The 72,089-nt window shown below is 42.0% G+C and overlaps 2 non-coding genes across 2 annotated transcripts; both read right to left on the bottom strand.

Moving 5' to 3' along the window:
- Positions 1-29,074: 29,074 nt before the first annotated feature.
- Positions 29,075-29,147, bottom strand: TRNAA-AGC (transfer RNA alanine (anticodon AGC)). The gene has a single exon. It is a non-coding gene; the product is annotated as a tRNA-Ala (tRNA).
- A 16,196-nt stretch (positions 29,148-45,343) lies between these two features.
- Positions 45,344-45,416, bottom strand: TRNAA-AGC (transfer RNA alanine (anticodon AGC)). Its single transcript has one exon. It is a non-coding gene; the product is annotated as a tRNA-Ala (tRNA).
- Positions 45,417-72,089: the final 26,673 nt, after the last annotated feature.

The raw sequence follows: 72,089 nt of genomic DNA, 5'->3' as shown, positions 1-72,089 counted from the left end.
TCATTGGTTAATATACCAGGTAAAGTATTCACTGGCATCTTGGATGGGAGGATGCAATCAGTAGTTGAGAGGAAGTTGGATGAAAACCGGTGTGGTTTCAGACCACAGAGGGGCTGTCAGGATCAGACTTTCAGTATGCGCCAGGTAATTGAGAAATACTACGAGAGGAATAGGCAGTTGTGTTTATGTTTTGTAGATCTAGAGAAAGCATATGACAGGTTACCGAGGGAAAAGACGTTCGGCATACTGGGGGACTATGGAATTAAAGGCATATTATTAAAAATAATCAAAGGCATTTATGTTGACAATTGGGCTTCAGTGAGAATTGATGGAATGAGTTCTTCGTTCAGGGTACTTACAGGGGATTCACCTTTGCTGTTCGTAGTTTACATGGATCATCTGCTGAAAGGTATTAGGTGGCAGGGAAGGATTCAGTTAGGTGGAAATATAGTAAGCAGTCTGGTCTATGCTGACGACTTGGTCTTAGTGGCAGATTGTGCCGAAAGCCTGCAGTCTAATAACTTGGAACTTGAAAATAGGTGCAATGAGTATGGTATGAAAATTAGCCTCTCGAAGACTAAATGATGTCAGTAGGTAAGAAATTCAACAGAGCTGAATGTCAGAATGGTGATACAAAGCTAGAACAGGTTGATGATCTATATAAATAAACTTGTAGGGGGTCCGCTGTCTGTAATTTCGTTTGTTTTGCCAACTTTTCAGATATTTATCCGTTTTAGGTCAACTCAAGACCGAATAAATTTCCAATAAATTTCCAATTTCTTTGAAATCATTTAGGAAAAGGCTAGGAAAGCAACAGATAGGGAATCTGCCACCTGGGCGACTGCCCTAAATGCAGATCAGTATTGATTGATTGATTGATTGATTGATTGATTGATTGATTGAATCGGTGGTTTTTATTTTTCGTGTCTGTTTGTCTCCTTGTCTGTTTGTCTGTTTGTCTGTTTGTTCCACCATCACGGCGAAACGGCTGAATAGATCTCAACCAAACTTCATATTTAGATGATATTCATCCCGAGGAAGGTTTCGATATGCATATCATATATAAATCTTTGAATAGACGGGGGGTTTATAGGAAAACCAGAACGGTTTTCCTCCATTTTCTCTTATACTGTTGATTTTCTGTAAACTCCGTGGACCGTATGTGAAAGGCATCTTCATTATAAACAACTTTCGTTATGTTCATAAGTTACCTGACTCTTCAAATGACGGAGAAATTTACTATTTTCTGCGGGTATCTTGCTCTGCATTGAGTGACCGACAGACCGACAACGAACCTACAGGTTACCATGGCAAAGTCTCTGACTGCATGCCAGCAGGGAAGTAACGCATTGCTATTTTCCTCATCATGCCTTAAAATTCGTGGTTGTTCCTTGGGTAGAAGGCAAGAAAGGCGTCAATCGGCCATTCTGCGGGATATTGGCGGAATATCGTTGGAGGTTATAACCATCCTCCAATAGCTCAAGTAATAACACCATTACTCATCTTCTCTGTTTACCTAAGAATCCCTGCACCTAAATTTCTCCTCTGTTACCGCTTTCTTATATCCATAAGTCACACGAGCATAATTTATTGAGGGGCATTTGATTTTCCAATACATTCACTTGGCATTTACATATTTGTCGTCATCCGGCTATCCTCAGTTATAATCCATTTTCTATTAATGTCAGCTTTCTTAGATGTATTATTTTGCTTCCTTAATTACTCCGTTTGTATGCGAGTGCTAATCACGAAAGCTGGACACTCTTTTCTTTGAGGAAATATTCCAAGCTATGCAAATGTGTAACTTTTGGCCCCGGAAAATATGGAAATATGGATGCAATTTTAAGGACGGTGCAGACCTTCGTTTCGGGATAATTGGTGGCTAATCGGTAAGTCGGATCACAAATCAGAAAGCACAATCGCCTTTCATTTTGGAGAGATCTACAACTTTGGTCCTATGACTTTTTGTCACATTTCTCTCCCTTATACGTTAAATAGAGATGCATTTCTCGATTTCATTTTAATTTTGTACTTTTACACGTATATGTTATCATTTTGCACACTTATAGGAAAGATAGAATCATGACATTCGGCTTGCACATTAACATGACCAGTGGCCATGTGATAGCCAAATTTTATGATTCCATCTGTCACATGAGTATCAAAAATATAAAGTAGTATGTGAAAACTGTACAAAATTTCACCCCATTCAATGACTCTAACTCCATCAAACCATACATATAAGAGATACGAGAAGACGTCATCCGACCAACCATGTAGAACACTGAACGAGTCGTCTGATGGTGAAGTCCGTTTGTAGGTGCAATTTAATGCAGTCTTACTCACTGCATTTACAGTAATTTATGGAGAAATCCGTATACAATGCAGAGTACCGTAGCGAAGCACGGGTACATTTGCTAGTTTCAAATATTTAGGTTGTGTGTTCTCCCAGGATGGTAATATAGTAAGTGAGATCGAATCAAGGTGTCGTAAAGCTAATGCAGTGAGCTCGCAGTTGCAATCAACAATATTCTATAAGAAGGAAGTCAGCTCCCGGACGAAACTATCTTTACATCGGTCTGTTTTCAGGCCAGCTTTACTTTACGGGAGCGAAAGCTGGGTGGACTCAGGACATCTTATTCATAATTTAGAAGTAACAGACATGAAAGTAGCGAGAATGATTGCTGGTAGAAGCAGGTGGGAACAATGGCAGGAGGGTACTCGGAATCAGGAGATAAAGGCTAATTTAGGAATGAACTCGATGGATGAAGCTGTACGCATAAACCGGCTTCGGTGGTGGGGTCATGTTAGGCGAATGGAGGAGGATGGGTTACCTAGGAGAATAATGGACTCTGCTATGGAGGGCAAGAGAAGTAAACGGAGACCAAGACGACGACGATAGCGGAGTACAGTTCGTTAAAAGTGAGAAAATGTGTGCTTTTTCATTTGATCGAATATTTCATATATAGCATTGCTTTTAATCGCGACATTCCTACTGACTTCATTGTAATGACCAGAGGCGGGAGGTATCGAACTAAATGAGGCCACAACACTAGTTGCAAATCGAGGATTGTGGCGACGTTTAGTAAATTCACAGAGGCTTGCAGACTGAACGCTCAAAGGCATAACAGTCTATAATGATAATGTATGTAGGCCTATGTAATGTATGGATTTTTGTTGCTAAGTCCATTTCAGCGACGATTCACGAGAAAATGGGTAAACAGACTTTAATGAAAATGGGTATGTAAAGTCGGGGAATAAGGAACTGCAGTCTACGCATAAATAATTTGATTCATCCTGGTTGAAATGGTAGTTTAGGGGAAGGTATCTAAAATTAAAATTTTAATATCCTATATTAGCCTATTGGTCATATCGAAAAGTGCTGCATAACGAAAGTTATAGAGAACACAATTTCCGATCATTTATGCATTATTCAGTTTTACAGTACCGATTGTAATGATTGGTGGTGATGGTGATGAAATTGTGAAGATGATTATGAAAATGAGCAAAAAGTTCATGAAGGACCTATCGCTTGCATAATAATACAAGAGGGAGTCTTGAAAGAAAGGAAGGCCGGGCTGAGTGGCTCAGACGGTTAAGGCGCTGGCCTTTTAACCCCAACTTGGCATGTTCAATCCTGGCTCAGTCCGGTGGTATTTGAAGGTGCTCAAATACAACAGCCCCGTGTCGGTAGATTTACTGGCACGTAAAAGAACTCCCGCGGGACTAAATTCCGGCACCTCGGCGTCTACGAAGACCTTAAAAGTAGTTAGTGGGACGTAAAACAAATGACATTAATTATTATTAATTATTAAAGAAAGGAGGGATCACTTTACACTTGATACTCTAATATTGCAGAGTCGATAGAAAACTAAATGCGAAGGGCTGCAATATAGAAAGCTCATAATATCTGTTCAACAATAACATTACTTTGACCATTGTTTCTTGTGACTTGCTTTGTGTCTTCCGTGCCGTTCCTCTCCGATAGATTGGACTACTGCTGCGTACCCAGTGTAACAGCCTGCCTTAATATTGGTGGGAAGTAGCTGGGGAGATAGATCCTTCTCTCCTTCACCATGCTATTCTTCTGGTTCAAAAATGTTCTGATACTACTGGTACGTAACTCACTGGTTCAACATAGTATTCCAACTATTCGATCCCTCCTCTGAGGCACTGATTTGAATGAGCAGTGTGCACACTTAACGGAATAATAGCAGAAGAGTGTTCGCGGCTGTCTGCGGTCTGGTCATTCCAGCTCTGAAACTTTGGAGTGTTAGATCGGTAGCGTAGTACAGCTCGTTAAAAGCGAGAAAATGTGTGATTTTTCATTCGATCGATTATTTCATATATAGCATTGCTTTTAATCGCGGCATTCCTAGTGAGGTCATTGTAATTTTTTTTTGCTAGGGGCTTTACGTCGCACCGACACAGATAGGTCTTATGGCGACGATGGGATAGGAAAGGCCTAGGAGTTGGAAGGAAGCGGCCGTGGCCTTAATTAAGGTACAGCCCCAGCATTTGCCTGGTGTGAAAATGGGAAACCACGGAAAACCATCTTCAGGGCTGCCGATAGTGGGATTCGAACCTACTATCTCCCGGATGCAAGCTCACAGCCGCGCGCCTCTACGATCACGGCCAACTACGTCATTGTAATGACCTATGCTGACTTCAGTTGGAGAAACCACAAAGGAAGCCTCTCTGAGAATTCCATAGCGAAACACGGGTATACCAGCTAGTTATTTATATATAATGGCATAGGTTTATATGATTTATAAATATCTATATAAGCCCTATATAAAATAAGAGTTTTGTTTGTAAATTGCTCAGAATTTAAAAATAATGGTATTTCTGTATCAGACGAGTCTACAGAAACAAGGAAATGCACTTTCTAATTTTCCGTCATTTTTGTGCGTCTATCTGTCTGTCTGTCTGTCTGTCTGTCTGTCTGTCTGTCTGTCTGTCTGTCTGTCTGTCTGTCTGTCTGTATGTATGTATGCACGCGCATCAGGAGAAAACGGCTGAAGAGAATGTAATGAAAATCGGTATGTAAAGTCAGGGAATGAAGCAATACAATCTAGGCTATAAATCATTTTAATCACGCTGAGTGAAAGGGTAGTTTAGGGGAAGGCCTAAAATTTAATTCTCAAATATTTATGTTATTCGTGGTCCTATCGATAAATACTACATTACTAAAGTTATATAGAATTGAATTTCCAATCACTTATGTCTTATACACTTTTACCGTACCGGCTACGACAACAGAGATATTCATGAATTTGTATCTTTTGAACTAAGTCCATATCAACGCCGAGCCACGAGCAAATGGGTGAACAGAATTTAATGAAAATCGGTATGTATAGTCAGCGAGTACGAAACTACAGTCTAGACTATAAATAATTTCATTCGTCCTGGATGAAATGGTAGTTTAAGGGAAGGTGCCTAAAATTTCATTTTTAAATACCTACATCATTGGTTCTATTGAAAAGTACAGTACTACATAACAAACGTTATAGAGAATACAATTTCCGATCAATTGTGTTTTATTTAGTTTTGCCGTACCGACCATGGTAAGAGTGGCATTTCAGAGTCGGAAGAAAACTAAATGTGAAGGCCTACAATGTCGAAAGCTCATAAAATGAATCAACAATAACATTACACTGACCACTGTTGTGATGTTCTTTGTCCCTTAATGCTGCTATTCATCTCCGATAGATAGGATTTTATTTTGCTAGGGGCTTTACGTCGCACCGACACAGATAGGTCTTATGGCGACGATGGGATAGGAAAGGCCTAGGAGTTGGAAGGTAGCGGCCGTGGCCTTAATTAAGGTACAGCCCCAGCATTTGCCTGGTGTGAAAATGGGAAACCACGGAAAACCATTTTCAGGGCTGCCGATAGTGGGATTCGAACCTACTATCTCCCGGATGCAAGCTTACAGCCGCGCGCCTCTACGCGCACGGCCAACTCGCCCGGTATAGATGGGATTACTGCTGCGTATCGAATATAACAGCCTGCCTGAATATTGGCGAGAAATAGCTGGAGAGTTATATAATTTACTCCTTTAGCACGCATTTCTCCTGGTTCATATGTACATTTTCTGATACTACTGGTACGTAACACATTGGTTCATCATAGAATTCCGGCAATTCGATCCCTACTCTGAGGCACTGATTTGAATGAGCAGTATGCAAACTTAATTGAATATGGCAGAGGAGTGTTCACAGCTGTCTGCGGCCTGGTACTTCCAGCTCTGGAAGTTTGGACTATTAGATCGGCAGGGTAGTACTGTTCGTTAAAAGTGAGGAAATGTGTGGTTTTTCATTTGATCGAGCATTTCATATGATAGCATTCCTTTTAAGCGCATCATTCCTACTAGCGTCGTTGTAATGACCTATGTTGACTTCAGTTGGGAAAACCAGTAAGGCAGTCTTTCTTAGAATGTAAAAAGGCAGGTGGAGTGTGAGTGTCTTCCATTATAATGAAAATTCCCCAACTTGATTGTGACTGATAGTAAGCAAGATTGCCTATCATTACAACGAAAATTACCTAACACCGTCTCGACATAAGGAAAGACGTTTGATGACTTCCCCATCGCGTTTCTGGCGTAACCCTAAGAGCTATGCAATTTAATACAACCTTACTCACAACGTGTGCACTATATAACCTATAATTCTGTATACAATGTAGAATTCCGTAGCGAAGCACGGCTACATGAGCTAGTGTAGACATTATTTTTTGACAAATACTGTGTTTCTCATACTAAGTTTCCTTGTATTATTCATTTCCAGTGATGTGGAAGAAAAGTTTAATACACCCAATTTTTCTATGTCCAAAAGTGTAAGTCCCTCCCTGAAGACAGACACAAGCCGAGATGGTCACATTCAATTCAAGGCTTTACACGTAGCTTTGCAAATCTGTTACAATAAAGATAATACATTTCTGGTGAGATAACTTGTTTGCAATGCCCTATGTCTTCTGGAATAGGCTAAAACGAGTGTACGTTATTAATTTCACTGATCTCGCTCAGCCTCATCTTTGGCTTTTAAGATATGAAAGTGACTGAGGTATAACCAATGCTAGTAACGCTGTACCTTTTATGAATGGTATTAAGGATGCAGGCCTAACTTGTAAGGTCAGTTTGCGTGTGCATTTCAGTTGGCTTGACGGTGCAATAGCACTTCCGGCTCGCAAGGAAAATGCATGGAGTTCCCTCTTAAAATCGTGATGAAAGTTTTACGTATGAAAGAAATAGTCAAAATGAGCATGTCTTAGAAAATCTGGAATTCGCCACCTTTCCAGTCGTAAACAGGACAGAACGAAATCCTCACAATGATACCTGGATGATAAACAGAACTTTATGTTTCCGAATAGCAAACTATATTCATGTTGTTTCAGAAGAATTTTTATACCATACCATAAAGTTACAAGTACTTATGCTTATTTATTCTGGGGCCGATGACGTAGACGTTAGACCCCTTAAAACAATCATCACCATCATCTCATCAGCATCATCATCACTTATTTATTTACCGTTGGTATTTAGCTCTGGGAGTGTCCGAGCACATATTCGGCTCGCCTGGTACAGGTCTTTATGGTGATGCAAATGATGAGATTGGGAGAGGGTGAAACCCGGTGTTGGTACTGCACCTTTCCCCTGTCCCTGATGGCCTAGCCCGGCGGAGACGCTGAATGGTTCGACCGAAAAAAAACAAATATGTCTAATAAAATTATCATACAAGATCGGGACTGGATCTAGAATCAGTCAATCAGTCAATACTGATCGAGGTGGCAGATTCCCTATCTGTTGTTTTTCTAGCATTTTCTTAAGTTATTTCAAAGAAATTGGAAATGTATTGATCATCTCCCTTGGTGAGTTATTCCAATCAATAACTCTCTTCCTATAGTCGAATATTTCTCCGAATTTGTCCTCTTGAATTCCAACTTTATCTTCATACTGTGATCTTTCCTACTTTTAAAGACACCGCTCAAACTCATTCGTTACTGAGGTCAGTCCACGCCATCTCTCCGTTGACAGATTGGAACATACCACTTGTGACGTACCCACTTGGCCCACAGATGAATGACAAAATTATAACGTGGCGGGTCACTTTAATATTAAAATAAATAAATGATATGTCATTGTTTCTCCATAAACAGTATCCCAAGGGCGCCAGTCTTCAAGCTTATGACTTGAAAACAAAAGTAGATAATTAATAATAATAATAATAATAATGCGTAATGAGACTCAAAAAACTCCCAGGGGTGAGGTGAACGGAACACAAATCATTAAGTACACTAACTTGGAATTTAAGGATCATTAATAATCATTTCATAAAATACAAATTAGAACAGCTATTTATTAAGATAAAAAACGTGACGTAACGGCGTTTTAACGACATCTGAACTTACGGAAGCAAAAGAAAAATTGAATGAAATTAATTTTTAAAATGAACTGTTGCGCGAAGACTTGCAGTAACTTATGCCATAAGCTCACCATATGTAGACTCTGTTGTCTTGAAGCTGATGATATGTGGATCTCGTACCGGCTGCCTTCTCTGTTGTTGGGTTCCAGTCCTACTTCTACATTTCCTGTCCTTAACACTTCCTACTGTACTCCTTACATAAAGTCGTAATGAGTCCTAATTTTAAGTGCAAAACCACCATGGGTTATGTTCATGGAGAGAATACATTCGTATTCTTCCGCATTACGGAACAGTAGCGTAGCTAAATTCATAATAAGAGCTCTCCTGCCCTATAGTAGTCAAAGCCGGTCTCCCGTTGACTACCTCTCGTCATTGAGATAACAAGTCCTAATGAGAGTAACTTTTGAGTAGAATATACTCAGATGCGAAGTGAACTAAGTTAAAATCTTCTCCGATGTGTAGACGTTGAATCGTAGTAAGAGTATGAATAAGAATATAAATGAGAAAGTCCGAATGTCCTCTCCAGCCCTTGTCGGTGGTATTTATCGGTTCTAAAGTCTCCTTCCATCAGCCATATCACATGGTCCAGTAAGATTCGAGGTCTCATCCCTTCTCCCTTGTATAGCTGTCAATCCATCACGTTGCTTCATTACGTTCATTCACATAGGCTGAACTTTCCCGCTGAAATAAAGCGTCCCGAAGCTGAGTTTGAAAAGTGGGTGTTAATAATGTATCAACTGTCTCTTCATGAGGTGGAGAGGGTAATATCTCTCGTAACCTCGATGACGTACTTTTCCTGGAACTGGGCTGAAATTAGCCTGCTGACTCTGGTCACCTCACAACGGCTATTGGAAAATTTACTGCAAGTTATAAATATGCGTGATGTTGAAATACTTTACCCAATAATTTGTTCGTTCAGAATACGTTATAGCCGCGATACAAAGAAATGAAATGATGATTGAAATGGATGATAAAAACCCTATATATATACACATATTAATTTAAAAATGACCTATCAGTGATTAAATATATACATCTTGTCAATTAAATATATAGTTCAATAATTAAAAATATACAGTGATGTCCCAAACATCACACACTTAGTCGAGCAGCTCGTCTTATCTCTCCCAAGTCTTCCCAGCCCAAACTTCGCAACATTTTTTTAACGCTACTCTTCTGTCGAAAATCACCCAGAACTAATCGAGCTGCTTTTCTTTGCACTTTTTGCGATTCCTCGATCAAGTAGTCCTGGTGAGGGCCCCATACACTGGAACCATAATCTAATTGGGATCTTACCAGAGACTTATATGCCCTCTCCTTTACATCCTTACTACAACCCCTAAATACCCTCATAAGCATGTGCAGAGATCTGTACCCTTTATTAACAATCATATTTATGTGATTGCCCCAATGAAGGTTTTTTCTTATATTAACACCTAGGTACTTACAATGATCCCCAAAAGGAACTTTCACCCTATCAACGCAGTCATTAAAACTGAGAGGACTTTTCCTATTTGTGAAACTCACAACTTGACTTTTAATCCCGTTCATCATCATACCATTTCCTACTGTCCATCTCACAACATTATCGAGGTCATGTTGCAGTTGCTCACAATCCTGTAACTTATTTATTACTCTATACACAATAACATATTCTGCAAAAAGCCTTACCTCTGATTCCTCTTCTTTACTCATATCATTTATATATATAAGAAAGCATAAAGTTCCAATAATACTGTCTTGAGGGATTCCCCTCTTAATTTTACAGGGTCAGATAAAGCTTCGCCTACTCTAAACCTCTGACGAGTGTGATCTATTTTATAGTAATATAGCAAACCATTCAGTCACTCGTTTGTTTAGTCCAATTCGTGAATGAGAACTCAGCGAGATAAAGGAGGTAAGAACATAATTTTTTCGTCAAAAAACATACAGTTCAAATTCAAAAAGAACTGTAACCCGTATGAAACTCCAAATTATATATTACTGAAATTCACAAAATAAAATTCGATACTAAAGGTCGTCCAAAGTATACGGGTCGAGAACCCGGGCATATAAAGTTCAATAACTTCGGAAACATGAAATCTACCTATTTGTAACGGAGATCGAGATAAGTCGACTGCGATTAGCCCGCAGGCTGCGATTACGAACCGTCTCTCTCATGAATATATAATGATCGATTCAAATATTGCCCTCATTATACTAATTCCGAATTTGTCTGATATAAACATTATAAAAAGAACACTTTGTTTGGGACTGGCCCTAAGTGTGATCCCTCCAAAGGCACTAATTCTAATGTACGATATCCGGATCATGTTCATAAGAGCTCTGAAATAGTAACTAACACAAATAATCGACACCACTCTCTCACACATAAGACACATATACACAATTAACACAAATAAACCACTTCTGAAAAAAAAAAAAAGATATGTTATACCCTTTGCTGCATCGGAGTGAGCGGGAAGTGAAGTTCTTGTGACAGTCAGAGTCACAATATACCGGCTATTCTTGGCTACGTGTTCCCAAAGCAGGTGATCAGCTGGCTGGCGAGGGAAGAAACAATCTCCATCTTGGTCTGTGTGTTTTAAGCAACCGTCTCTAGCGCAACTACGACCCTCTCAAGCAACGGGACTATGCGTAAACTTTCACTCAAGAACATCCACGGGACTTTTTTTTTCTGCTAGTTGCTTTACGTCGCACCGACGCAGATAGATATTATGGCGACGATGGGACAGGAAAGGGCTAGGAGTGGGAAGGAAGCGGCCGCGGCCTTAATTAAGGTACAGCCCCAGCATTTGCCTGGTGTGAAAATGGGAAACCACTGGAAACCATTTTCAGAGCTGCCGACAGTGGGATTCGAACCTACTATCTCCCGAATACTGGATACTGGCCGCAATTAAGCGACTGCAGCTATCGAGCTCGGTGAAACCACGGGACTGGGAAGTATTTCCTATTTACTTGGCAAGCAAAATTTTACCAGCGGGAAGACAATCTCGGCTTATAGGTCCTTGAATATATCATTCATCTGGTCTGGGGTACACACTGTCACAAACCAGGTACAAGTTATTACGTCAGCCATAATACTACTATCCAAACTCTATTTAATATTAAAATAAAACTGGAGTATAACATGCATCCAGTCCCCAAACTTTATCTATATATATATAAAAGAACATGTCCTGACTGACTGATTCATCATCGCCGAGCCAAAATTACTGGACATAATGAAATGAAGTTTTGAGGATACATTTGTAGTACAATGTAGGTGCTCGCTAAGGGAGGATTTTTGGATATTCCTTCGCTAAGGGGGTGAAAAAGGGGGTGAAATTTTAAAATGAGTGTATTTTTATCTCAAAACTTTAATAGTTTACAGATGTAAAAAATGGTATAAAGAATCTCCTTTAAAAATAAGGAAACACGTATTTTTTTATTTTCGTAAAATCCCAACAGGAGGGGTGAAAAAGGGTGAAAGAGGGGTTGAATGCCTTTAATGATGATACTTATATCTCAGAAACTGAGAGATATTACAGACCTGAAAATTGGTATTTGGGATCTGCTTTAAATATAAAGAAGCACGTATTTTTTGTTTTTGGAAAATACAATTGATGGGAGGGTAAAAAGGGGGTGAATTTTTAAAATGAGTGTATCTATATTCCAAAACGTTAAAAGTTTACAGATGTAAAAATTGGTATTTAGAATCTCCTTTAAAAATAAAGAAACATGTATATTTTGTTTTTGGAAAATCCCAATAGGAGGAGTGAAATAAGGTGAATAAGGTGTTGAATGCTTTTAATAAGGATACATATATCTCAAAAAATGAAGATATTACAGAGCTGAAAATTGGTATTTGGGATCTCCTTTAAATATAAAGAAACGTGTATTTTTTGTTTTTGGAAAATCCAATTAATGGGGGTTAAACAAGAGTGACAAATTGGGGTGAATTTTTAGAAAGAATATATCTACAGTATCTCTCAGAAACGTAAAATGTTACGAACTTAAAAATTGGTAGTTGGATTCTCCTGTAAAAGGAAAGAACCATAGGTGATTTGTTTTTGGAAAATCCACTTAAGGAGAACTAAAACAGGGGTGAAGTTTTAAAATTAGCATTTCTACAGTATATCTCAAAAACTTAACATGTTACCGAAGTGAACAATGGTACTTTTTATCTCTATTCAAAATAAAGAAACATGTATTTTTGTTTTCGGTAAAACCACTTGGGTGGAGTGGAGGTAAAAGTGACTGAAAATGGGGTTGAATTCTTTTAATTAGGATACTGATAACTCAAAAACTGAAGATCTTACAGACGTTAAATTTGGTATTAGGAATCTCCTTTACAAATAAAGAAATAAGTATTTTTTGTTTCCGGAATTCCACTTATAGCGGGGGGGGGGGTGAATTGAAAAATTAGTTGAATTATTTGTATGAAGATACTATTATCTCAAAAACGAAAGATTTTGCAGACGTGAATATTGGTATTTGGAATCTGCTTTAAAAGTAAAGAAACACGTATTCTCGAAAAATCCAATGAAGGGGGTGGGTGAAAGAATTGAACAATTAATTGAATTAATTCTATGAGGATACTTACATCTAATAAAAACTAAAGTTGTTACAGACGTGAAAATTGGTATTTGGATCTCCTTTAAAACAATGAAAAACGCGTTTTTTGGGGGGAAATCATCTTGGGGGATGGGGGTGAATAGGAGTTGAATTCCTTTTATGAGGACACATGTCTCAAAAACTGAAGATGTTAGAGTCGGCGTAATTGGTATTTAGGAGATCCTTTTTTTTTTTTAATTCGTTAGGGCCATCTATGGACCACGGTGCTTGTGTTTTAGCTGTTTCTTGAAGTCATCGTCGTTGTTTGCCACAATTGGTGTTCTTAGCGGCTGGTTTGGCAGCTGTTTTCTTGTTGGTACCTCGAGCTTTCCTGATGGCCCAGTAGTCCTTCATTTTCCGGCTAAATTCAATCTTACGTTCCTCAGACCATTTCCTGGTCTCGTCTTTTGGTCTGTGGGTAACTTCTGTGAGGGATGTTACAAAGGATTTAGTTTTAAGAGTTGTATGATAGTTACTCCGATCAGCTATGTCGTTTTGATTTATGTGGAGTTCCGAAAGGTCCTTCTCCACTTGCTTCATCCACACGAACCCAGTAGCTTTGCCCTTGTTAGCAGCCTTGAAGATCCTATGAGATAATCTATTTGAGTCCATTCTGGATAGGTGTCCGTAAAAAGCCAGTCGCCTTCTTCTGATGGCATCTATGAGATTTTCTTGGTGTTTATATAGCTCACGATTTGGTTGATACCATCGGCTTCCATCTGGTAAAATTCTTGGTCCCACTATCCGTCTCAGGAACTTTCTTTCTTGTATCTCGAGGGCTCTTAGTGGGGTCTTCTTAGTTAAATATAGACACTCTGCTGCATAGAGGACTGACGGTCTGATTACTGCATTGTAGTGTCTTAGTTTGACATTCATCGACAGATTTTTTGAAGCATACAGCTTTCTACAGGCATGGTAAGCCTTATCTAGTTTGAGTCTCCTGTGTTCAAGAGCCATTGTTTCACTGAGGTCCTCTGAGAACCATTCCCCAAGGTACTTTACACTTTTGACTCTCTTGATGTAGATATTATCACTGACTCTCATCTTTCCAGGGGCATCTTTGATGTTAGTAACAAACTCGGTCTTTCCTATGTTGATCAAAAGACCCGTTTTAGCCGCTATTGAGTGCAGTGTTTGGAGCTGAGTAGTAGCCTCCTGTATGTCATTTGCCAATAAAGTCAGATCGTCTGCAAAGGCTAGGCATGGTATCCTCAGGTTGTCTGCTTTAATCCCCATCCGTAATCCAGTGTTCTCTGGAAGGAATCTCATCCACTCTCTAATTATCTTTTCCAGAACGCAGTTAAATAATATACATGAGATGCCATCTCCTTGTCTCACCCCTGTTTTAATGGCGAAACTCTCCGAGAGTTGTCCTCTAAACTTTACTCTGGCTGTGGTATTGTGCAAGGTTGCTTGCACCAGCCTGTTGATCTTGTCGTTAAGTCCTAGTTCTCTTAATGTATTGTAAAGAGTAATTCTATCTACTGAGTCGTATGCTTTCTGGAAGTCGACAAATATAGCTACCCATTGTCGAGCTCTTGATTTGCTGTATTGAAGGATGGTCTTCAGATTTTGTATCTGCTCGGTACAGGACCTCGATGCTCTGAACCCTGCTTGATATCCTTTACTATTAAAGAAACAATAATTTTTTGCCGAGAAATTCACTTAAGGGGGAGGAGATGTGAAAGTAAGTGGAAAAAAGTGAATTATTTTTATGGGGACACTTACATCTCAAAACTGAAGGTAACAGACTTGAACATTGGTATTTGAAATCTCCTTTAAACCTAAAGAAACACCCCTTCTTTTCTTTGGGGGGGGGGGTGAAAATCAACTTAACGGCGGTGGGGTGAAAAAGGAGTTGAGACCGATAATTTTACTGTTCATAATGTAATTATTCTGATCATAAATCGATCATTTTTAATATTTCCTGGGTTTGTTTTCAAGAGCCATCTTTTACTTTGGTGAACTTAAAATTAGATTACAGTAGATTCTCCTGGCGTATAAATTAAAATGTAAACACATTTGAAATAAACGATAAGAATGATATTGACAGTGCAATTGTTCACCTCTGTAATAAGGTCAAAATGCACGGAAGTATATCATTCGTATCGCCAGAAATCCCGTGCACTTGCCTTCGCGCGACAATGGTACTGATCACATTGTCAGCAATGACAATGGCAAAAGATGTAATTTGCCGCCAAGTAGCGGTCTTGCAACTTGCTGTGGGGTTCAGAACATCAATAATAATAATAATAATAATAATAATAATAATTGTACCGGTTGGTACACCTCTACGCCGCACATTTGAATTTTCCGCCTTAAAGTACTTCTCTACTGGAGAAACCCTGAACTTTAACAACTGAACTAACTCTACTGGTTATCAGAAGATGTCACTGTGTGTTTTTGATTTGCTTTTGTTTTTCATTGATCAAGAAGTGTGGACATTCTCTAACAGATGTCTCTACCAAAAACTATGATAACGCACTCTGGTGTAAAGGAATGAACTTTCTTGGAGAAATTTTGTATTCATAAGTTTTGTTTGTTCTAAATTTTGTTCTGTGGTTTGTGGGTTGGCAATATAAATCCTTTCTTTCCGCCTGTTTTGAATGTAGCCAATCAGTAATTTCTGTAATTTTCCTCCAATCATAGCTTTCTTCTTCGAATTTCCATGTGTAACTCTTAGCTACCCAATAAAGTTGAGTGGGTGTGTCTTTATTATTCATGAAAGGTCTCGAATCTTCCACGAGGGTTTAAAACTGCTGATTTTCTCGGATCATGGCCATTCGTATAACATCTTTCTCAGTGTGTGAATATGTAGCAGGGAGTGGGAAGCGCCTAGTTCTTCAGGCAGCAGCTCGTCAACAAGGTAATGGCCTCTTAACACCTTTATTTCTTGCTAGCTCAGCAGTTTAACTCGCGGGGAAGGTTTGAAACCTTTAATATGTAACCAACCTTTTCGAAATGTAAATCCCATTTCAGTCTATGTAAAAACTACACATTTCTTTAACTGTAGAGCGGGGATATAGAGTGCTCTCCCTCTTGATTTCCCCTTCATTTTGAAGTTGAGGTGACTACGTTTTCATAACCGTTTCTTCTCTTCCTTAATGTATTAAAGTTTTCTCATACGAGTCACCTCCCTAGCTTGGGGTTAGCCCCTGTGTATCGGCCTAGCGCCACTTAGGTTTTAAAATGTGTATTTTTTCACTACATCTCTCCTAAAACTACTTAGCTAAATTATTTACCTCTAAATCTACTCGGCGTCCTCCCACACGCACGCGGATAGCCGGCAAACGTGCAGGAAGCACCGCACTGCAAATTACCCTATTCCCTATTCCCCTATTCCTACCAACCACCTAGAAAAAAATAGTAGACTGGTCTCTGCGTCAGCCCTGGTATGGAATACATGCCCACCAACCCGTTGGTCGCAGGGACCAGCCTCGCCACGTGAGAACTGATCTTATTTCTCACCTACACCTGCTGACAATGTATTCCTTACCTACCATGTGTGACAAGCCAGCTTGGCGGAAACCAGACCCATCACATGGCTTGTCACACACTTCCGCTATATACGTCACACCTTCTCTGTTCATTGTCAGCTCACTACCTTCCCTCTTCTTTTTCTTTTCTTGCCGTGCAGACATGCTCAAGCCTAGCTTCTTTGGGTTGGGTCAAGCCCCAACCCCTCCCTCTTCCCTTGATACGCCACCTTCTCCTCTCTCGCACTATTCCCGCCCACTACATCTCACCTTCTTGAACTTAAGACTTAAACATCAACAATTTTTTTTCACTTACACACTAACAGACAGTTTCCATTCCAAGTCCATCAGTTCACTCAGTCTTCACAATCTACAGCACCACACTTACCTCAAACTGTTAGACTTAATTTTTTTTATACTGCCAACATTTTCTCCCTAATTACAGTTTCCCTTAATCTATCTAAATTACTATTACACACATCATCTTTATCCTCCCTCCTCACACAAATACTTTTTTTTACACCTCATATACACACAAACAAATAGTACTCCATTCCAAGTTCATTAGTTCGCTCAACCATCTCACAACTTTTTTTTTTACCTAAGCTTCATTACAACCATCCACGATAAACTTAAACTATATAGCAGCTTCTTAAATTTACACTACCCTTAAGCCAACTCAACCTCCCCTATTCTAAACTCTTACCTAATTTTCTCAGTCTTTCCCTTGTTACCAACTCTTCTCTTAAACACCTCTACTCTCATATTCCTCAAGACATTAATCTATCACCTCCTCCCATCTTACTACTTCGCTATCTACTTCCCAACACCCTGCCCCAGGCGGATCACCTTTTCCACAGGGCAAGGTGCTCACCCCCTTTCCCCTAACACTACAGCCCCCTTTTCTGATATCATCCCCTTCCCGCATCTGCTCAGGGCGGTTATCCATTCCTCTGAGCAGAATGCCCTCCCCCTTCCTCCCTCGGCAAGAACCACATTATCTGCACATCCCCTGTTACTCCCTCAATTTCTTTATAAATCTAGCTCTCGCCACATTTAGGAATTTCGCTATATTCGTTCCTTTCTCCCACTCTCTACATAACCAAGATGTCATCTTATAACTTTCCCCTATCAAATCCAGCTCCTTCTTACTTAGTAGTTTAATCTTTATCTCGTCCAAAGCTCGGCATTGATTAAAAATATGCAGATCCTCCCACATCCCTCCACCTAACACGCATCTATCATTATTCTCACTGCCTACCCATCCCCTGTTCCTCGGAACCCCCAATATCCACCAATACAAACCTCTCTTATCCCTTCTACCCTCAAACTCCGTTTTAGGGTTTATTACTTCCACCAATTTATTTAATACTGATAAAGAAACTCTCTCTCTACATTCCCCTATTAAGCTCTGTCTTTCAATATCTAGTAGTCTTCCCTTTATCCTTTCTCATACCCATTTATTCCTACTCCCCCCAGGCCTCTCCATATTCCCCCAATCCAACCTGTTGTAACCATTTTTTGCACTTATTCACCCAGTAACCTTCACTCGTCATACCTTTCTGAAAATTAAACGTTTCTTGTACTAATGCCCCGCCCTTCCCTTCCTCCAATCTAATCCCATACTTAAACACCCTCTTAGCTATTTCAACCTCTACCGATTCTTTACAGACTAATCTGGCACCGGCATTGGCTGTACAGTTCAGTAGGTCCATCATAATCTTACTAAATTTCGCCACCACCTGGTTTAGTTCACCCCTGCCCTTCTCCATTCCCCATACTTCGACCCCAAATAGCATTTTGCCCATTACCAGTGATTTAAACACCGTTTTCTGAATTTTGTATTTAACATCTGGGAATTTCTTCTCTAAAACCCCCACTACCGCAAGTGCTCCTCTACCTTTGAATTTTGCGTTCCTACACTGATTTTTCCAAGAACCATTCTTTCTAATTATTACACCTAGATACTCCATTTTTCCTCCTGGTCTATTTTTTTCCTGGTCTAGCCTCCAAACTTCCTTATTCTTTCTCCCACCCCTTTTCATACATACCATTATCTGAGTCTTCCTTGCATTTACTTTGAGAGACCACTTCCTAGTATACTCAACTACCTTGTCCAACCCTTTTTGCAACCCACTTTCCTTCAACGCCAAAATCAATAGGTCATCCGCAAATAACAACCCCGGAACCTCCATTTTTCCTATCCAAGAGCACTGCCATGCCTCTCCACCATGACCCTCTAAAATATTATTTATAAATAATATAAATAATATCGGGGATAGTTTACACCCCTGTCTCACCCCACTCTTCGATTCAAAACACTTACTCAACCTTCCATCCTGCAATTTAATCATCACAAACACTTCCTCATAAATTGTCTGTATTGCCATCCTCATTTTTTTCGACATTCCAACCTCCCTTAGTCTCAAAAATAGCGCCTCCGTACTGACCGTATCGAAGGCTTTTTCTAAATCAATCGCTGCTACATATAATTTACTCCCTGCTATCCTCACATACTTTGTAATCAAAGTGTCCAGAATCCGAACATTATCGACTGTGTGCCTTCCTTTCCTAAATCCATTTTGGAACTCAGATATCCTACCGTACTGTTCCGCCCAACTTGTTATCCTATTCGCCAAAACCCCTGTGTACACCTTCGACAACGAGTCTAGGAGTGTAATTCCTCTATAGTTGTTAGGATCGCTCCTAGCTCCTTTATTTTTATAAATAGGGCATAATACCCCCTTCCTCCATTCTCTAGGAAATTTCCCCTTTTCCAGCAACCTATTAAAGAACTTCACGATCCCCCTCATCATCGATTCATTTGCCCCAACCTCCTTCCATACACTATTGGGAATATCGTTCACACCTCCTGCAGCCTTGGGTCTAGCATTTTTTAATACTCTAATTACCTCCTGGCTCGTTATCTCCCCATCCAAAATTGTAATGCCTACCTCCAATTCACTTCCTATATATGACTTGTCTAATTCTCTACCCAATTTCCCCTCCCCTTCTAAAAGCCTTTTAAAATGCCTAAGCCACTCGTTTTCTCCTATTTTATCCACCTTCCCCACCGGTTTCGTTCTTCTGATCTTGTTTATTACCTCCCATATCCTCTCAAATTTCTTCTCTCTACAATATCTATTTATTTTATTAACTTCCGCCTCCTTCCATCCTCTTTTCTTCTCATTCAATACCTCCTTATATTCCCTTCTCAATTTACAATATTCCTTCCTCTTTTCTTGCTCACCGTCCTTCCTAAACTCCGCTAGGGCTCTCATTACAACCTCGCGTTTTCTCCTGCAGTCTTCATCAAACCATCCATTCATTTTATTCTGTTTTCCATCTACCCTCCTCCTTACTTTCTTTCCCACCCTCCATACAGGGAGTTCTATTAATTTTACCACGCTATCCATGTCGTTCCCTTCTGCCGCCCTTTCAATTCCTACCCTTAATATATCTCCCTCCTCTTTCAAATGCCGTCCCAATTTCTCTTTAGTATTGTCATCCCATAGATACTTCCATCCTCCATTCCTATATCTCTCCCTACTTTCCTCCATCTTTCCCTTCTCATCAGCAACCAAAGTTCTCAATTTTATTTTGATAGGCATATGCTCAGTTAGCCCACATTCTAACACCTCAAAAATTATTCTCCTTAACGCTATCTCTGAGCTTATTCCTATATCCACTACACTTCCTCCATTTGTTGTAATATACGTCAAATCTCCCCCACTATCCCCCTTCATCCACCCATTTAAAATGTGTATTTAGGAGTGCAAGTTCACGCCTCCAGTCCTTTCTGTACCGTGGGCCAGTAACTTAACCTGATTTTTTTTCTTTCCTTCATGCGAAGGCCCTGTAGGTTGGGTACAAAATACCCCTGTTTCTTTGTAAGTGTGCCTTGTGGGCAGTTAGAAGTAAAGTTTGTTATGGCCTTTGATAGGCTTGTAAAATTGAGAGCAGGTCAGCTCTTTCTGGTATTTTGGAAGGTGCCTCTAGGAGGCTTGACATTACTAAGCGGGAGCAAGAGCTCCATGTAATTAAGGGTTTTTTACCCTTTGGTATTTTGTGGTTGTGAGCTGAGAGCTCAAGGATTGATGAATGTGGGCCCGTAGCCCAGAATTTGTAAAGACCCCTTAACTGGTGCTTTCTTTGTAAAGTTGCATTGTACCTGATTTTCTTTGTTTCACCTAGTGGAAATTGTTCATTGTTAAAATTGTTATCAGTTGAAAATATAACCTTTATTTAAATTTTAAAATTCATCTTTTGGACTTGTAGTTAGACCCGTTCCAGCCCGCACCTTCTTTCACCTCTGCTGTTCCACAGATACCTCGGAACAACAACAACAACAACAACAACAACAATAATAATAATAATAATAATAATAATATTCTGACCGGGCGAGTTGGCCGTGCGCGTAGAGGCGCGCGGCTGTGAGCTTGCATCCGGGAGATAGTAGGTTCGAATCCCACTATCGGCAGCCCTGAAAATGGTTTTCCGTGGTTTCCCATTTTCACACCAGGCAAATGCTGGGGCTGTACCTTAATTAAGGCCATGGCCGCTTCCTTCCAACTCCTAGGCCTTTCCTATCCCATCGTCGCCATAAGACCTATCTGTGTCGGTGCGACGTAAAGCCCCTAGCAAATATATATATATATATTCTGAACCGTCGTCAAAATGTGCGGACCGCACTGGAAAAGGGTCCTAGCCGGGTAATGACTACGAATGCAGTCCGTCCGCGGTTTCAGTACCGCCAAGGCACCCAAGACGACACCACGCCGGATCTCCTCAAGGATTTGATCCATATTAAAAATGCTTATAGGAAAAGTTGGCAAAGATTTAGGAATCCAACTGACCGGGTGGAATACCTTGACCTAGCCCGGGAAGAACGAAATCGATTGCTGGAATGAAATATTGAAACATGGGAGGAACTTTGGCGTAATCTCTCAGAAAACGGGTCAGATCACGAATTTTGGCGGATTCTCTCAGAAAACGAGTCAGATCGCGAATTTCGGCGCATTATATATAAAACGTTAAGCATTCAATTATAAATTTCAGTATAATATCGTAGCGAAGCACGGGTATCTTGCTAGTTAAAAAAATGAAAACAACTAAATGAAAACAAACCAATGACCCTCTGACTTACATTACAATTACTATTTACATTTAACGAAAGGACCACATGTGAATCTGATTCACTATATTTCATGCTTATAAACAGTTCATCTTATCGTTATCTCCATGTCTGCCATCAGCGGTGCCCTCGGAACCGCTCCATGGGTTTAATTTAGCTCATGACTGCGTTGCTGTTGACGAATCAATGGAGTCTGCTGGTTCCGTCCCTGTGGTCCCATGATGCACTGCCTTCAGTCACGTACTGCAGATGAGTCCCTGTAATCTGGTAACAGTTGTCAATCTCAATTCTCTTCACCGCTTTGTTCGTGCACGAATACACTCTCGTGACCGTAGTAAGGACACAATTGACAATATCCCCTATCGAGACATTTGTCCGGTCAAACGATAGTTACCAAATTAAGGGATATTTTCACGGTTCCGATCTAGTCCTTCACAGCGGTTAGCCGTCATTAGCCGCACTCAATTTATTACACCGCACGAACTTGTATTAAAACATTTATTACCTGAGCAAATGTTGCTCGGGTGAGTTTAAAAAAATAGTTACTAAGTCTCCTCCATCACTGATCCAATAGGCTTTGTTGGTCACGTCTTCGCGGAAAGTACGCATTCCTCGAATGTCACTTAGCTACTGAGATACTGAAGATTGTTACACTCACGCTTTCTTCTTTTATAGGCTGAGGGTAAAGCCGCGCCCAGTAGTACATCCCCGAGATACAAAAGGCTCCATTTGTGTTCGGCCAGCTACCTCGCAACGGGTATTTCAAACAAATTGGAAATAAACAAAAAAGGCCCAGTTACATCACTTTAATGGCTCATTCTACTTCGAAAGTATCAAAATGAATTGTTCTCATCTTGGATCTGTGCGATATGGCTCTGTGACTTATGTACGGGGTCTAATTCAAATGATTCCAGACCTGGATATTTTGTGTTAGAGGACACCCTGTCGTTGTTCATTAGTTCCCCGCTTTCAAATCTCTCGCTCTGTCTCTTGCATGCTGTTTGCTGACTCTTTCTTCTCCTCGCTTACTCAAGCCATCGACGGGGTTTACACCAGTAGAATTATGGCGTCCTGTCTTGGTTCGTTGAGGGAAAAGCGCCGCACCGTGCTTGCTACGGGTTCGACACGTTTATACGCACGGTCACCCAGCATTCCTATGCTCGTTCCTTAGCGCTAAATTCAAAATGTTCCACAGTGTTAAATCAATCCAATTGGACCGTGATATGATACGGTTCAGTACATAGCCTACTACTGTCGATCAACACAGGAGTCTGCTCAATGCTTAACGTCGCCATCCGACCGACTAATCACCATCACACTGTCATATGCCCTCCCTGCATATGAACAATGCGGAGTGGTTTGGAATTTAACCCAGGTTTCTGGAACGCAATTCATTAATAAAGAAATTGTGCACCATCTTCTCACCCGACCCTGCCGACAACCTTCCGATGTGGATTATTTTTCATCCAACGCGGCTCGAACCAGATAACCACATGTCAGTCCACAGTTTTTTCTATAAGTTGCTTTACGTCGCATTGCCACAAATAGGTCTTATGGCGACGATGGGCTAGGAGTGGAAAGGAAGCGGCCATAGCCTTAATTAAGGTACAGCCCCAGCATTTGCCTGGTGGGAAAATGATAATCCATGGAAAACCATCTTCAGGGCTGCCGACAGTGGGTCTCGAACCATCTCCCTAATGCAAGCTTACAGCTGCGCGCCCTACGCTGAACGGCCAACTCGCTCGATAGTCCATAAAGGCTATTTCGTAGCTGTTTGGGCAAAAGGTCATATCTCACAATGCTCTTCCTATCCATTTTTTCCTTAAGACAGGTCACTACTCACAGCTACATAATGGATATGCAGTCCATCAAAATAATGTTCATTGTGTTCATTTTCGTGTGCTAATATGTAAAAGAAAATGAACTTTAAATACATTATACTGTAGGAGTGTGTAAATAAGTAATGCAAAAATACATTTCTAGAGTGCGGTACGATTTGAACAATCAAAACCACTTTTCGCCATGCGTACGCTGCTGAATTGGTACTTAAACGGCATCCAGAATGCCACAATACAACCTCAGCGACCACGGAAACTATGGATTCGACGCTAATACTGGTCGTTTTCGATTATTCTTGTACGTCATTCCCTCCCCTAGATTTGCTAGAAGGTGTTTTACTCCTCCAGTATCTTTTCGAGATAGTAATTCGTATTTGCACGAAGTTTGGTTGAGAACTATTCTGGGAGGTACTATACACACGTACATCTACAATTTTGGTAATTTCCTCTTTCACATCTTTTACTTTTAGGATTTGTATTACCTGTTTCAAGTGTTTTTTATAGTTTTCTTCATTCTGACGTATATTGATTGTTTATGAACTCTTTTGCAAATTTGTAAATTTAGAAATATTGTGATGTGTATAATTGTATGTTCGGCTTAAGATTATTTTGTTTTGCCTTAAAGTATTTCCTTACGGCAGCCCAGATAGTCTGGGAAGTAGTTGATCCTTTCAAACAAATAATAAAAATAAGTTACAAAGAAACGTATTTACGCGTCGCATTATAGATATGATGTACACGATTCCAACTATCACTTTGACTATCACCAACCAGCCGATCGACACCGAAAACTGTGTAAAAAACTTTAATCTCAATGAATTTGGACATCTTCTTTATCACCCCTTCTGAATCACCATGCCGATGGGTGCTGAACTTGGACTTAAACGACATCCGGAGTGCCACTATTCATCTCAGTGACCCCAGAAACTATGGGTTTGACACTAATATAGGCTGTTTTAGATTATTTTACATGTCATACCCTCCCCCAGGGGTGTCTAACCCCTACGGTATCTTTTCGAGATAGTAACTCATATCCGGACCGAGTTAGGTTGAGAGATGTGATGGGGTTTGACCTTCAACTTAAAGGCATCCGGAGTGTCAGTATTTATATAAGTGACCAAGAAAACTATGGATCCGGCAGTAATATTCGTCGTTTTCTATTATTTTTTAGTATCTTCCCCTCCGTCCGCCTCTGTGGTGTAGTGGTTAGCGTGATTAGCTGCCACCCCCGGAGGCCCGGGTTCGATTCCCGGCTCTGCCACGAAATTTGAAAAGTGGTACGAGGGCTGGAACGGGGTCCACTCAGCCTCGGGAGGTCAACTGAGTAGAGGTGGGTTCGATTCCCACCTCAGCCATCCTCGAAGTGGTTTTCCGTGTTTTCCCACTTCTCCTCCAGGCGAATGCCGGGATGGTACCTAACTTAAGGCCACGGCCGCTTCCTTCCCTCTTCCTTTCCTATCCCTTCCAATCTTCCCATCCCTCCACAAGGCCCCTGTTCAGCATAGCAGGTGAGGCCGCCTGGGCGAGGTACTGGTCATACTCCCCAGTTGTATCCCCCGACCAAGAGTCTGAAGCTCCAGGACACTGCCCTTGAGGCGGTAGAGGTGGGATCCCTCGCTAAGTACGAGGGAAAAAACGAACCTGGAGGGTAAACAGATGATGATGATGATGATCTTCCCCTCCGGCAGGGGTGCTAGGGGTGTCTTACCCCACGTTTTTTTTCCAGATAGTGTAGTAAGTCATGTGTGCAACAGTTTTAGTTGAAAGGTATGCTGGAATATAACACATACATCGATAGTCTTGGTCATTTTGGACATTCCTTTTTTTTTTCAGCCCTTCTCAACCTCCATTCCGACTGGGCCTGAACTACGATTTAAACAGTATCCAGAGTGTTACGGTGTTGGAGGAGTCCTGCCCCCCACAGTCATTTTTGTTTGTTTGTTTGTTTGTTTGTTCGTTCGTTCGTTTCATTGTATATTTGAAAGCTATGCTGGATCATACATTCACCAATAATCTTGGTTGTTTTGGACTTTTCTTTTTCATTTTTCACCCCTTCTCACCCCCATTCCGATGGGGACTGAACTTGGACTTAAACGACATCCCCTGTTCAGCTCAGCGGCCCCGAAACGTATGCCTTCGACACTATTTTCGATTTTTTATATATGCTGTCCCTTCCCAACCACAACCCCTAGGGTAGCTTACCCCACATTGCTTTTCCCGAGACAACGATATGTGTAGCACAATCTCTCCTTTGCTTAGCCTACATTTATGCACGTACCTACTTCGAACACCAGGCCTGTATTCTACTGCAAAATCCTTGAACTGACTTTGCATGGTTACTGCTGGTCATTTCTTCATTCATTTCCTAGGGTGGGGAAGTGTGATGCCAATATCTCCAAAACGGTTGGTTTTAGGCTCTTAAAACTTTCGGGGCCCATAAGGCCTTACCGTGTTTTTCTACACGTCGTGAGGCTCAAAATGAGCTTTGTCTCGTCCTTGTACGGCAAATAGAATATTTCGCCTATATTAGTCTATGTTAATGTGCCAAGGGGCCTAAATGCAGGGAATGGCGAGGGATGTTAAAATTTCTTGTAGATGGGTTTACCCGAAGGATTCTAAAAGTTAAGTATACACAGTTTGGTTCAAATTGGTGGAACGGTATGGATTTGTATAAGGAACAGGCAGGCAGACATACATTGTGCTTTATATATATAGATCTGGAAGTAGGTCCAGTAGAAAACTACTCTGTAAGCAAATTAAGATTTTCAAACCAGTGCATTCAAATATGAATATCTTTTTCGTCATCATAAAATGTCTCGTATATGCCTGATTTATGCCAAATCGAGGGAAGTTTGTTCTAACTAACTGTAACCCACAAACTTTAAATGTCTTGCATCTGGAATTTGTCTTGTCCTGTCTTAGAGTATACCCTGTGAGAATTTTGGGGCTACAGCGCCGACTATAACAAAGAATAGTTAAGTGATACGTATATGCTGATTGCTATGATTGCTTTTAAATGGTGTAGACATATGCACCGTCAGATCTGATACCATCAGTCGACTTCACGCACTCGAAATATACCTTTATAGAACAATATTACGAACAATATGCTCGTTTTAAAAATTTCGTGTGGGTATTTCTAGCCGAGCGCAGCCCTTGTAAGGCAGACCCTCCGATGAGGGTGGGCGGAATCTGCCATGTGAATCAACTGCGTGTTGTTGTGGTGAAGGATAGTGCATGTGTGGTGTGTGAGTTGCAGGGATGTTGGGGACAGCACACACACCCAGCCCCAGGGTCGTTGGAATTAACCAATGAAGGTTAAAGTTCCCAACCCGGCCGGAAATCGAACCCGGGACCCTCTGAACCGAAGGTCTGACCATTCAGCCAACGAGTCGATCGTATGCTGGTTAGAAAATGTTACACATACAGCTGTGAGTTCCTGCTAAGTGCTGGTGCATTACGCGAACTTCTAAGGGCCATTAAATGCCGGAAATTCAGTCATTTGGGTTATGTCTCCCTCCACTTCCTCTACTTTTTCCCACAACCTGGTGCGATCGCGGGTGCGGACTGTGTCGCACATGAGAACTCGGCCCTGTTTTACGCTCGGATACCCTCCCTGACGCCAACCCAACGAGGAAGAATCTATTCACTATTGAATGTGTTCGTGGTATTTGGTAGTGTGATGTGTTGTATTTAAAGGGAGATCTGCGCATTGAGACAAGCACAGACACACTGTCCCCGGGTCAGACTTGGTTAATTTCCCAACCGGGATTCGAATCTGGGACCTTCTGAACCGAACGCCGCAACGCTACCAAGGAGATGGACATTTGGGTCATTTACTGTGAGGCCAAGAACATCAGCTGCTGCATATTGCTCTTCAAGGTCGTAGTGGTGAGGACAGAAGAAGAAAATCATGATTGTTCAGCATCGAGGAGTGGGCAGGCACTTTAATAACTAAACAACTTCTTAGTATATCTAAAGATAGATGTAAACTTGCCAGATTGGTAGCGAACATTAGGGAAACAGGATGTGGTACGACAGTTCGGACACATAACAAAAATGTGCGCCTCTGTGGTGTAGTGGTTAGTGTGATTAGCTGCCACCCACGGAGGCCCGGGTTCTATTCTCGGCTCTGCCACGAAATTTGAAAAGAGACACGAGGACTGGAACGGGGTCCACTCACCCTCAGGAGGTCAACTGAGTAGAGGGGAGTTCGATTCCCACCTCAGCCATCCAAAAAGTGGTGTTCCGTGTTTTCCCACTTCTCCTCCAGGCGAATGCCGGGATGGTACCTAAAGGCCACGGCTGCTGCCTTCCCTCTTCCTTGTCCATCCATTCCGATCTTCCCATCCCCCACAAGGCCCGTGTTTAGCATAGCAGGTGAGGCAGCCAGCGCAAGCTTGAGGCGGTAGAGGTGGGATCCCTCGCTGAGACAGAGAGAAAAATAAACCCTGGAGGGTAAACGGATAAAGAAATAATAATAATAATAATAATAATAATAATAATAATAATAATAATAATAATAATGGAGCCTCCGACCTCAGCCTTCTTAGAAGTGATTTTTCGTGGTTTCTCACTTCTCCACCAGATAAATGTCGTGGTGGTACCTAACTCAAGGCCATGGCCGCTCCTTCCCTCTTCCTTGTATGTCCTTTCCTGTCTTCCCATCTCTCCCCACAAGGCTCATGTTCAGCATACCAGGCGCGTCCGGCTGGGCGAGGTACTGGTTCTCCTCCCCAGTTGTATCCCCGAACAAATGTCTCACGCACCAGAACACTGCCATTGAGGCGGTAGAGGTGGGATCCCTCGCTGAGTCCGAGGAAAAATCAACCCTTGAGGGTAAACAAATTAAGAAAGAGAAAGAGAGAGAGAAAGACAGAAAGAAAGAAAGAAAGAAAGAAAAAGGTTAAAATCCCTGACCTGGACGGGAATCGAACCAAGGACCTCCTTGCACCTAGTACAAGTGCACTAACCGTAATTATTTTTTACTACAGCCAGTGGTAAGAAATGAAGTAACATATTAAATATGCATTATGTCCGCCTGTGTGGTGTAGTGGTTAGTGTGATTAACTGACACCCCCGGAGGCCCGGGTTCTATTCCCGGCTCTGCCACGAAATTTGAAAAGTGATATGAGGGCTGGAACGCGGTCCATTCAGCCTCAGGAGGTCAACTGAGTAGAGGTGGGTTCGATTCCGACCTCAGCCATCCTCGAAGTGGTTTTCCGTTGTTTCCCAGTTCGCCTCCAGGCAAATGCCGGGATGGTACCTAAGTTAAGGCCACTGCTGCTTCTTTCCCTCTTCCTTATCTATCCCTTTCAATCTTCCCATCATCCCACAAGGCCCCTATTCAGCATAGCAAGTGAGGCCAGCTGGGCGAAGTACTGGTCCCTCTCCCCAGTTGTATGCCCGACCCAATGTCTCACGCTCCAGGACACTGCCCTTGAGGCGGTAGAGGTGGGATCCCTCGCTGAGTCCGGGGGAAAAACCAACCCTGGAGGGTGAAGAGATTAAGAAAGAAAGAAGATGAAACATGCATTTCACTTAAATGACTTAGCCATGGAGTAGGTGCTAATTATGAAACAATTGAAGTAAATAGAACAAAAAATCTGGAGGCGCCGGGTATCGATCCCGGTACCTCTCACATGCTAAGCGAGCGCTCTACCATCTGAGCTACGCCCCCAGTTGGCTAAAGTAAGTATTTTTAATGTCTTGTGCGAATGATCCAGTTTCTTTGGGTCCTGTGCGTGTGTACAGCTGGCGTACGATCACCTAATCTACTTTCACTTCTCCGTGAACCGGGCGCTGGAAGACATTCTTGAGCTAAGGCCACACTTGCTTCAACTTGACCGCTTCACGACCGCGGCCACGGAATCTCCAGTTTTGGAGTCGGAACGATAGGAATGTGTCATTTCTTTCAGAAATATCTAATGAATTGGCCGGGATTACAACAGCAGTTGTCTGATTGTAAAGCTGGTTACGGCTTCACTCGGTTACTTCACCTGAGGGCGGAAGCTGAAGAATATATCCACGGTATCCCCTGTCTGACTAAAGAGGCAACAGAAAGGGGGACCATCGAGCAAGTGACTGCATGGTTTGGGTCACTTAGCTATCACCTTGCATTCGGGAAATATTGGGTTCGGACTCCAATGTCGGCATTCCTGAAGATGGTTTAACGTGGTTTCCCATTTTCACACCAGGCAAATCCAGGGTACATCCATGGTCGCTTCTTCGTACTTGTAGCCCTTTCTTATCCCATCATCACCATAAGATCTATCTGTGTCGGTGTGACATACAGCAAATTGTAAAAAGAAATAATGAAGTCCGCCTCTGTGGTGTAGTGGTTAATGTGATTAGCTTTCCCCTCTATCGAGGCCCGGGTTGGATTCCCGGCTCGGCCACGAAATTTGAAAAGTGGTACGAGGGCTGGAACGAGGTCCACTGAGCCTCAGGAGGTCAACTGAACAGAGGTGGGGTTCGATTCACTCTTTAGCCTTCCTCGAATTGGTTTTCCGTCTTTTAACACTTCTCCTTCAGGAAAATGGCGGGATGGGAATTAGGGCCACAGCCACTCCCTTCTCTCTACTTTCTTTTATACCCTCCAATCTTCACATCATAGCAGGTGAGGCCGTCTGGGCGAGGTGCTGGTCATCCTCCCCAGTTTCATCCCTCGACGCAAAGACTCACACACCAGGACACTGCTTTGAGGCGGTAGAGGTAGGATCCGTCGCTGAGCCCGAGGAAAGAACCAACCGTGGATGGTAAACGCATTAAGAACGAAAAGATAAACTAAAGGCGGACCGGGGGGCTCTCAACTAGTAAGTGTGGGTGAACAACCACGGTTCCACTAGCTGAGGGTGACATTGCTTCCGCTTACTTCTGTAAGGTTCTTTACTTTATTCTTTTCTTGGCCAACTCTTGTTCTTTTCCGACCTGTACAGTATTAGATTTTTCGAGGCCTAAGGAGTCTTTCATTCTTACAGCCTTCGTAGCTCTTCCCATTTTTTTTTTTTTTTTTTGCCGACATCTTCAATTTTAGAAGGATCGGACCTCTTCCCTTTTATCCTCTGATTAATATTGACGGAGGATGGTTGTTCATTTGTACTTCGTCCTAAAATAATCACCACCACCATCACCTTTCCCGTCTTTCGCCAGTACCTTCAGTCTTCGTGCACCCGAATTCTTTATTTCATCTCTCTGATCAGTGTTAAGAAATAATAATAAATAATGTTATTTGTCTTTAGGTCGAACCTCCGTGACTCGTTAGGCAGCGCGTCGGTCTCTCACCGCTGGGTTCCGTGGTTCAAATCCCGGTCACTCCATGTGAGATTTGTGCTGGACAAAGCGGAGGCGGGACAAGTTTTTTCCCGGGTACTCCGATTTCCCTGTTATCTTTCATTCCAGCAACACTCTCCACTATCATTTCATTTCATCATTAATCATTGCCCCAGAGGAGTGCGACAGACTTCGGCAGCCGACAGATGTCCCATCCTCACCGCAAGATATGGGCTTCATTCATTCCATCCCTGACTCGGTCACTGACTGGAAAACAGGTTGTAGGTCTTTAGGTCCCAATAACTACTTTTACGGTTTTCGGAGACATCGAGGTGCCGGAATTTAATCCCGCAGGAATTCTTTTACGTGTCAGTAAATCTACCGACACGAGGCTGAAGTATTTGAGCACCTTCAAATACCACCGAACTGAGCCGTGATCGAACCCCTCAAGTTGTAGTCAGAAGGCCAGCGCCTCAAGCGTCTGAACACTCAACTCGGTAGAGTGTTAAGAGAGGATGGTTGCCTAGCTGTAAGTTACTTCCTCTTAAAACAATAATTACCACCATCAGCACATGATCTGTGATGTGTTAGCTGTAAAGCAAAATCATAACCATCTCCGCGCGGGCCATGAAAGCGCATGGAGGAGAGGAAGGGAAAGCTTTTCTGTAACCACAACTCTAAGTGGGAGAGAGTGATTAGCTCTATGCTCGGACGTCTTTGTCCCCAGAAAATATTCTGGTACTCCAGACGTGGAAATCTCAGACCAAAATATTCGAATTCCGGTGTGGAAGGGGGGAATTGAACCCACGTGGGAACCAAGCACACTTTTATCACCTGAGCTAGGTGGCACCTAGTATACAGGTTGTAACAGTAAGATAGGCCAAACTTACAGGACACATTCCTCACATGTAGAAGAAGAAAATATGTTATGGGGACACGGGTTCTTTACATTAAATATTCAAAATGCCCCCTTGCTTAGTGTACATCTGATTAAGTTGTAATTCTTAGGTTCACCGCCATGCACGATGGAGCTCCTCCTATTCCCACTGTTAACGTCCGTCGACTTCTGAGTAACAGATTCCGTGGCAGATGGATAGGTAGAGGTGGACAGTTCTCTGGCCTCCTCGCTCTTCGAACCTAAACCCATTAGACTTTTATTTGTAGGGGCATTTGTTTCGAACCTCGGTTCAAGATGCAGTGAGTCTTCGTGCCCGTATTGTGGAAGGCTGAGAAATCGTACGCTCTACTACAGGAATATATCAGCGCATCGGGGAATCAATGCGACGGCGGGTTGATGAATGTATCAAGGCTAATGGAGGGTGTTTTAAACATTTCAGTTATGAGAGAGTTTCGTGTGGTATGCTGTTATGTTCTGTTCATGTGCGTACCGAGAGAGTTGGCCGTGCGGTTAGGATCGCGCATCTGTGAGCTTGCATTTGGGAGATAGTGGGTTCGAACCCCACTTTCGGCAGCCCTGAAGATGGTTTCCCATGGTTTCCCCATTTTCACACCGGGCAAATGCTGGGGCTGACCTTAATTAATGTCACGGTCACTACCCTCCCAGTTCAGTCCTAGCTCTTTCCTAATCCACCGTCAAGGAGAACCTATGTGAGTTATTGCGATGATGAACAAATAGCAAAGAGAAATGTCTTATTGATAACGAGCAAACTGGCTAAAGTACCCGTTCTTCGCACTGATTTATGAGCAAGAATTAAGGTGGTTAATGACGGAAAATGAAATGTGAATTATACACTCACTGGCGAATGGCTAAATAAATAAATAAACTACAACTCACAGCAGTTCTCAAATAGACGACCTTATATGGAAAAGGGTGAAAGTGCCAAAAAAAAAAAGTTCCAATAAAAGCCAATAATAGGCCTACAGTTCCCTTGCAAACGGACACTTTCATCCTTCTCTACCAAAGGAGACCAGGAATAATAACTACCTACGGTCTTCAAAGTGCAAGTACATCAAATAAATTTTATATCATTACATAACAATATTTAACTTTTAAAATTGTCATTTATTTAATTAAGTGGCTCAGAAATTGGACTGTGGCTCTACCTATTGAACTTCCTACCAACTAAATTAATGATCTTGGGCACATGCACCGTACCCCCGCACTTTTAATTCCCAATCGCCGGTACTGCATGGATGTCCTCATAAGTTGACCAACGAATACCCAATCACCAAGACGAGAGGATTATTATCGGAATAAAAGCGGCCACGGCCACACACACACACACACACACGCGCGCGCGCGCTGCGAGAATGCTGCGTGATTGGCCAGGTCGTATTTTCGTAGTGTTATAACGAGACGCTTGTCCCATATGCATATTTGAAGTATGTTTCTGAAGACTTTGTTTGGAACATGGCATTGCACAGAAGTGAACAATGGATAGTAACAGGTGCAGAAAGAGGCTGTGGTGTTATCGAAGGATATTGAAGGTACGATGAGTACAGATCACAGAGGAGGAAGTACTTAACGGAACTGGTGACAGGAATACAATATGACGACATTTGAACAGGCGAAGAAATAAGTTGGTCGGACACATTTCAGACGTCCTGGATCTGTTCATTAGGTTTTTAAGGAGAGGTTATTAGCTATGAGTAATGGAAGGAATGCAAAATATCAGGATGACAGATTAGAATAGCTGTAGAATGCAGCAGTTACGTAGAGATGAAGAGATAAGCGCAGGTCCGGCTACTTGGCTGAGGGGTCAGAGTCACGACTTTCGGTTCAGAGGGATCTAGGTTCGATTCGATTCTCGGCTGGTTGGGGAATATTAGCCGCGTCTGATTAATATCTCTCGCTCTGAGATCCCCTTGTGGGTGGCAGCGGTATCCCCTGCCAATCGTAGAGGCCCCAGGGGCTCTTAACTTGGGAGCGTGGGTTGGCGACCACGGAGCCCTCAGCTGAGTCTCCTGGCATTGCTGCCATTTATTTGTGCCAGGCTCCTCACTTTCATCTATCCTATCCGACCTCCCTTGGTTCACTCTTATATCCCTAAACCGATGGTATTAGAGCATTCGAGGTAGTCTTTCATTCTCACGTCCTTTGTGGCCGTTGCATTTCTTTGGCCGAGAGAACATGTCTTAGCAGACAAAGTAGGGATTCCCATACTGCGAAAAACATAAAATTAAGCAATTTCCTCAAATTTGCCGAAAGTTGAAGGGCTGAAGGGCCCAGAAAGGTTTCAAATTGTGAGTCCTGGATAGCTCTATCAAACTAAGAAACAAATTTCGAAAATCACGTTCGGCCTAAACACAGTTCCAGAAAAATAACCTAAAATTACTTGTTTCTTTACTCCTTTTCTTTCTTTCTTTCTTTCTTTCTTAATCTGCTTACCCTCCAGGGTTGGTTTTTCCCTCGGACACAGCGAGGATCCCACCTCCATCGCTCAAGGGCAGTGTCTTGGAGCGTGAGACATTGGGTCGGAGAATACAACTGGGGAGGATGACCAGTACGTCGCCCAGGCTGCCTCACCTGCTATGCTGAACAGGGGCCTTGCGGGGGGATGGGAAGATTGGAAGTGATAGACAAGGAAGAGGGAAGGAAGCGGCCGTGGCCGTAAGTTATGTACCATCCCGGCATTTGCCTGGAGGAGAAGTGGGAAACCACGGAAAACCATTTCCAGGATGGCTGAGGTGGGAATCGAACCCAGTTGACCTCCCGAGGCTGAGTGGACCCCGTTCCAGCCCTCGTACCACTTTTCAAATGTCGTGGCATAGCCGGGAATGTAGTTATAAGGGCTTAAGTGAAACTCTGCATTGCCTCACATTAGCGCTCGTAGTAGTAGAAAAAGGCAAACTGCTAATCTAATCGAACAGATAACGATGATTGAGAAAAGGATTGCAATTTTTAGGAATAGATAAATAATATATTCTCATACATTATTATATTTTATTTACGTAAAATTCGTAGCTCATATTCCTAGGATGTTTTCAACAGTGAGTTGCTTGCCTGAAGGGCTAGAACTGTGGATTTTTCGAAGTGTCGGATTCCTTCCATTTTTTCTCTCTGATTAGTATTATATAGAGGATGGTTGCCTCTTAAAACAATAATCATCACCACCACCACTCTCGCTCTGAGACTGGATATTTGTGTAGTGTCAATATGCACCTCATCATGTAAGCACAACATTCTGCACTATCAGAAACACATCCCCCTGTGGGTGGGGGCGGTAGAATAACACCCACGGTATCCCCTGCCTGTCGTAAGAGGCGACTAAAAGGGGCCCCAGGGGCTCTGAAATTTGGGGCGTGGATTGGCGACCACGGGGCCCTTAGCTGAGTCCTGGCATTGCTTCCACTTACTTATGCCAGGCTCCTCACCTTCATCTATCCTATCCGACCTCCCTTGGTCAACTCTTGTTCTTTTCCGACCCCGAAGCTATTAGGTTTGCGAGGGCTAGGGAGTCTTTCATTTTCATGCCCTTCGCGGCCCTTGTCTTCCTTTGGCCGATACCTTCATTTTTCGAAGTGTCGGACCCCTTGCATTTTTTCCTTCTGATTAGTGTTATATAGAGGATGGTTGCCTAGTTGTACTTCCTCTTAAAACAATAATCACCACCACCACGTATCAGAAACACACAATACTAGACATATCACTATAGTAACGGTTTTTGTCAGGAAGGGCATTCGGTCGTGAAAGAGGGCCAAGTCCACAACTGCAACAAAATTCGCACCAAGGATCCTAGGCGGGGAGAATGGTGAAATCGAAAGTTATCGCAAATAAACTATTATGGATGACTGAATCAAACCAGTGTAAAGATTGTGGTGGCAGGGATTACTGCTGTAAGAGGAAGTACAACCGGGCAACCATCCTCAATAAAACACTAATCAGAGGGAAGAAATGGACGATGTCCGACACCTCGAAAAATGAAGGTATCGACAAAAGGAAGGGAAGGACCGCGAAGGGCTTGAAAATGAATGATTCCCTAGGCCTAGGAAACCTAGTACCATCGGGGTCGGAAAAGAACAAGATTTGTCCGAGAGAGGTCGGATAGGATAGATGAAAGGGAGAAGCGTGGCACAAGTAAGTGGAAGCAAAGCCATGACTCAGCTAAATGCCCCGTGGTCGCCAAACCACGCTCCCAAGGTAAGAGCTCCCGGGCCTTTTTTAATTGCACCTTACTACAGGCAGGGATATCATCGATGTCACTCCCCGCCTCCTCGGCAGCTAATGAGTCAGTATATGGAATCAGTTACTCTCCTGTGTACCGCTGGTCGATAGTAATTTTGCAAATTTGAAAGTGAAAAGCTCTGTATTTGACGGCACAATCAACCGGGTTTATTTTTTATATTTTGCTCTCTATGTTGGAATTTCATTCCTGCATATCCATTACCGAATAAATGCATTTTAATGAAAGGCTAATTCGATTTTTTAATATGAGGCGATGTATGAATTAAACAGAGAAAGAGAAAGGCAAACTAGGACATACTGTATATCTCTTGCCATTCAGATATTCCTGAATATCCGCAGAATGTTAGAATTAATCTATTCTCATAAGCGACTTAACAACACATAAAAATGGATCTCATCTCTAAGACATTACGGTGATAGTGATTGTATTTTAGAGGCAAGTACCACTAGACACAGCCTACTGTGTTTTCTTGATGGATACAGTACTTTTGCATCCATCTCTTGGCACAGGCCAGAGTAAAGTGTAGCTTCCACCGAAGTCCCAGTCAACATCCATGGTTGTGACAATATGAAAGTTGCTGGGGTATGGGTAGTGCTGAGTAATGACATTTAGAGCATGACTAGTGCATCTGAGTGTTATGAAAGGTGCTGCTCATAGGGTCAGTCGTACTGCAATAGTACTTTCTGACCCAGTGAGGAAAGCAATGGCAAACTACCTTATTCCTCATCTTGCCTAGTACGCCTCATTTTGGTGCTGCCATTGGTTTTAGGAGTTTCCTTATAACCGCATAACCTTTGGTGGTGCTATTTGAGGATCCAACCAGCCTCTGGGCTGATGACTTAACAGACACCACTAGACACCATTCAGTGTCATTACTGTAAAGGATCAGAGACACATAGTGGAATGTTCGTAAAATGACACATAATGAATTCGGACCACCGATGAGCTAATGTGATTATATAAAATGATGTCTGACGCACACGGTTACCCAAAGATACTCTTTCTGTTGTTGTTGTTGTTGTTGTTGTTGTTGTTGTTGTTGTTGTTATCTAAGTGATCAGTCGTTAAAACCCCCTGTGGGTGGTATGTATGTATGTTCACTCCTCAGCCCAAAGGCTTGCTGAATCCTCAACAGGTCCGCCATCAGCTGTCATAGATGGCCTAGGCATCACTGAAGAGGCGTACTAGGGAAAGTAGGAGTGAAGTAGTTTCCCGTTGCTTCCCTCACTGAGCCAGAAGTTCCTATTACATGTCAGTCTGCCAAGCTCACTGAATGCACCAACTGACCCTATAAGCAATATTTTCACACCATTCATAGCAGGGACTGGCTGCATCCCTGTGGGTGGGGGTGGCAGGAAAACAGCTGTATGCGTGACGTAGCCGCAGGGGCTAGTTAGATCACCCGCCTGTCATGCCACGTGCAGCTAGCCTGAACTCGTATGTTCCAGATTCAAGCGTCACACCTTCCGGAACATTCGATGGAGGAAAAATTTAAAACTCCTTAATAATTGGGGTAGCGACTTGATCAACATGTCATCATAAAGGGAATTACATAAACGTCGCAATGCTTGAATTTCAAGAAAATCCGTCGAGGGATTCAGGAGATAACCAGCTTCACGGCATATGTGACGTAGATGTCCCAAACCAAATATAAGGAGGGCTCCATATAGCCTGATATCTCAGTCAGTCAGTGACAGTCGAGTAGTCAACGTGGCCCTGTTCGCTGCCAGTATCGTCGGAAACTATCTTCGTGTGGTTATAGTCTCACTGAGGAACTCTGAATTTTTCTGAGTCTTTATAAATGGGATTTTAACTTTTCGCCACTGATTGTTCAAAGACTTGTAATCTTTACCAGTGATGGACTTTAATTTTTTTCCAGTGATTATATTTAACAGTGATGGACTCTAACTTTTCGCCAGTAATTATCCAAAGACTTGTAATATTTACCAGTGTTGGACTTTAACTTTTCGCCAGTGATTATTCAAAGACTTGTAATATTCACGAGTGATGAACTCTAAATTTATTCGAAGTTTCCATGAGCATAGACTTGTGATCTTTGCCAGTGATTACTTGAAGACTTGTAATTTTTTCATTGATGAACTATAACATCATTGAAAGTCTTCATGACCACGGACTTGTCACTTCCATGAGTGTTAAAAGGTGGATTCTTGAAAGTCTTTATGAACTTTGTCTCGTGATTTTACTAGTGGTGAGAAAACTCATTACTCAAGGTTTTCATGAACTTTGATTCATTCTGCGAGTGACGAAGAGTACATTTACGGAGTTTGCATTGATTCTACCAACCTCATTGTACTTGGGTAATGTGATTACCCTCAACATCGTCAGGAACCAGCGGAGGTCATCACGAGCATCGGGAACTTGAGGCGTATTCCATGCAACCAACCTGAATGGTCCGTCCGCATCTTGATGGAGTACTTGGGCATCTTCTGGAACGTGTTCCAGCCGGTGCGGCCTGGTGAGCTGAAGACCCGGGCCATTTAAAGGGCAATGTGGAAGACAACCCCTATCTACCATGAGGTGATGTGCAATTTAACATGCATTATATGAATAAAATCTCGTCAAATCAGATTCAAATTTTTCTTGTAGATAGGACCCTGCCTCCTGTACCAAGCCCTAGCTATTATTCATCCAGTTTAGCCCTGAGAACTATTCCATGCTTGCGTTGAAAATAAATCTTAAAGTCGGGCTCTTTTACTGGTACAATATATACATAACACATATCACACTATCAACCACTACAGACATACAGCGATAAATTCATTCCTCTACACACAGGCTTGGTGTCAGAATGGGCATCCACCCATAAATCAAAGACTAATCCTCACGTGTGACACAGTTCACACCCGCAAATTCAGCAGGGTATGGGACATGTGGAAGATGGAGAATATTTTTTAAATATCCCTCTAACTCATGTAAATAATAACAATCCATTGCTTTAGAAATCGTGAACAGAAATTTAGATTTGACGCCATTTTGGCTACCTGTACGTCAATTTCGATGTTCCATTTCACTTCAACAGATGGCTGAAAACCAGCTTTCTGTTGCGTGATCTATGACTGAGTTTGAAGTAATTTGTCCGATAAACAAATTTGTCTCCGGAGTTCTTTCACATTCCGGCATGAAGTTTAGAATGGATGTTTTTTGACCTTTCTAAAATCAGATTATCTCTCTGGGTTTGAACCTGCGATCTGATGTAGGTTTTCTGTGACGATGTAACAGGAGAGGGCTATGAATGGGAAAGTAACGTCCATAGTACTTCCTGACAAAAAGTAACCGAGTAAGAGCTCGACCGAAAGGAAGCGGCACATTGTGATTTGTAAAGCCGGGCTGAGTGGCTCAGACGGTTAAGGCGCTGGCCTTCTAACCCCAACTTGGCAGGTTCGATCCTGGCTCAGTCCGGTGGTATTTGAAGGTGCTCAGATACGACAGCCTCGTGTCAGTAGATTTACTGGCACGTAAAAGAACTCCTGCGGGACTAAATTCCGGCACCTCGGCGTCTCCGAAGACCGTAGAAGTAGTTAGTGGGACGTAAAGCAAATAACATTATTATTAGTGATTTGTAAACACGTGGTGTACGGGAATTTTCATATTAATGTGAGTAGCTGCCAACCACTAAGGCCCGGGTTTGCTTTCCGGCTCTGCCACGAAATTTGAAAAGTGGCATGAGGGCTGTACAGGGGTCCCCTCAGCCTCGGAAGGTCAACTGAGTAGAGAGGGATTCGATTCCCTCCTCACCCATCCTCGAAGTGGTTTTCTGTGGTTTCCCACTTCTCCAGGATGGTACCTACGACCGCTTCCTTCCCTCTTCCTTGTCTATCCCTTCCAAACTTCCCATTCCCCATAAGGCCCCTGTTCAGCATAGCACGTGAGGCCGCATGGGTGAGGTACTGGTCCTCTTCCTGAGATGTATCCCGCGACCAAATGTCTCACGTTCCAGGACACTGTCCTTGAGGTGGTAGAGTTGCGATCCCTCGCTGAATCCGAGGGAAAAGCTAAACCTGAAGTAAGAAGAAGAAGAAGAAGAAGAATACGACATAATGAAGGTTTTAAAGGGCATGTCAGTGACGTTCAACAGTTCTGCTGGGTTTGTGTACAAAAATCTGGTACATAAAGCGATGGTATTTCATTTGAAGTCTTAGAAGTTCTAATTCAGGACCAATCATACGGAAATGTAATGAAATGATAAATCTCGCCGATAGACTAAGGTTACATTTACAATCGTTCAATATATACATTTTTTTTTTGCTAGGGGCTTTACGTCGCACCGACACAGATAGGTCTTATGGCGACGATGGGATAGGAAAGGCCTAGGAGTTGGAAGGAAGCGGCCGTGGCCTTAATTAAGGTACAGTCCCAGCATTTGCCTGGTGTGAAAATAGGAAACCACGGAAAACCATTTTCAGGGCTGCCGATAGTGGGATTCGAACCTACTATCTCCCGGATGCAAGCTCACAGCCGCGCGCCTCTACGCGCACGGCCAACTCGCCCGGTATATACAATTTTAACATTAATTGTTATCTTCTTCTCCATCATCTGTTTGCCTTCCAGGGTCGGTTTTTCCCTCGACTCAGCCTCAAGGGCGGTGTCCTGGAGCTTCAGACTTTGAGTCGGGGATAAAACTGGGGAGGATGACCAGTACCTCGCCCAGGCGGCCTCAACTGCTATGATGAACAGGGGCCTTGCTGGGGGATGGGAAGAGTGGAAGGGATAGACAAGGAAGAGGGAAGGAAAAGGGCGTGGCCTTAAGTTAGACACCATCCCAGTATTAGCCTGGAGGAGAAGTGGGAAACCACGGAAAACCACTTCCAGGATGGCTGAGGAGGGAATCGAACCCTCCTCTACTTAGTTGACCTCCCGAGGCTGAGTGTACCCCGTTCCAGCCCTCGTACCACTTTTTAAATTTCGTGGCAGAGCCGGGAATCGGACCCGTGCCTCCAGGGGTGGCAGTTAATCACACTAACTACTACACCACAGAGGCGGATAGTAATTGTTATACTCCATTTAATAATCACTATAATACCCTTGATTCTATTTGTCGGTGATTGGTTCCACCGTTTTCGAAGACGTCGAGGTGCCAGAATTTTGACCCGTCTGAGACAGTCGGCTAGTATGTACGCCATTTCGACATTCCGGAATGTTTTTCTTCTTTTTTACATTTTAGACTAATTATGTAAAAGTTCCTGGAGGCGCCGGGTACCGATCGCGGTATCTCTGACATGCTAAGCGAGCGCTCTACCATCTGAGCTACGCCCCCAGTACAGCAGCAAACTTTGTCAAGTCTATTTTTCTCATCGCCGTCTACTATGTCTGCGCTAATACGCCTTCTCATTCGCCCAGTCACACATGTAAACGAGCGAACACGGCGTAGTTACCAGTTCAGGCGCTTGGAGCGCTGAGAAGCTGGGATTAGTCTGCTTGACGAGACACGCTCAGTGATCATTGCTAAGAGTGCTGGTATAATTTGAGCCTATGTTTACCTTATTTGGATTGTTTCTTTGGTCGTGAACCGTCTTAATGTGTATGTACATAATATCGTTTACTGGTGTGTGCTTTAATGTAAGATGAAAAGCAGATCGGGAAGTGAGATTTCGTTTCATGAATTTCCTCTCGACGAGCAACAACGTCATAAATTGCTAAATGTTTTTTCAAGAAAGGATTTCTCGACGAATTTCAATTCGAGATCATCGAAACGATATGATTGCCACACCGAATAAATCAACACTTTCATGCTACGTAGGACATAATTATGAACTGCGAGACTGGAATAACACTCTTACTAAAAGAGCGCCTCTTAGCAGAAAGTCCGTGCCTAACTGAATTTAATTGTTGGTAGTCCATCGAACAGCAGATGTTATATGACACGAAACTCAACACCTTCTTTCAACAGAAAGACGCTTAACTCCATGTTGAGCGAATAAAAACTACTCTAGATGTCTGTCATGCAAGTGAAAGTAGAAATCGAATTACCCTAGTCAATAACCTTTTCTGTTTTATCATTTCTGCTGTGACTACAAAATAAAGGTTACAGCAACATTTTTCTTCTTCAAGAAGCTTTTAGGCACAGAGCTACATACTTTAACACTGAAAACAATAAAGGAAGTGGAAGCTTGCGGTTTTTTCGTGTTGCGCATTGTGAGTGACAATCTTAAGACTAATGTTAGCAGGATAAGAAGAATGTCTTCTTCAGAACACATTAAACCGAAGATCTGTCATCCTGTTGATAGTGAAATGCCTCTTCTTGCTTTCGACAATGGCACATTCTGTCAAGTAAGAAATTATTCACTAAAAAAAGTTATATTTGATGGTTCCCAGGATATAAACGGTAATTTCATCAATAAACTGTATCAGATGCAATCAGATGAAACTGTGAAACCGGTCCATTTTTCATACATGCACAACCATCGAGTCGTCTAAGTTTAAGAAAATGAATATGTGACGCGCAAAAGATATTTTCGTGGCTGAAGTAATAACAGCCCTAGAATATTTCAAAGGCCATTCGTATACAGATATGTAGGCACCACTGTCAAATACATGTTATTGATAAAAAGTTGATTCGACATACGTGTTAGTAAAACAAATGTAGCAACATTGCAGCCGGACAGGATGCTTGATTCTTTTGACAAGACCAAGGTGTTCAACAGTGCTAATGGACTTGATTTATAAAAGATGTTAAAACAGCAGGCTGCAGTACCCATCTTATTTGCCACTGTGGATTTTGAAAGTTATTCATGATTTAGCATTGAAAGCACAACCATTTGTGCATAAAAATCCTGTTGCGTCTATGAGTGACTATTTAGGCTAGTGCCCTGTGTTGCGTGATTTTTGTCACTTCAGTTATCATGAAATCGGACATTCATAGTTATTGAGTGAAGTTATTTGCGAGTGTGCTATTCCTGTATTCTTAAATAACATAGCCACATAAATAACATAGATCTTTGAATGATTTGAACGCGAGAACGCGAAACATTTAAACAGAAAAGTGTGTGAAATTATTTATTTTCTACAGTATTTACTACCGTTAACATTATTTTGTAAGGTTTTTCCGCTGCAGAGGGGTACGTTATTCACTGAATTTCTTTATTAAACTGTAAGGTGTGATTAAGATATATTTATTGAGTGAGTGACTATACATTAGAACAGAAATATACAAAACACTTAACGTGTGCTGCAATGCACAATAGTGTTTCAATGCCAGCGAAGCAGCGCTCGGTGGTAAAAATAGGAACTAGACCCATATCCTCGTATTGCTGTATTGGGAAGGCGTATTAGCTCAGTCATACTAGAGGGCAATGGTTTTTCTAGACATGTTTACATATGTCTCCCAGATGGAGCGGAGTGTTGTTGCGTCAAACTCGCCGAGTGGGTGTGTCCCGCTGTGGTTGTAACGACTGGAACTCTGAAGCCAAAGACCTCACGTGCTTTGAAGGAATGAAACACAGTACGTTTTTTTTTTCAACTGCTACTCATTGTAAGCTAAAGTTTCAGATATGAGATCTGTGTCGCGTATTCAACTCGCTCCGGAATAATAATAATAATGTCCGCCTCTGGTGCAGTGGTTAGTGTGATTAGCTGCCACCCCCGCAGGTCCGGCTTGGATTCCCGGCTCTACCACGATATTTGAAACGTGGTACGATGACTGGAATGGGGTGCACTCAGCTTCGGGTGGGTCAACTGAGTGGACGGGGTTCAAATCCCGCCTCAGCCATCCTCGAAGTCGTTGTCCGTGGTTTCCTACTTCTTCTCCTGGCAAATGCCGGGATGATATCTAACATAACACTACGGCCGCTTCCTTCCGTCTTTCTTGCCTATCCCTTCCAGTCTTCCCGTCCCCTACAAGGTCCCTGTTCAGCATAGCAGGTGAGGTCACATGGGCGAGGTACTGGTCTTCCTGCCCAATTGTATTCCCCGACCCAAAGTCTCATGCTCCACGACACTGCCCTAGATTCGGTAGAGGTTGAATCCCCCGCTGAGTCCGAGGAAATAAAACAACCCTGGACGATAAGCGCATAAATAAATAAATAAATAAATAAATAAATAATACCGAGCAAGATGATGTGCAGTTTAGCTCATGTAGCTGTCAGCTTTCATTAGGGAGGTGGTGGATTCGAACATCAGCGTCGGCACCCTGAAAATGGTTTTATATTGTTTCCCATTTTTATACCTTCACGGCTGTTTCCTTCCCAATTCTAGCCCTTTCCCGTCATTGCGTCGCCAGTAACTGTTATATGCCGTTTAATGATCACAATGTCATTGATTCTATGTCTCCGTGAGTAGCTCCACAATTTTCGAATACGTCGAGGTGCCACAGGTTTGACCCATCTTAGACACTCGGCTAGGATATACGCCATTTCGACACTCCAGGTCATTGCTCTTGAGGCCGGTAGAAGTGGGATTCCTCGGTGAGTCTTCGGGAAAAGCCGAAGAAGAAAGAAAGTCAAGTGAGGCCTCATTGACTTCCTCCTTCAAACAAGACCCCATAGCCCAGTGTCCTGGAGTGTGAGACATCGGGTCGGAGGGATACAACTGTGAAGGAGGATCGGTGCCTCGCCCAGGCACCCTCACCTGCTATGCTGAACAGGGGCCTTGTTGGGAAATGGGAAGATTGGAAGGGACAGGCAAGGGATAGGTAAGATAGCGGTCGTGGTCGTGAACAGGGTCAGGGGCCTTGCGGGGGGATGGGATGATTGGAAGGGTTAGACAAGGAAGGGGGAAGGAAGCGGCCGTGGCCTTAAGTTAGGTACCATCCCGGCATTTGCCTGGAGGAGAAGTGGGGAAACCACGGAAAACCACTTCCAGGATGGCTGAGGTGGGAATCGAACCCACCTCTACTCAGCTGAACTCGCTAGGCTGAGTGGACCACGTTCCAGCCTTCGTACCACTTTTCAAATTTCGTGGCAGAGCGGGAAATCTAGCCAGGGCTTCCGGGGGAGAGACAGGTAATCTATGTCTCTGTGAGTAGCTTCACAACTTTCGTAGAGGTCGAGGTGCCAGAAGTTTGTCCCGTCTTAAACACTCGGCTAGGATATACGCCATTTCGACATTCGCGGGTGTATTGATTGTGCGTATTTCTCTGGGATTCAGAAATATGTCAACATTAGCTCTTCATCCACTTTTTCACGATTTAGATTAATTATGTAAAGACGGGGCGAGTTAGCCTTGCGGTTAGGGGCGCGCGGTTGCGAGCTTGGGTCCGGGAGATAATGGGTTCGAATCCCACTGTCGGCAGCCCTGAAGATGTTTTTCCGTGATTTCCCATTTTCACACCAGACAAATGCTGGGCCTGTACCTTAATTAAGGCCACGGCCACTTCCATCCAACTCCTAGCCCTTTCCTATCCCATCGCCGCCATAAGACCTACATCTGTGTCGGTGCAACGTAAAGGCACCAGCAAAAAAAAAAAAAAAAAAAAAAACAATTATGGAAAGGTAAAAATGTCTGGAGGCGCCGGGTATCGATCCCGGTACCTCTCACATGCTAAGCGAGCGCTCTACCATCTGAGCTACGCCCCCAGTACAGTAACGAAGTTTGTCAAGTATGTTTTTCTGGACATGTTTACAAATTTCTCCCAGATGGAGCGGAGTAGTGTTGCGTTAAACTCGCCAAGTGGGTGTGTCCCGCTGTGGTTGTAACGACTGGAACTCTGAAGCCAAAGACTTCACGTGTTTTGAAGGAGTGAAATGCAGTATGTCCGCCTCTGTGGTGTAGTGGTTAGTGTGAATAGCTGCCACCCCCGGAGGCCCAGGTTCGATTCCCGGCTCTGCCACGAAATTTGAAAAGTGGTACGAGGGCTGGAACGGGATCCATTCAGCCTCGCGAGTTCAGCTGAGTAGAGGTGGGTTCGATTCCCACCTCAGCCATCCTGGAAGTGGTTTTCCGTGGTTTCCCCACTTCTCCTCCAGGCAAATGCCGGGATGGTACCTAACTTAAGGCCACGGCCTCTTCCTTCCCCCTTCCTTGTCTAACCCTTCCAATCATCCCATCCCCCCGCAAGGCCCCTGACCCTGTTCAGCATAGCAGGTGAGGCCGCCGGGGCGAGGTACTGGTCGCCCTCCTCAGTTGTACAATTCGACCCAGAGTCTGAAGCTCCAAGACACTGCCCTTGAGATGGTAGAGGTGGGATCTTTCGCTGAGTCCGAGGGAAAAGCCAAACCTGGATGGTTAACAGATAAAGAAAGAAAGAAAGAAATGTTCAGTTTTCTTTTTCAATCACTACTCATTGTAAGGTAATCTAAACTTGTAGGTATGAGATCTGTGTCGCGTATTCAACTCGCTCGGTAATAAAGGTAATACCGAGCAAGTGGCTGTGCGGGAACAAGCAAGAAAAGTGTGACCCTAAACCCATCTCCTTACCTCCCATAATTCTCCGATTTTCCCAATTCCTCTCCCCCCGCCCCCTCTGCAACGCAAGCAGTTATAAAACATAAAACCAAATAGGCCCGCCTTTGTGGTGTAGTGGTTAGCGTGATTAGCTGCCACCCCCGAAGACCCGGGTTCGATTCTCGGCTCTGCCATGGAATTTGGAAAGTGGTACGAGGGCTGTTCAGAGGTCAACTGAGTAGAGGTTTGTTCGATTCCCATCTCATCCATCCTCGAAGTGGTTTTCCTTGACTTCCCACTTCTCCTCCAGGCAAATGCCAGGCTGTCCATTCCAATCTTCCCATCCCTGTTCAGCGTAGCAGGTGGAGCCGCCTGGGAGAGGTACTGATCCTCCTCCCCGGTTGTATCCCCGACCCAAAATCTCACGCTCGAGGACATGGCCCTTGAGGTGGTAGGGGGTGGTATTCCTCGGTGAGTCCTTGGGAAAAGCCGAAGAAGGAAGAAAGCCAAGTAAGGCCTCGTCGAGGGACCTTCATGGCCTGTACGAAGATTGCTTTGCTTTGCTATATATAGAACACATTCTCTGTAATCATGTAACCTATGGAAATATCCCTGTTCGTTCGTTCGTTCGTTCGGAATCCTTTTATCCTCCAGGGTCGGTTTTTCCCTCGGACTCAGCAAAGGATCCTACCACTACCGCCTCAAGGGCAGTGTCCTGGAGCTTCAGACTCTTTGTCTGGGGATACAACTGGGGAGGATGGCCAGTAACTCGCCCAGGCGGCCTCACCTGCTATGTTGAACAGGAGCCTTGTGGGGGATGGGAAGTTTAGAAGGGATAGACAAGGAAGAGGGAAGGAAGCGTCCGTGGCCTTAAGTTAGGTACCATTCCCGGCATTTGCCTGGAGGAGAAGTGGGAAACCACGGAAAACCACTTCCAGGATGGCTGAGGCGGGAATCGAACCCTCCTCTACTCAGTTGACCTCCCGAGGCTGAGTGGACCCCGTTCCAGCCCTCGTACCACTTTTCAAATTTCGTGGCAGAGCCGGGAATCGAACCCGGGCCTCCGGGGGTGGCAGCTAATCACACTAACCACTACACCACAGAGGTGGACATCCCTGTACAAATTTTATTCATAATATCCACTGTAAATACTTTCTGTACACTTAAGATTATGTAAAAATTCGATTCACAACCCATTGTAATTACTCCATGTAACCATTAGACTATGTAAAATATTATAGTTTGCTGTAGCTGTAAATAATATCAATAAACCCCGTTCACTGAAAAAACCCACCTGTAATCCGCACCAAACTGTCAACACAACATGAAACAGTGTAAATGGTAATACAAATGGACACACAGTAAATTGTAAACTAGAAAATTGTAACTGAAAAATGCAATGGAAATAGTGTAAAATGGAAATTGGAAAATTGTAACTATAAATTGTAACAAAAATGGAAACGGTGTAAATTGAAAACAAAAATTGCAACAGAAAATTGTAAAGATTCTGGTGAATTTTGTAACTATAAATAGAAAAACTGGAAAAATCAATAAAGCACTTAGCCACCAGGCCGAAACCCCCACCCAGCTCCTTCAGCGAATCAAACCTCTCTACCCATCATCTAACTCCTTCAAATCTCCATCATCATCATCACCATCATCTGTTTACCCTCCAGGTTCGGTTTTTCCCTCGGACTTGGCGAGGGATCCCACCTCTACCGCCTCATAGGCAGTGTCCTGGAGCTTCAGACTCTTGGTCGGGGGATACAACTGGGGAGTATGACCAGTACTTCGCCCAGGCGGCCTCACCTGCTATGCTGAACAGGGGCCTTGTGGAGGGATGGGAAGATTGGAGGGGATAGGCAAGGAAGAGGGAAGGAAGCGGCTGTGGCCTTAAGATAGGTACCATCCCGGCATTCGCCTGGAGGAGAAGTGGGAAACCACGGAAAACCACTTCCAAGATGGCTGAGGTGGGAATCGAACCCACCTCTACTCAGTTGACCTCCCGAGGCTGAGTGGACCCCGTTCCAGCCCTCGTACCACTTTTCAAATTTCGTGGCAGAGCCGGGAATCGAACCCGGGCCTCCGGACGTGGCAGCTAATCACGCTAACCACTACACCACAGAGGCGGCTTCAAATCTCCAAACCCGTCGAATCTTTTGGCCAGAGAGAAGGCGTTACCTTCTAGTTGGCCCGCTCCTCCCATTTAGGGAGGGGAATGAAAACATTTCTTAGGTAGTGATGGGACATTCGATTCATTTTACTGAATCGATTCATTTGATTCCGTTCACGTTACTGAATCGATGTCCGCCTCGTTGGCTGAATGGTCAGCGTAGTGGCCTTCGGTTCAGAGGGTCCCGGGATCGCTTCTCGGCCGGGTCGGGGATTTTAACCTTCATTGGTTAATTCCAATCGCACGGGGGCTGGGTGTTTGTGCTGTCCCCAACATCCCTGCAACTCCCACACCACACATAACACTATCCTCCACCACAATAACACGCAGTTACCAACACATGGCAGATGCCGCCCACCCTCATCGGAGGGTCTGCCTTACAAGGGTTGCACTCGGCTAGAAATAGCCACATGAAATTATTATTATTATTACTGAATCGATACAGTGATCCGATTCACGGCACATTAGTCACCGCTCCTACTGCATCTGTGTAGTATGTACTGGTAAGACAGCAGCAACAGCATTCAGTACTCGCTGCTGCCATCTGGTCTTCATACTATGAACTCCATTCTTAGAAAAAAATTCTAGTCACTCTAATACATCGAAGATTTCCGGCAACGCAAGATGTAGGAAGGTAGCAGCCATGGCCTTGATTAAGGTACAGCTCCAGCATTTCCTGGTGTGAAAATGGGGAATTTACGGAAAACCATCTTAACGGCTGCCGACTGTGGGATTCGAACCCACCATCCCCCGAATGCAAGTGCATAGCTACGCGATACTAACCGCACGTCCAACTCGCTCAGTCATGTTTGAAAATATGTATGTTTTTATCAGCTGAGGTTTTTTTAATCGTCATATTTTGTATAGGCTACCCGAGATGTTCAGTAGCCCGCTGATTTTCTGATTCAACATACTGTTGGTTAAGTTATTGCGTCAGTCGGCTCACTTACTGTCCACATATGATTGAAGTCTTGTGCAACGATGTGACATATGAAATGAGAGAATACTGAGCCGTTCTTCCCAATATAAAACAGGTACTTTGGAGTGGTCATGAGCATGACTCATAGTCATAGGGCAGGTTAGAGTCGAGTTTAATGGTCAAATGTCAACTAAGTTATAATACTAAGATTCATGAAACTAATAAATAGTATAACTTAATAGTCTACCTACTTACTAGCTACTTCAGAATTATGTTTTGACTACCTTTTTAGCACTGCAAATAAATCCACCTATTATTTAAACCTCCCTGTAAGAAGAGGACAGTGAATGCAAGTGGGTATTATTTTCAAATGAGCTGAGCTCGAGAGTCCATTATAGCATACGATTCTTTCAGTGTATCATGGCTCTGTGTGTATTGCGTCAGAGGAATTTCGGCTCCCCGCCAATGTCCAGTGTACCGATAATGAACCGTGAGTGTGTCTCACTGATCCGCGACTGCGTACGATTCTTTCGGTGTGCCATGGCTCACTGTATGTCTCGCTGCAGCAGAAGCTCGGCTCTCCGCCAGTGTCCAGTGTGCCGATAAGGAGCCGTGTGTATCTTGTGTCTCACTGAGCCGTGCTCGTTCACGATTCTTTCGGTGTGCCATGGCTCACTGTATGTCTCGCTGCAGTGGAAGCTCGGCTCTCCACCAGTGTCCAGTGTGCCGATAAGGAGTCGTGTGTATCTTGTGTCTCACTGAGCCGTGCTCGTTCACGATTCTTTCGATGTGCCATGATTCACTGACTCGCTGCAGCGGAAGCTCGGCTCCCCGTCAATGTCCGGTGAATGCGCCACTCAGCACTGTCCTCTAGGAGTAAGCTGAATCGTGTGCCGTGAGCTCGCCGTTCCTGTGAATCGATTCACTCGGACACTTGAATGAATCGATACACTGCTTCGAATCATGCATTCAGTAGCCAACACTATACCTAGGTCCTAGATGAGGTTTGGGTCACGTAGCTGCCCGCTTGCATTCGGGAGATAGCGGATTCGAATCCTACTGTCGGCAGCCCCGGAGATGGTTTTACATGGGTTCCCCTTTTTAACGCCAGGCAAATTCTGGGGCTGTACCTTAATTAAGGCCACGTCCGCTTTCTTCCCGCTTCTAACACTATCCTATCGGCACCATAAGACGTATGTGTGCCGGTGCGACGTAAAGCAAATTTAAAAAATCGTACAACTGTTACAAAATCACATTGTCAACACATTCTTTAGGCACAGAAACATGGACATAGTTTTTAAAATCCTATTTAGCGTATGGCTTTTAGTGGTGGGAGTGTCCGAGACATGTTCGGCTCGCCAATTCTGTAGGTGCTTTTCGCGGTACACCCCAATGGGGATGAGCTATATATACCACTGTATGAGGGTGTTGTCTGTGGGTGTAGGTGTGTTTTAATCACACTACACTCTCCTCCACCACTGACACTTACAGTCTAAATCAGTTCCACAGTTAGTTTTGCTGTCACTATCACAGCCACTCAGTTCACAGCCCGTGTGCAACATTCTCACAATACCGTACGACGAACACCATCCGTTCACTATCAACAGTCTTCATTCACTGTCCCCTGCCGATCCCTCGGCGAACTTTCCCACATTGCACCAGCCACAGCGCTCACTCACAGCAGCCGGACATGAGAGACTCCAATGCTTGGTGACAGACAGACAGAATGGCAAAACGATCACTCAGTTCCACGGACAGAACATTCAGACGGGCTGATAAACAGACTGCCTCCTGAAGTCCGGCTGAAGCTCGACTGTCACTATCCACTGCGGCACTCCACGATAACACTCACTCTCAGACCGAACTGACTGTACTGCCCAACTCGTCTGGCCCGCCTTGCATAGGGAGCCAGTGGTTCCAGAACAGTGCGAAAGATATATACGCCCAGAAACCCCTCAGTCTCCAATTGTCTCGATATTTCAGGAAATCGCCAGAGGCTTCCAGTGAGTCCCCAAACAGAGCCCATCCTTCCAGGAGTAGACGCGCGCAGGCTGCGCCAATAGTCCACCTGTACGTCACTCGCTTATAGACGGGGCCAGATCAGCTCACTCCTCGCGGCTCGGAATCAGCATGGCGGACAATGCCACAATATGTATGGGATCTTGAGAGTTAAGAGGCTTTATATGTATTAGTAGCTCAAAATAAAATCTCGTGCATGGTCCTGTATGATCCTCGGTTTAATATTTTACCAGATTTAATTTTAATTATCAAAATACAGGGGTTGCCGAAATTATATTGAGACTTTTGCTCTTTGTGTAATGGTTATTTTATTTATTTATTTATTTATTTATTTATTTATTTATTTATTTATTTACTTCACAGGTTTCCACCCAATACATGGTTCAGATTTGGTATAGCCTAAACGACACACAATAAAAAACCAGCCAAATAAAATAAACTGAAAATAAAAGGCAATCATTCCCCATATGCACTGCCATATGGCCATGATCAACCCTTATTAGGGATCCATAGACCTTGGCATGCAATGGGCATAAACGGTCAAAAAACAGAGTAAATAAATAAAACGAAACAAAATAATAATAATAATAATAATAATAATAATAATAATAATAATAATAATAATAATAATAATAATAATAATAATAATAATAATAATAATAATAATAATTGTACCGGGCGGTACACCTCCACGCCGCTAAGTCAAACTTTGCGCCAGTTGAAACTCCTCTACTGGAGGAAGCCGGAACTTTATCTACTGTGTTAATTTTCAAGTTTCTCAGAAGATGTCACTACTTCTAAATTTTGAAGTTTCTGAACTGGGTCGTTTTTGATGTATTTTTGTTTTGCCTGTAGTAAGAAGTGTGGACATTCTCTTCTAGAGGACACTACTGAAGAATTACAATTGTGCACCCTAGTGCGAAGTGAAAGAACTATGTTTTTGGAGAAATGTTGAATTCATAAGTTTGTTCTTTGTTAAATTTCTTTCAGTCATGGTTTAAGTTGGCAATATTAACCCTTTCTTTCCCCTTGTTTTGATTTTACCAATCCCGAATTTCTCGAATTAATTTTCCACCAATAATGTGTTTCTTCTTCATCTTGTGTAGGGGTTTTCTTGGTTAGCCAATAAAATTCTTGTGGGAGGGTGTTCTCATTCCTGAAACGCCTCGAACTTTCCGCGAGAGTATATAAACTGCTGATTTTCGGGTCTCCGCGACTTCAGTAACATCTTTCAGTGTGTAAAGTACGTAGCAGGGGGCGGGAAGCGCCTCTTTCTTCGGGCAGCAGTTCAGCCACCAGGTAATGGCCGTTTAATAACTTCTTTTCTTGTCAGTTCAGCAGTTTAACTCTCGGGGCAGGTCCGAAGCCTTTCCGCCATGTAACTTTTCCCTAAAATGTAAAGAAATTTAGTATCTATTCTATCTTTTAAACTACATATTGGGATAGAGAGTGCTTAACCCTCTCGATCTCCCACTCATATTGCATTGAGGTGAACTTATTTTCACAACCGTTTCGTCCCTTCTAATGTAACGTAAATTGTTTCCTTTTAAAGTCACCTCTTTAGTATGGGATTAGCCCGTGCAGTAACGGCCTAGTGCCAAGTAGGTTTTATATAAAGTGTATTAGGAGTGCAAGTAAGCCTCCTTTCAAATTGATATTTTAGAGGCCATGTAATATTTCTGTTTCTTCTCTAAATAGGCCTCAGTAGGTTGGGTATTTTTACCCCTGTGTATGTGTCCTTGGAGGACAGCTTGAAGGTGGAGTTTGGTGTGGCCTTTGATAGGCTTAAATTTTGAGAGCGAGTTGCTCTTTCTTGAAAATTGAGTTGTTGTATGCCTCGAGGAGGCTGTATCGTGTAAAGAGGAGTAAGGGCTCCTAGGCATGATTGGGGTTTTCTGCCCCTCTGTTGAATCTTGTTTTTGGGTGAAGTTGGGCTAATCGCTCAAGAATTGTGAGTCCGGGGCTCGAAGCCCAAATCCTGTAAATACTGTAAATGTACTTTTGTTGTCTTGCTACTCTGTACCTGCCATTCTTGTTATTTCTTGATTTTGCAAAGAAAAATATAACCTTGTTAAATTTTAAACTAACTTTAACTTAGTATTTTGAGACCTATTCCCGCCCGCACCTTCTTTCACCTCTAACTACCACGGATAACTCCGTAACAATAATAATCAAAGAAAAGGAAACGCGATTCACCTTGGACATGCCATGAGATCCATCGGATACTCCGGAAATGGGCCCCCTAGGTGAGGGTCACCACAGTAGTCATCTTCCGTCCCTGCATGACATTTTCAATGTCAACGACCTTCTTGTCCCTCCTGTCTAGTCACGCCACCTTTGCACATTTCATTCCTCATACCATACTACTACTTCACCTACTCCTGCTAGCTGAGTCAAGACTTACATCACCAGCCGCTTATGTGCAATTTAATCCTTATACTACTACACTCTGTTACAACTCATCATATTTCACTATGCTTAATATCATTTAAATACCCAGCCATTCTCCACATTAAATTTTGCCATTACCAACTTATTAAAATAAACACAATCACACTTCCTATAAACAAGCACCACTTGTCTATTCTCCTCCCTCTCAGCACTTAAATTCTGTCATTCCGTATTCCATCACTTCTCCATCTCCACACTTAAACATTTCAACGGATTCCCTCCATACAGATAAAATTATATCACTAACATACCCAATATCTACATACATTTACCGACTCAATAATATATACCTCCAGCTCCACCTCATCATCACCCTCTCTCTCACAATGAAGAAAGCTACTTTCATCGTAAACCACGGATCACTTACATACCAAATACAGCTTACTCAAAATCCAAACACCTACCTCCATAAACCACCAGCTCCATCTCATTCTCATCCTCTAACTATAAACACACCTCCAGAACACATTTCACCAACAATTTCATCACCACCTCATCCTCACCCTCTCTCTCTTAATGAACACACTTCCAAAACACATTTCACCCATACTTTCAACATAAACCAGCGATCACTTACCAAATACAGCTTACTCAAAATACAAATACCTACCTCAATCATCCCCATCCGCTATAATCACTCCTCCAAAACATATTCCCTCCATCAAGCCATTCTCCACATTAAATTTTGCCATTACCAACTCATTAAAAGCATAATCATCACTCCAAACTCTTCTTCATAAAAATAGCATCAACTCACCATTACTTTGAAATCATAATTACCATCCACGTGATAATCTCATACCGCCACCTCAATCTATTCTTCTTACAAATGGCGTAATATTACCATCCAACTTCCCAATCACATACCTCCAACTCTCTCTCTTCTACATCATACTTTCCAGTCTCATACCTATCACACACCTCGTTTTCAACAACAAATCATTCAAACCACCAGCTCCACCTCATTATCATCTCTTTCGAACCATAAACACACCTCCAGAACACATTTCACCAACAATTTCATCATATCCACTATAATCACTCCTCCAAAACATATTTCCTCTATCAAGCCATTCTCCACATTAAATCTTACCATCACCATAAACGACCGATCACTACATACTGCACCCTTGAAAATTGGTTATTGGTTTGTGTGGAAAGAATATTTTATTACTTGGGTGGATCAATGCATAAAATTGTCGTCCAGGAAGGTGATTTCAACTCTGCACTGTCTGCTAGCCAGCAGGGAAACAGGTTTTTCCCGTGCCGTGTATGCGAGTCTGGTTTTTTTTTGTGCCTTGTTGAAGACAGCAGAGGGGTGGCACGTGGACAGGAACCCAACCAGATTAAAAGCGATCAATACTTTAAGATTTTGACGTCATGATATTTAACCAATTGAATCGCAAGGTTAGCCCGATCGCAAAATCTCAGCCAATTAAATTTAATTAACAAACACACCTACGTCTTGAAGAAATAAATACCCATGTACTTGGGGAAATCATTCTCTTTGTCATTCTGCTCATTCGGCTTATTCTGTTCTGCTAATTTGCTCAGTTGCTCAGTTGTCTACGGGAATAATTGTATGAGCACATGTGTTATTGGAAACGACGTATCCGACGTGGAATATTACCAGCATTCATTGAGGAAAGACGATAAATTTTCTGCTTCTGAGGAAATTTTGTGACGCCGAAATATCGGAAACGCAGCAGTTCAGATTTCTTTAAATTTATAAATCTGAAGAAAATTTTCTAAAGTAGGTAAAACTGTGCCATCTTGAAGAATCGAGTGTGTGTTAGGAATTATTTCTAAGACAGATCTTTTAGTTTCAGCTTTCACCAGAAGACGCAAGATCCCCAGCAATCCTGAAATATCTCGGAAGAATGGATTTTCAGCATTACGACGGAGTTTGTATTTGTCCTAAGTCCTCGCCTGCTGCAGCCATGTATCATTAAAATGTGAGGCATAATTCAGCCCGGGAGAGAATAACATCGGAGATGGAGTTTGGTTAAATATTCACTGATCATCAACCGAGTCCAGAAGCCAAGTCTACTACAGCTAAGATTTTAAATTATATTTTTCTCTGTTTTCTGTTGTAATAATTATGTAGACGTAGTCCTTGTTTGAATATTTGAAATCATTTCTAATAGTCTTTGTAGTTAGGAATTTCACTCTTCTTTCACTGGTGTTGGTAGATTTGATGTGTGTGAGAGTGTAATTGGGACCTATAATTTGTTCTATTTGAGTGAGTGCTTCGTGACATGCTCTCACTGTCCCATGATAAGTCTAGGAAAGTGTTAAAAATATTTGACCCACGCGATAATAGTTATTAATTTATAAATCAATGATGGAATGATTTTTGAATTATTTGGGACAGAGTATCGACGTGTTCTGTGAATTTAGGATTTTTCCTTGATGTTTTGTGGTTTACCATAGATTCGAGATAGAATAGAGTCATCTATGATTTCATTAAACCATAGCCTGCGATGACGCGACCGTGCGCGTATAATAATAATAATAATAATAATAATAATAATAATAATAATAATAATAATAATAATAATAATAATAATAATAATAATAATTGACATTATTACGGTCTAATAGAATGTTTAAAGGTCATGAGTGTAATTATTACTGTGCTTATAAGTGATTAATGTGTGCTATATTGAAGTAGATGTTGGCCTGGAATATTGGTCGTGGTTTGAATGTCCACAAATTTTGCATTTACTGTTATTGGTATTTTTGAGACTTGTAAATGGATCTTAAGATAGGATTTTATTTGTGTGTCCATTACATGAGTCAGTTAAGGAAGAGAGTGTGTTTTTGAACGTAATTTCTTCTTATGCAGCACATGTTGATCAATAATTTGAGATAATAAGAGATTAAAAATAACGTAGTCGTGACTCATAGACCGTATGCGCGAATGTTTATTTATCTGTGACTGTAGGCAGTTCTATGGAATTTTTGGTGATGATTTCTACTGTAAAATTATCCTGGAACATCGTTGTGGAATCTATTTCATTGGAAAAGTGATAATCCTGTCACAATCACACGTCAGACGATCGAAATGGTAGCCCTTGTCTGATATGGTCATCGAGAGAAGCTCTCATATTTCAAATAAAATTTAAAATTAAAAATCATGAGATAGGATTCGATAAATCTATTTAATAATATTGCCGTGGACCAAAGCTTGAATGTGAGATGGATGAATGATTGATTTTGGTGATAATTGTGATTTCCATGGTTATATTTCGTCAGGATATGTGTACGCTGAGCGCGTAAAGTTTCGATTATTTTGTTGTTTTGTGGCGAGCATATTTGGCTCAATTATAAATCTTTAAGTGATTTTATGACGGAATAAGATAGATTAGGATCTTTGCTTCGAGGGAAAATACTTAAGCAAGGATCGCGTCAATGAACTAAGCTCACAAAATGTAAAATATTTAACGTTACAATGCGAGGATTTTAAGCCTTTATTGTGAGTTGTGCACAACACTAGGTCAATTGATATAAAATTAAGAATTTAATGAGTTGGATACTGGATCTCAAAATAATTTAATTATATAATTTGAAGCTTAAATAATTAATTAGATTAATATTTAATTAATAGAAATGATTTATTTGATTTTCCGTCTGAGGTGAAAATTTTGACTCACGGTAAAATGAAGCGCAGAATATTGTTAATTTCAATGATAATTTAAAAAAGGAAAATAATTCGGATTTTCATATTTTGAGATAGGATTATCTCCAATAATAGTTTATTTAATTTTCTAAGACAATTCATTAAGACCCACTTTCGTATCTTTACAGAATGAAATTTTATGGAGAACTGTGAGATGAATTCCAGCAGGGAAGAGATAAATATTTTATTTCAAGATTTTGAAAATATTTATAGAATCTGGAAAGTGCTGATATTTTATTTAATAAATGTTAAAACCCATTTCTTTTTAGTGTTTTCATTTGTCGTCAGTCCTTAGATTGTCCCTGACCCCTATAATTTAGCGTTGCCTGTAAGCGAACGTTCCGCCTCTGGGAACTTTTGCTTACCGGCTGAGCTGCCCGGCAAAACGGGGGCAATACCAAATACAGCTTGCTCAAAATACAAACACCTACCTCCATCAACCATCAGCTCCACCTCATTCTCATACTCTCTCTAACCATAAAACACCTCCAGAACCAATTTCACCAACAATTTCATCATATCCACTATAATCTCTCCTCCAAAACATATTAACTACAACTACTTACTAACATTATTGGAGTTTCTGCTTCTTGTTACAATACCTTCATCATTTTTTTTATCCCCCACAGGTCCCTTAAGCTCTTGTTTCTTCCTAATCCCATCTTGCTTCCTCTGCTCAAACACAGTTCAATTCTCTGCCTGGGTACCTCTACCTTGTCCTTTTCACTCTGCTCATCCATTACTTCACTGCATTCACTTCTCTGACCGTCCTCTTCATTTGCTGTGCCCACAACTGTATCCCTAAACTTTGCTATTCTCACCCCCTTGTCCACCGCTCTTCCATTTTCACTATTCACTATCACACTTTCACTAAGCTCCACTCTCTGCCTTTCTTCATTCAGCTTCCTGTTTTCCGTGGTATTTTCCTTATCACCTTGTCCGCTTCTCCAACATTGCTGTGTATAAGTTGCCTTTCTTCAACTCTCTTCCCATACTCATCTCCTTATCTTCCTCCTGTGTCACCTTTTCCTCTAGGTAGAGTAATTTGGTCACGGTCCAAATCCTTTTCCAGCAGCCATTTTTCACTACTTGTTCCTGTCCCGTGTTAGAAGCTCTCAAACCCTGGAGTGTAGCCCGAATCATATGCTTCTTAAGAATTTTGGTATTCTTGATCCCTTGACTTCCCATGTGTCTCCTGATCCATATTTTCCCCTCTGTATATTACCCGCATTTCCCATCACTATATCGGCCATCAACGTGGAAAACAGTCGCACTTTAATCGGCCTATTTCATTTTACTTTCTTTATTCTCGCCACATCGTCCATGTCTACTTCACTAAAATTAATTTTCATTTTCCCCTGAATCAGGTCCACCACTTTATAAATTGTAAGCAGTTTGTCCTCCCTCTTCCCCTCGGGCACACCGAATATAAATAGGCATTTCTTTCTCCGATTTTGTGTACTGATTTCTACTTCTGATTTAAGCTTCAGCGCTTCCTCTTATAATATTCTTATTTTCTCCCTCAATGATGCAACTTCTTCGGCGTTATTTCTCACTTTGGCTGTTGTGTCCTCTGCCTTTTCTCGAAACCATTTCTTCATTTTCTCGAACTCCTTCGTTTGTTCTTGTATCAAATGTTTAAGTTGCTCAAATGGGCACACCTCTTCAACAACCTCTTTTACAACTCTTCTGATTAGCTCCACATCTTCCCAACTCATGCTTCCGCTGGAGTTCCGCCCGGGATTCATTTCAACTCCTCCGATCCATAGCATTACTATAATCACCGCCGCTGTCAGTATCAACTGTCCCTTCATTCCCAATACCATTCTACTCCCTCCTAATTTCACTTCTTCTTTCTTCTTTCTTCCCAGCCATCTTCCTATTACTGCCTTGTATTTTTCAACACCGATCATCTTCTTTAAACCCCTCAGTTCTTTCTTACTTTTTCCTCCGGCACTCCCCTCTCTCACTACCGGGACCTTCTACTCAACACGTCCTCTCTTGTCGAACGCTTAGGCTATACTGGTTAATTATTTGGAACACGTGAACATACAGAAAGTGAAGAGTGATGTATGGGTGATGTAGCCATACATATGCAATGGGTTGGGATACAGTACCATATCTGAAGTAGCTAAACCATATGAATGGAGAGTTGCTATAGTAGCCCCTGTGTATAAAGGAAAGGGTGATAGACATAAAACTGAAAATTACAGGCCAGTCAGTTTGATATGTATTGCATGTAAGCTTCGGGAAAGCATTCTTTCTGAATGTATTAGGCATGTTTGAAAAATTAATAACTGTTTCTATAGAAGGCAGTTCGTGTTTTCGGCGCTGATATGGACTTAGAAACAAAAATCAAAATTCACGAATATCTCTGTTATCATAGCCAGTACGGTAAAAATGTATAAGACATAAATGATCGGAAATTTAATACTGTATAACTTTAGTTTGAGAATTAAATTTTAGGCTTTCTCCTAAACTACCATTTCACTCATCCGGAATAAAATTATTTATAGCCTAGATTATAAGAACTTATTCCCCGACTTTGCATACCGATTTTCATTATGATAGGGCCACTTATAACATACATATTTGAGAATTAAATTTTAGGCCTTCCCCTAAACTACCATTTCTCCCGGCGTGAATAAGATTATTTATGGCCTATATTGTAGCTACTTACTACCGGACTTTACATACCAATTTTCATTAAATTATCTTCAGCTGTTTTCTCGTGATGCGTGAACAGACAGACAGACAGACAGACAGACAGACAGACAGACAGACAGACAGACAGACAGACAGACAGACAGACAGACAGACAGACAGACAGACAGACAGACAGACAGACAGACAGACAGACAGACATAACGGAAAATTAAAAAGTGCATTTCCTTGTTACTATGGACACGACCGATACAGAAATACCATCCTTTTTAAATTCTGAGTAATGTACAGACAAAACTCTTATTATATATATAGATGTTAGTGGTAAGAATCAGAGAGCATTTTCTAGGGCATTTCGACTTAGCCTACTTGTGTGATCTTGGGTAAAAGCATTGACATGAACATCCAGGTAAAAACAGTCAAGGGCGTGTGATGAATACAGAACGGAAAATTTGGTGGGCTGTGTTAATCCAAGTACCTGATTATGAAAAGGTGGAGTGATGGAACGCAACAGATTTCTTTAGTTCTTCTTTCGGGTTGAATCGTGTTGCTGTTTTTGTACATTCCCTACAGTCTGCCGACGTTTCGAATACATTGCAGTAGTCTTTGTCAAGGCGATTGAATTACTCCTACTCGATCCGAGGTAATCCGCCTCACAGGGGCTAATCTAAATAAATCTACATACCGTGGAAGCTTTACATCTAAGGAACAGATTTCGTTTTGAATGAAGTGGCAAAGGCGAATAGTGAGGACATAAATACGTAGGAAGTGTTAGGCAAGGGATGATTGCTTATTCGGTTTCAGAGGACTGACGGATTGTTGATTATGATTCAGAGGACGCATGACGTTACACATTTTGTTCGGTGGATACTTATTATGTGGTGACTCTCAGTCCGTACTCATTGATAGTGGATCATGACTGTTGTCAGTGTATCGTGCTGCCAAATCCAATATTTATGAAGTTTGACTGAGCACATTTATTATGACAGTGTTGTAAAGTGAGGGATGGACTGTGGACTGTCTCAACTCTGTCGCACAAGAACTATCGTTAGTCTAACGGGCTATGTGGGAATAGCTCGATAAATATTACCAAGTGCATCAAGTGGAATGACACTTTATGTCAGCGGTGACTAGTCATATCATGCACGAGAGAGGATAATACAGCGTGAGTTTGGAGACATTTCTTCGCAGGGAGGTCGAGCTGAGGACGGCTCTGGAATTACAGAACATGAGACTTCAAATCTAGGCAACAGCAAGAAGCTATGGGAGTGAGTAACTATTGATTCTGAAGATGGAAAGAGGAAATGAAAATCTATACCTGTTTTCCAGTCAATGACCGGGTTAGGGATGGGATGATAGGAATTGTGCCGGCTGCCGAGGCCTGTTGCACTCCTCTAGGGCTGTGATTAAATGACTGACAGACGAAATGAAATGATATTGGAGAGTGTTTCTGGAATGAATGACGACAGGGAAAACCGGAATACCCGGAGATAAACCTGTCCCGCCTCCGCTTTGTCCAGCACAAATTTCACATGGAGTGAGCGGGATTTGAACCGCGGCATCCAGCGGTGAGAGGCCGGCGCGCTGCCGCCTGAGCCACGGAAGCACCGAAGATGGTAAGAGGATGGGGAATAATACGTTGGATTAGGGTTGTTCTGATTTTTACAGAAAATTGTAAATATTAATTTGTAAAATTTCATACGTTCTTGTTCATCTTTTAATATAGAGAAACATTACAGCCAAAGAGTTAATCACATTTATTTTGTATTTATGACGACGTTGTAAGCTTGATCCTACCATTCTGTAACGTTTGAAGGGGGCGATAGGTAAGGCCCAGTAGCAGAGTATCAGTTTTGCAGCTCTATGAACACGACCTGAGTGCAATGTTTTGTACACTACCATTATTATTATTAATATTATTATTATTACTTGATAGATTCTAAGGTGACATTCGGCGTCCATTTACCTGCATTTCCGGCAAATTATATTATTGTTATTATTATTATTATTATTATTATTATTATTATTATTATTATTATTATTATTATTATTATTATTATTATTATTATTATTTGCTATTTGCTTTACGTCGCACCGACACAGATAGGTCTTATAGCTAAGATGGGACAGGAAAGGCCCAGGAATGGGAAGGAATCGTCCGTGGCCTTAGTTAAGGTACAGCCCGGCATTTGTATGGTGTGAAAATGGGAAACCACGGAAAACCATCTTCAGGGTTGCCGACAGTGGGATTCGAACCCACTAACTCCCGGATGTGAGCTCACAGCTTCGCGCCCTTAGCCGCACGACCAACTCGCCCGGTATTTTATTACTATTATTATTATTACTGTCGTCATTTATTCATTCACTTATTTTAATTTTATTTTGTTGGAAGTCGGCAAATGTCAATTACATTCAGTTATGGTACGGAGAATTAATATTCATATTTTTTAAAAAATGTTTTACATTTAACACGCAAGCGTAAGGGGACGTACCTAAGTACAGTAGATTACAATTGTCATCCAACAGTGATGCAATGGTAACTGGTATACTTCAACGTACTCTTGGGAAAGCTACATTCATAGATGTCAAGGAATGTCTCCCAACAACAGTTAATTATGCACTAAACGGTTTGTAAGGAAATATTATAAAAACTGTTCTGATTTTGTTCAGTTGACATGTATACGACAAGGGAAACGCAACTATTATTTTTCAGATTATTATTATTATTATTATTATTATTATTATTATTATTATTATTATTATTATTATTATTATTATTATTGTCCCGGGGTTTCCCGTGGAATGCAGAGGTGAAAGAAGGTGCCGGGGTGAATGGGTCTAACTACTATGTCGAGAATTGAATTTAAAACTTAAACTGAAGGTTACATTTTCAAAAACTTCAAACTTAACATTTTTTTCGTGACAATATTAAAGGTACAAGTAGCAATCATTAAACAAGATTGGGAAAAATACAAGATTCAGAATCTTAACTCTTTGGGCTTTAAGTCCCTAGCTTTACAATTTTACAAAAGGAAGAGGAATTATTTAATGAGGGGGCAGAAATCCCCTAATTCAAGAACACTTGCTCCCAAAATCACAATATCTAGCCTCCCAGAGGCAAACTTTACAGTTACAAAACTTGTAAAAGAGCTAACCGGCTCTAAGTTTCTTACTGCCTACTCAAGACAACATCAACTTACAAACACTGGCCTCTCAGGGCACAACTTGCGATATTAAAACTGGTTTATACAGGGGTATTTAATACCCAACCTACCGGGCCTTCATGGAAACGAACAGGTTAAATAACTGGCCCAAACACAAAAGGAATGGAAGCACACGGCGTTCCAATATAATGAACACTTAAAAACCTAAGGGCTCTAGGCCGATGGAACAGGGGCTATTCCCAAACTACTGAGGTGACTCGTCTAGAAATTACTTTACCACATTACAGAATGAAAAATAGTTATAAAAACGTAGTCACCTCAAACCAAGATGAAGGGGAGCTCGAGAGGGTACATCACTCTCTATCCCCGATTTACAGTTAAAGATTTCTGAAATTTTTACATTAGCCGGCTGAAAGTTACATTTCTAGAAAAGAAGGTTACATAGTTAAATATTCGAACCTTTCCCTCGGGTTACTCTGCGGAGTTAGTAAGAAAGAAAGATGTTATGTGGCCATTACCTCGTAGATGTACTGCTGACCGATGAAAGAGGCTGCCCGCCTCCTGCTTTGACACACACTCTCAGTAAGATGACGATCAATTGGCCAAGAGACGTGAAAAGCCGCAGTAAAAATCCTTTTCTTTCACTTCGCACCAGGGTGCGTAATCATAGTTTTTTGGTAGTGTCATCTATGGGAGAATGTCCCAACTTCTTGATGAATGGCAAACAAAACAAGGATAAATTCAGTCAGTGGAGGCAACTGCACAATAACAAAATTACTCGATATTTTAGTGGTGACATCTTCTGATTAAAGTTGCAAGTAGGTGTAGTTTCAGTTTCACTGTTTTACCAATAGAGGAGTTCTTTAGGCGCTGAATTTGAATGCGCGGCGTTGGGGTGTACCTCCCGGTACAATTATTATTATTATTATTATTATTATTATTATTATTATTATTATTATTATTATTATTATTATTATTATTATTATGTTATTGCCGAACTGCGTAGCTCAGGTGGTAAGAAGCTGGCCTTCTGGTCCTCACTTGGCAGGTTTGATCCTGATTCAGTCCGGCGATAATTGTAGGTGCTCAAATACGGAGGCTTTGTGTTGGTAGATTTACGGCCACGTAAGGGAACTCATGCGGGACAAAATTCCAGCACCTCGGCGTCCCTAAATCCAATAATAATATTATTATTAACATAGAAATTGCATTCATTTATCGTGCAAAATAACCCAATACTGCTTGTTATGGCTACTAACTTCGAATTCACGAGAGAAGTTGATACTGGATAATTTAAACAGTTGACGAAAATATAAAAGAATGTTTCTTACTTGTAACTGGCGGTTAGGCTAGATCTTGGGCAAATTGCTAAGTTCATGACGCGCTGTGGTCGACATCTGCTCCAGACACCACTGGAAGTAAGCACTACACGTCACTAGCAGTGCGAGGTAATTTGGTGGCGAGTAATTGAAACGGCCTGGTCCGCTCAAATCTGCTGGAAGTGATAGAGACAGAGCAGCTCAAGGACTGCAGGGTCAGGATTTATAATGTACTATAGTGCCTGAATACAGGAGTACATTTTGTTGTTATTGTGTACGATGTTCAGAGGCAGACACAATATGAGAACAGTTTTGCCAAAATATGAAAATTAAAATTCTAAAATATGAAACACATATTTCGTTGGTAAAACATATTTGTCTCCAAAACATTTAGAGTAGGTTTATATATATATTTACAAAACAAGCCTTTAAAGATTAAGTTTTGTATATGTTTAATATACGATAACAAACAAACATAATAATCCCGTAGCGTTACAACCCTGATGGGCCTTGGTCTAATAAGCGACAGCTGTTCAGACCGAAGGCCTGCAGATTACGAGGTGGTGCAATGTCAGTGTAACGAATCCTCTCGGCCGTTATTCTTGGCTTTCTATACCGTGGTCGCCATCTCACCATCAGGTAACTCCTCAATAGTAATCGCGAAGGCTGAATGGACCTCAAACCAGATCTCAAGTGCAGGCAAAAGTCTCTGTCGTGGCCGGGAATCGAACCCGAGGCTTCCGGCTGAGTGGCAGGTACGCTACTCCAAAAGCGTGCGACAGGTTTTAATACTGCCAACTTCTTCTTCTTAATCTGTTTACTCTCCAGGGTTGGTTTTTCCCTCGGGCTCAGAGAGGGATCCCACCTGCACCGCCTCAAGGGCAATGTCCTGGAGCGTGAAACATTGAGTCAGGGATACAACTGGGGAGGATGATCAGTACCTCGCTCAGGCGGCCTCACCTGCTATACTGAACAGGGGTCTTGTTGTGGGATGGGAAGATTGGAAGGGATAGACAAGGAAGATGAAAGGAAGCGGCCGTGGCCTTAAGTTAGGTACCATCCCGGCATTTGTCTGGAGGAGAAATAGGAAACCACGGAATACCACTTCCAGGATGGCTGAGGTGGGAATCGAACCCACCTCTACTCATTTGATCTCCCGAGGCTGAGTGGACCTCGTTCCAGCCCTCATACCACTTTTCAAATTTCGTGGCAGTGCCGGGAAACGAACCTGGGCCTCCGGCGGTTTCAGCTAATCACATTAACCACTACACCACAGAAGCGGACTAATACTGCCATACCAAATGAAATAGAATAAATTACAATAATTTTATAGTGTGGAGGGTGTTGGCCGCACCGTTAGGGTCACGTAGCAGTGAGCTTGCATTCGGGAGATGGTGAGTTCGAATCCCACCGTCGGCAGCCCTGAACATTTCCCGTGCTTTCCCATTCTCACACCAGGTAAATGTTGGGGCTGTTCTTTAATTAAGGCCACGGTTGCTTCCTTCGCATTCTTGCGTAGCTGAAAACTTTCGACGTGTTAGGGCGGCGCTAAACCACTAGGGAAAAAAATCAAAATAAATGACAATTTTATAGTCTGTTAGCATCATGAAACCTTTATACTGTGAGAACAAAATAAATTAATGAGTTTAAACGTGGCAGTGTAATAGTGGTAAGAGAAGGTGGATGTTCCTTCTGCGATAGCGCAGAAAGATGTGGAAAGGATGTATCCACAGTGCATCGGTGTTGCCAACAATGGTTACGAGAAGGCACTCTCTCAAGAAGACTGCGGTCTGGTGTAATATGGGCAACTACAGAGAGGAAAGACCGCCGTGTTGGCCGCAAGGCTATGGGGGATCGTACTGCATCTGCAGCACCATTATAGTTTCAGATGGCACCAGAGTGACATAGCAAACGGTAACAAATCGCTTACTTGAGGGATAGCTCCGAGCCTGTCGTCCTGTAGCGTTCATGCCTCTAACTCCGAATCACCGTCATCTGCGATTTCAGTGGTGTCAAGCTAGAGCTCGCTGGAAGACGGAGTGGAGATCTGTTGTGTCTCACATGAGAGCCATTTCTGTCTTCGTGCTAGCGATGGCCGTAGTTTGGTAAGGAGGTCAGGTGAGCACCTGGAACAAAGCTTTCTGCGGTGTCTACACACTGGACCTACACCAGGAGTTATGATCTGGGGAATGATTTCCTTTGACTGCAGGAGCACTCTCGTCGTTATCCCACGACAGCGAATTTGTACGTCAGACTGGTGACTGAACCGGTTGTGTTACCATTCATTCACAGTATTCAATGGAGGAGTTTCCAACAGGATAACGCTTGTCCTACATCGCTGCTGTACCCCAGCGTGCTCTATAGAGTGTCGATCTTGGCCTGAGGGATCACCAGACCTTTTGCCCACTGAGCACGTATGGGACATTATGGGATGCCATATCCAGCGTCATTCAATACCAAGCATTAACTGTTGCTTATTTGACTGCCCAAGTGCAACAATCGTGGAACTCCATCCCAAAAATTGACGCACGGTACCTGTAGGACACAATGCATGCAATATACCAATCTACTCAGAAGGTATCCCTGAACATCCTCCGAAAGTTTGTCGGTGGAGTTCGGCTTCATCTTGTATAGTCTAATGCACTCTCCCAATAAGCTTGAAATTAAATGCTGAGTTTCGAAAAAATCTGTCGGGCCATTTTCCAGTTATGTTCACGAAAACAACCAGACAGACAGACAGACAGACAGACAGACAGACAGACAGACAGACAGACAGACAGACAGACAGACAGACAGACAGACAGACAGACAGACAGACAGACAGACAGACAGACAGACAATTTGAACTAAACATACTTTAGACTTTTTGAGATAAGAACTTAGTATGAGGTAATAATTTGAAGTGTACAGAAAAAAACTCTCACCTACATTGAACCCAACTGGTTTCAATATAATTGGCAAATAAATAAAAAGTCATGAAAATAATATATGGGAAGAATATTTTATATTTTAACATGATGTGCGCAGAAATTCGGCAAGCTTAATTATGTCTCCATAGCTACACGTGTAAAGGATTAGTGGACGTTGCAATATGTAGGTCACTGAAACTTTCCATTCAGTAGAAAGAAAAGCTTGGGAACGATGTGACACAGAGTCAAAGATATCTACCGGCGGAAATTTTGAATCAACGAATAACAGATCAGCGTGCAAATGACTAGTCGGAATGACAGCAGTAGTTTCAAAATAACAACACTGCAAAGGAAGGCTGAAGTCCAGAGGAAAGGATTATAAAATGTGAATAAGGCACTTATAATAATGTATAAATTAAGATGTACTGGCTGTTTGTGAAGTTGAAAAATGTAAAAATCAGAGATACGAAGTATGGTCTTAGGAAGCCCTGATACATATACCAGGAAGCAAGCAAGCTGCGGGTGACGCCACGCTATGACTGGTGGATAATCTGATGGTTTGAATTGAACTGGAACACAGTGTTGCCAACTTAGCGTTTTACCCCTAAATTTAGGGGGATTTAAATCATCCCAGGGGGGAATGTTGAAGGATAGAAGAGTCAGGAAGACTGTTAGGAGGAAAATTATTTTTTGAGGAATTTTGAGGATCTATGGGAGTGACATAATTATTTATTTCATTGCAATAGCATGCTTGGTTCCGCTAGTGTGTTCTTTTAATCTTGAGTTTGTTTGCTGTTGGCCAGTCTGCCTGTCTCAGGCACTGCAATTAATAGTGCCACGTCATGATTTTCTATTCTAGCAGCTCTTAACGTACGATCCCTTCACATGCCTTGGGATTACCTCTTCTAGTCTCTGTTACAAACGCAGCAGTCGCTTTATTCCTTATATTTTTATTGACTACTAGCGGATAGATGTATTTATATAAAATCTACTGATATTTTTAATTAATAAGAATTACAATCTACTGATACATCAAAACATTGGTGACATACATTGCATGTCCCTCGCCTTCTCTCCCTGTCCCTCATTCTCCTAGGTAACCGAAGGAGCATTTGCTCTCTTTTGGTAGATGTTAAGGGGAATCACGCATTTCGGGTCTTGCTACGCTAGTGGAGTAAACGTCACTAATTTTCAACATGTAGGAGGAAAATCCTCGCAGTACGTAAACGTAGCAGTTTGACAGCGTAACTCGATGCAGTTTTCACTGTGACTGTGCAGTTCATGCAGTTGTAAGGCTATTTGCGAGGTGTGTTAAAAAAGTAAGGCGATATCTGTGATGTGTGAATAACTTTGTGGAGTGATTTATTATTTCTGTGAATAATGGCAGTTCTACTATTAATATTATTTGGGAGTTATTCATTTAGAGGGATTTTAAAAGTGATCTGGAGGAATTTGAAACTTAGAAGTTGGCAACACTGACTGGACAGTCGTATTTTTTCGAATGCCGTCTCAAAACGGGGAGTTAGTGGGCTGAGCATTTCTGTAGGCAGAGATAATGACTGTAATATTGCAGAAATGAACTTAATCCGCAGGGATTATTCTAAAGGGGAATATTAAAATGGTTAATGATTTCATAAAGTGGCACAGAAATAGCTGTGTGTAAGTAGTTTGTTGTGTCAACAAAGTGAAATTAAATACCGGTAAGCAAAGTCGTGAATTAACTCAGAACTGTATGCAGATCTTAATCATCTGAACTACCAGATTCCGGAGGTGAACAGACTACAGGACTGAACTATTATCCAGATGGAATTGTGAAAGGGATAATTACATTGTGCCATTGACTGTGTTATGTGATCCATGTTAATATCTGTATCTTACGCTCAGTGGACTTCGTATCACGCGCGACGTGTAGTGAAACTGTGACGCGATATCGTATTATTTCGGGACAGTGTAGCCTACATCGGAAGCTGATCATGGAGAAGAATTCTAAGGATTGTAGCTGTACCAGTGTCATGATGGTGTAAGCACGGCGTCGTTGGGCCGACTTAATGGCCTAAATTGGTGCACTGCTGAATCTTGGAACGACGTGGACAAGGATGAGTACATCTGATTTTATTTAATCTGTGAACAATAATAGCTAGTTGTCGTGTAAATATGTATATAGTTATCTAGCAAGGGTCATCTAGGTTAGAATAAGTCATTTTGTGGTACTAATGCCTTGGTGACATTTATTTTTTGTGTAAATACTTCTAGAGTAATCAAATGATGTCAGTTATATCCTCAAAGTATGTTCTTGAGCGTGTGAGAGAAACAATCTTCTGTGTTAATCAAATATCAGCGTGTGTTATTGTAATGGGGAAATAAAATTAGAAGGTATTCAGTATATTAACGTAAATTTGTATGGGCATGTTGTAATTAGTTGTACGTGGTGTATGAAATATCACTGTCTTCGGTCAAACCCATGAGAGTCGTGACAAAGAAACGAACCAGCGATCATCAGCAGCAATCGCAGTTTTTATTTAGAATCTTCAGAATAAGAATTTAATTTAATAAGAGTCGAGATTGATTAATAGTGCTGTGTGGAAGATATTATTGTGGTTTTTCATTTCATTAGTTGATTAGGGACGTATGTCTTTTCTTTAACTAATAGAACGGAAGTGAGAGGCAAAGACGATAAATGAGAAATATAAGAGAGACTCGATAAGACACATGTATGTGAAGTGAGGCAAGAATTGTGTACGATAGAAATATTAGTCCACGTGAGATATGAACCAGTAGAGTTCGAGGAGTGCCCGAGGTAGGCCTAGTTAATGATAATGAAGAATAAGGAATGTTTATTTGCTGTATCAAAGAGCCAGCCTGAACGAGCGACCCGTGTGATTTAGTGTCAGTGAAGTGTCGAATGATATATGATACTCTTGAGAATTTAGTTCCCTCACAACCGTATCTGAATGAGAGCATGGCCACGTTGGAACAGTGTCTTAGAAGAATACCAATATTTACACGTACATTTCATAAATAATTACATTGATGAGATAGGTCCACAACACTAGTTTAATTTGTTACAGAACGTTATTTGGAATGCAATTTTTAGTCAGATAGTTACGAAATTTCAGGTGTGTTGCATCAGATGTCCAAGAAAATCGCATTTCGATTCTCGACAGGTCACGGTTCGGGTTTTCCCCATTAATGGATGCTGCAACGGATTTTTTATATGTGCTCATATGTATTGTTGTTTTTGTATGTGTGACAACGCAAATTCTGATTTGTGGTTGTTTATATTTTGTCGACTGTGGATTCAGTTCCATGTGGTTGCCATGTCCAGGAGGCAGGGGTTTTATTACCATTGCAGTAAAGCCAGTGTAGTCTAGTTAGAGTTTTTTGGAGAGCTTTACTTTGTCTATATCACGTAGGGTCCTTCGCTACAAATTTATTATTAGTGTGTTGTTTTTCAAGGTAGAGTTTACCTGTTGATAGAACAGAGTTACTAGACTGTTAGTTGTTGTAAGTTTATATGATTGAAATTTTAGTTCGATCTAGTCATGTCAGTGAATTTAATCGCACATACTAGTTCAGTCCTCAGGAATGATTCGGCGAAATGAAGATTTAATTTTAAAAATAACACATATCCAATTTTTTCGAACAATAATGTTAATAATTTCAACAACGAAACCCTACAAGAGGGTAAAAAAACTGTAATGATTTGTAAAGATGTATGTCCGTATTCTTTTTGTATTTTAAAGTAATGTAACCAAATTTAAACCACTCGATGGATAGATGTTCATTTTTAAGATTTCAAGATTTTGAGGGAGTGTTTATAGTGTTAAAGAATTAATGAGTGGAAACTAGATTAAAATAAAACCGACTTTAATATATTGAAATATGTGATGCATTTTGTGCTCTATTGAACAATAAGACTTGGAAGATATAACGGAATTATTTAATATCCGAGTGGATGTGTCAGTGTGAATTTTATGTCAACTGACTCTGTGATTTCGGCAGTGATTTATTTTATTTTATAACACTTTATCTATTTTCATACTGCCAAACATTTAAATAAAACTAATTTTTGCAAAAGAGTTCTCATTTACTTTTGTTTACCCTTAATCTTTCCTTGCCTAATCATTTAAGTTTTGTTATTTTTAATTTTCGAAATATCACCAGGGTATACCCGTTTACGACCCTGGGATGAGCAGCCGGTGCCCAATATTAGGCAGGAAGGGTATATACTAGGTGATGTATCCGTGCTTTGCTACGGAATTCTACATTGTATACAGAATATTCAGTCAGGCAGTTATAGTCGGTACGCAGTATCTATCGGAGTAGAGTGGAGCATAAGAGAGAAATAACATCACAACAAACAATGGTCAATGTCATGTTATTGTTGATCAATGTTATGCGCTTTGGATATTCTAGGCCTTCACATTTACAGTAGTTTTGTTCCGACTCTGAATACCACTCTTATCATAGTCGATACGGTAAAACAGAATAAATGGTCGGAAATTTTATCCTCTATAACTTTTGTTATGCAATACTTTTCTATAGGATCAATAACAGAGGTATTT

This window comes from Anabrus simplex, chromosome 4 (genome assembly GCF_040414725.1).
Source record: "Anabrus simplex isolate iqAnaSimp1 chromosome 4, ASM4041472v1, whole genome shotgun sequence".
Classification (NCBI taxonomy): Eukaryota; Metazoa; Arthropoda; class Insecta; order Orthoptera; family Tettigoniidae; genus Anabrus; species Anabrus simplex.
This window is presented reverse-complemented; position numbering and strand designations above follow the sequence as displayed.